Source organism: Solanum lycopersicum, chromosome 6 (assembly GCF_036512215.1).
Source record: "Solanum lycopersicum chromosome 6, SLM_r2.1".
NCBI lineage: Eukaryota > Viridiplantae > Streptophyta > Magnoliopsida > Solanales > Solanaceae > Solanum > Solanum lycopersicum.
Genome location: NC_090805.1, coordinates 2,518,507 through 2,590,595, shown reverse-complemented (window position 1 = coordinate 2,590,595; position 72,089 = coordinate 2,518,507). Strand labels below are relative to the sequence as shown.

Sequence of the window (72,089 nt, the reverse complement as noted above, 5' to 3'; positions counted from 1 at the left end):
TTCAGAATCAGGACTTAAAAATGGCTTCTTTGTAAGTAGACGGCTCAGATGTATCTACTTCTTCAGCAACCTGCAGTGCATAACCCACCATGTCCTCAAAACCATACCTCGTAGGTGGCCGAACTCCAACCCTCCTTGGCCGATCTTGAGCTATACTCTGATGGATATCTGATGACATAGATTCTGGAATATCAGTTTCTGTCTGTGGCTCTTGATCCTCCTTTTCAGGTTCTTTCAAATCGCTCTCGTTCTGAATGACTTGAAACTCCACCTGTTTATTAAGACTCCCAGTTTCCGACGTAGTTGTAGGCTTCACAATGGTTCTAAGCAGAGAACTTTCATCAAAGACAACGTTCCTGCTCATAATAACCCTCTTTTCTGCTGGAGACCAGATTCTGAAACCTTTCACTCCATCTCCGTAGCCCACAAATACTCCCTTTTTAGCTCTTGGTTCTAACTTACCTTCACTGACATGATAGTAAGCCGTACAACCAAAAGCTTTCAGATTTGAATAATCAGCAGCTTTTCCTGACCACATCTCCATAGGTGCCTTGCACTGTATGCCTGTGTGTGGTCCGCGGTTAATCAAGTCGCAAATTGTACTAACCGCTTCTGCCCAGAATCTTCTATCTAGCCCAGCATTAGAGAGCATGCACCTTGCTCTCTACAGAAGTGTTTGATTCATCTGCTCAGCTACACCGTTCTGCTGTGGTGTATTTCTGACTGTACGATGTCGAGCAATACCTTCATCCTTACAGAATTGATCAAATTCAGACCAGCAGAATTATCAGTTCGCAACCTCTTGATCTTCTTCCCTATTTGATTTTCCATCAAAATTTTCCACTCCTTGAACTTCTGGAAAGCTTCACTTTTATGCTTCATCGTGTACACCCAAGTCATCCTTGAGTAGTCATCAATAATGGACACAAAGAATAGCAGCCTCCCAAAGACTCAACACGGCATGGACCCCATCAATCAGAATGGATATAATCAAGTGTGCCTTTTGTTCTGTGAATGGCCTTTGGAAACTTATTGCGATGTAGTTTTCCAAAGACACAATGTTCACAAAACTCTAGGCTCTTAACCTTATGACCAGCAAGAAGATCCTCCTTTGATAGAATTTGCATCCCTTTTTCACCCATATGACCAAGTCTCATGTGCCATAACTTAGTCATATCCTTCTGGTGAACTTCTGACGATGCAACATGGGCTGAACCTGTAATCGTGGAACCTTGTAGAAAATACTAAGTACCACGCATGACACCTTTCAGAATCAAATTTGAACCCTTCCAGACCTGCAAGACTCCATCTTTTCCCGACCAGGTAAATCCCTTACTATCCAAAAGACTGAGAGATATCAGATTTTTCATCATCAATGGAACGTGCCTGACCTCGTTCAATGTGCAGAAGCTACCATCATGTGTCCTTATCTTGATCGAGCCTGTCCCAACCACCTTGCAGACAAAGCTGTTGGCCATCGAGATGCTGCCTCCATCTACCTGCGTATAAGTCGTGAACCACTCTCTCCTAGGACAAATGTGATAGGATGCCCCAGAATCGAGAATCCACACATCTGAATGATGAGTGTGCTCATCCGCGACTAGGGCAATGTCTTCTTCAGAATTGGTGTCTTCTTCCGCAACAGCAGTAGAAACTGATTGTTTTTTCAATTGCTTCTTCTTCTTTGGACAATCAAATTTCCAGTGTCCCTTCTCCTTGCAGTAATTACAAACATCATCTGGCTTTGCACCCTTCGACATCGGCTTCTTTTTCTTTCTGCCATTTTTCCTTCCCTTTTCGCTGCTGGTGAACAGACCGGAAGGTTGTATGTCTGTACTTGTGTCGTTAGCCTTATGCCGTAATTCCCTGCTATGAAGGGCCGATCTGACTTCTTCCAGTGACACAGTATCTTTCCCAACAATGAACGATTGAACAAAATTCTCAAACGACATTGGGAGAGATACTAACAGAATCAGGCAGCATCTTCATCCTCGATCTTCACATCGATATTACGCAATTCTAGTAACAAAGTATTCAATTGCTCTAAATGTTCCCTGAGTTGTGTACCTTCAGCCATTCGTAAATCGAATAGACGCTGTTTTAGAAGCAGCTTGTTGGTTAGAGATTTTTTCATGTACAAACTCTCCAGCTTCAACCACAGACCAGCAGCAGTCTTCATCCGAGACCTCCGTGATGACGTCATCTGCGAGACACAACATGATCGTCGAGTGCGCCTTTTCCTCCAGAATCGCCATCTCAGGAGTAACGACAGCGTTCTTGTCTTTCGACAACGGTGCCCAGAAGCCTTGCTGTTTAAACAAAGCCCGCATCTTGATCTGCCATAAACTGAAACTGTTCCTCCCTGTGAATTTGTCAATTTTCATGTTCAAAGCAGACATCTCGAATTATCCAAAAGAAACACCGATTAACCAAGAGGCTCTGATACCAATTTGTTATGCGGAATTTGAGATAATACGAGAAAATATAAACGCGAAAAACAGGACAACAGATTTACGTGGTTCACCAATAAATTGGCTACGTCCACGGGGAAGAGAGGGAGCAGTTTTATTATGGAGAGGCAAAAACAGAATACAAAATAGGGTTTGCCATAGCGTCTATAGATAGTGCTAAGCTACGCCCTAACAGGCTTGGGCCAAACAGACAGAATTGATTCAAGGCATTCAACACTTAATAATACCTTAGCCAAAATGGCAACTCAAGTCTTAAACGAATACAACTGAGATGAATAACACTAAAGAACCATAAGTATTTGTCTATGAAGCCTCGAAAATAAAGAGGGATGTCGGGACAGGACCCTAGTTCATCCTAACAACTGAAAACTAAAAAGCAATGATAAGAAGGGTCCTCCGCAATGCAAGGAGACACACCAACTTACTCTAAGTGTTGAACCTGATCAACGTGGCGCTGGATGCTGATCCTGGTTATCTGTATCTACATCATAAGATGATGCAGACCACTGGCATCAGTATTGAATGTACAAGTATGTAGTTGAAATTCTAACAATACATAGGCTTGAAAAGAATATGGAAGAAACACTTACCTTGGATCTTCTCAACTCATTATTAACAAACTCAATATAAGGCGATAAAACACATGCAATATATGTAAACTGGTAAAAAACAGTGGAAAATATCTTAGTTCATTAAAGGAAGTGCGATAACAAACTCATACTTATATAACAAAGTAATATAGTTTCTTTGGGAGATCAATCTCTAACCGAAACTCACCACTATGAGTTTAAGTGATGGTACAATGTTTTACCTTACGCTGCCAAGGGCCTTCATATACCTTGCCGAGGGTATAAAACCTAACTCACTAAGTGGATTCACTAGTCTGTGCTAAAATTATCTTAAGAAGTTATCTAAAAAGAATGATCCTTTAATACCCATGATGATTACATTGTTTTTGGAGCCTTGAGTTAATATGAACTTGCATCCCCATATTGGTGTTCTAATATACTTAGCTCATATGTTTTAAAAAACGAAACTTCTTTCTTTGGATTGAGATAATTACTCAAAACTTAGCTTAAAAGATCTAGGGATCGATGTTTCGTTTTCTTACTAAAACATGAAAATATTTATAAACTCTTTGGGAATACTTAGTTCCCTTATAAATTTTTGAGAAATGAACTCAACTCCTTACTCTTTGCTTAACTTGAAACTTAAGTTTGAAAACAAAGTTAAAGCGTTTATAAAGACTTTTGAAAAAAAAAAACTTTAAGAACTTATCTTAAATTGACTCTTGACTTCTCTTGAATTTGACTCTTAACAAATCTTTGAGTTGAATTACGGATTCATGAATGGTGATTTGTCATTGGAAAAATCTCATGATGTTTAGGAATGATTTTAGATAGCTAAACATGAGGGAAAAAATAGAATTATCAAGATTTAAGGGTGGATCCGCGATGCGGAGAGTTGGTATTTAGATTTTGGTTTCGAAAACATATTTTGAGGCAGACCACCTCGTGCCAGCTCAGCGTCATGAATAAGAAATTCCCAAGTCTAGAGAGTTGTTGCGCGACGCGCCACCATGTTAAAATTTCGTTCGATGAAGTTTCTTCTTCGTTTTTCAGCCCCAGTTCACCCAAACTCGATCCTTTTTCTCAAATCCTTTTTAGATACAAATACCCAACAATGCACCTAAGAACCTAACTCGAAACGACTCTATAATATGACGTAACAATTGCAGAAACTTCTTAAATCAAACAAATTCCAGAACAACATCAAAATCAAGAATAGGTACCAAGATCATAAACTATCAATTTCTTTTAGGGCGAATCCATACTGTGATAAATATTTTGACGCATGGGAGAACGATCCTAACGTTATGAAAACCTCAAATACCTTATAGAAATAAATCCATGGCGAAAACACAACTCGATTGATCGATCTTTATGAATCTTGCCCTTTCTTCTTGTTTCTCCCTTTTCTCCTTTCTCCAAGCCCGCGTAAATTTCAAATTACTAAAAAACCTGAATAACTTCTGATTTGACCCATCTTAAACTCCTAAAAATGGATTATAATAATAGGACAATGAAAAGATTAAAATACCCCTTAAAAATTTGGATTTGACATTTCTTTTTTCCAACTTCCCAACTTTCAAATGACATATCTCACTTATACGAACTTAGAAATGCGCAAACTCGGCGGCATTGGAAAGATCGTTCAAAGATCTTTGAAACCATATCTCGAAATACACCTAACTAATTTTGAGCTAGGAGTTATCACCATTTGAAGCTGACCAAAAACTCATTTTTCTTAATTTAACAAATTTCCAGATTTGTCATTATTTTCAAAATGATTATTTCAAGTTCTTAGCTTCTTTCTAACTATTTCAAATTGCGAGATGTTACAGTTTTACAATTCACAGTACTCAAGCATTATCAATCATAGCTAACATTCATTGTTCGTCAACCAACAAGTATAAAGTATGTCAATAACAAATATTAAGCAGATCAATTACAAGTATCAAGTACATCAATTAAATACAAGTATTAGGTTCATCGAATCATAATAATCAAACACTTCCCATAGTCATTTTCCATCGATACAATATAATTGGCCGGAACTATTTTCTTTTGGTTTTATATAGAACCACTTACAGAAACTATTTCCCTTCACAATATCACTAGTCGAAATCATTTTCCTTTTATTTTATATCATGTTACTTGTCGGGACCATATTCCTTCGACACAATATCACTAGCCGAAATAATTCTCATTCGGCTTTCTATCATGCATATCACTAGCCGGAACTATTTTCCTTCGGCTTTATATCATTTTACTTTCCTGAACATTTTCCCTTCCGCGTAATCATCAATGTCTCTCATCACGGTAAACATAATACAATGTAAATAATCAACTCCACACCATAAGAAAGAAACAATAACTCAAGCAATTCAAGTCCATGATAATGCCATCAATTAAATCACCTCAAAACCGTTACTCCCCAATAGACATAATTAAAATACAAGATTCCATAAGTTCTATGATCAAGTTTAGAAGTTTACTTGCCTCAATTAAACCAACAGTCAATTCAAGACTTGAACCTTCTCTTATCGAACAATATTCAAAGCCACACAGTCTAATTCAATCAAGTAGTCACAGTAATATTAAAAAAAAGTAACAACTTTCATAGCATATATTAAGGCTGGGCAACGGCACGGGATTTACCGATCCCGGTACGACGCCTACGAAAAGGAACGAGACATCCTGCACCGGTACAGAGAACAAAATGGACCCGAAGTTTTCATACCGATGTATCAGTACCGATTTATCCCGGTATATTCAGGTTTCGATTAATTAATATTTATTAATTCATTTATATTATATATTTATAAATTAGTTTGTGTAATTGTTTTATCCTTATTTTTATTTAGTTTTCTAAAATTACAATATATATATATATATATATATATATATATATATAGAGAGAGAGAGAGAGAGAGAGATTATAAGTTATGACATATTAATAAATAATAAGTAATTACTTATAAACTGCAAAATATTTAAATCTTGAAAACTTAATTAGACTTAACTTGCAAACTTAGTAAATAATTTTTTTAAAATATCTTTAAAATAAACTTAAATAAAAAATTACATTATAAATAAAACTATTAAACTTAGAAAAATAAAAAAAATATTCATAATTTCGTAATTCAAAAAAAATATTTTTTGAAATAACTAGATGTGTCGTCCCGTTCCGATTTCATCCCGGTGTATAGTGGGACGCGATGGAACCAGTATCCGTCCTGGTAATTCCAATCCGATTCATTCCAATACCGATCAACGAACCGATTAACTCATCTCGTTCGGTTCCAGTGGTCCCGTTTTGGTCCGTTCCCCAGTCTTAGCATACATTTTGAAAAATTGGTCAAATCATTTCAAAATCTCAATTCTGAAAATGAGATTTTGAATTTAGGGCGAATCCATATTGTGGTAAATATTTTGACACGTGGGAGAACGATCCTAACGTTATGAAAACCTCACATACCTCATAAAAATAAATCCTTGGCGAAAATACAACTCGATTGATCGATATTGATGAATCTTGCCCTTTCTTTTTGTTTCTCCCTTTTTCTCCTTTCTCAAAGCCTGCGTAAATTTCAAATTGCTAAAAAACTAAATAACTTCTTATTTGACATCTTAAACTCCTAAAAATGGATTAAAATAATAGGACAATGAAAAGACTAAAATACCCCTTAAAACTTCGGATTTGACATTTCTTTATTCCAACCCCTAACTTTCAAATGACATATCTCACTTATACGAACTCAGAATTGCACAAACTCGACGGCATTGGAAAAATCATTCCAAGATCTTTGTAACCATATCTAGAAATACACCTAACTCATTCTGAGCTAGGAGTTATCACCATTTGAAGCTGACCAAAAACTCATTTTTCCTAATTTAACAAATTTCCAGATTTGTCATTATTTTCAAAATGATTATTTCAAGTTCTTAGCTTCTTTCTAACTATTTCAAATTGCGAGATGTTACAGTTTTACAATTCACAGTACTCAAGCATTATCAATCATAGCTAACAGTCATTGTTCGTCAACCAACAAGTATAAAGTATGTCAATAACAAACATTAAGTAGATCAATTACAAGTATCAAGTAGATCAATTAAATACAAGTATTAGGTTCATCGAATCATAATAATCAAACACTTCCCATAGTCATTTTCCATCGATACAATATAATTGGCCGGAACCATTTTCTTTTGGTTTTATATAGAACCACTTACCGAAACTATTTCCCTTCACAATATCACTAGTCGAAATCATTTTCGTTTTATTTTATATCATGTTACTTGTCGAGACCATTTTCCTTCGACACAATATCACTAGCCGAAATAATTCTCATTCGGCTTTCTATCATGCATATCACTAGCCGGAACTATTTTTCTTCGGCTTTATATCATTTTACTTTCCTGAACATTTTCCCTTCCGCATAATTATCAATGTCTCTCATCACGGTAAACATAATACAATGTAAATAATCAATTATAAAAACTTAATTAGACTTAACTTGCAAACTTAGTAAATAATTTTTTTTAAAAATTATCTTTAAAATAAACTTAAATAAAAAATTACATTATAAAAAAACTATTAAACTTATAAAATAATTTTTTTTTTATAATTTTGTAATTCAAAAAAATTATTTTTTGAAATAACTAGATGTGTCGTCCCTTTTCGTTCCGGTTTGATCCCCGTATATAGTGGGACGGGATGGAACCAGTATCCGTCCCGATAATTCCGATCCGGTTCATTCCAATAACGATCAACAAACCGATTAACTCATCCCGTTCCGTTTCGGTGGTCCCTTTTTGGTCCGTTCCCCAGACTTATCATACATTCTGAAAAAATGGGTCAAATCTTTTCAAAATCTCAATTCTGAAAATGAGATTTTGAATTCAAAAATCTTTACTCAAAATGTTACCCAGACATCTAGAAGTAATTAGTGAAGATTGTTTAAAAAGGAAGAGCTAAAATTAGCTCACAATCACCGTTTTTCATTAGAACTCAAATTCTTGAGGAACCTTGTCATTTGCCGATTGGTGTCCCATGTTTTGATTTTAAAATTTGAACATGATAAAAGAAAGACTTAAGCCATTGACGACTCCTTAAATTTGTTTGTGTAATTCACTTAGGCATCTCAACTAAGACTTGTATCTATTTAACGCCTCTACCCCTACAAATTTGAACCAGTTGAACAATTTTTTACAATAAACTAAAATTTCAAAGTGTGTGAAAATATGACAATTTAACGAATTAAATACTGACATCTGGTATTTTGAGTCCAAATTTTTTTAAAAAAATATATTATAAAAGAAAAAGAAAATTATTTTAAAAAATAAATCTTGTAAATACCCTGTCATTTCATGGGAGTCCAAAACTCCTCTCCTTCTTCTGTTTTACAGTGCCCCACCCCAACACAACAACCCATCTTTGTAATTATGATATTTTTGAACCTTCTTGGTTCATCAGCAACAACAGAGAACTTAAGAAAAGGGATGAAATTTATTGTTATTTTTTACGAGTTGTGGTAGAATTGGCCATAGGTAATAAAAATTAATATTTTAATTGTTTTCTTCATTCCATTTTGATGAGAAGAGACAAATCTACATCAATTTAACCTCAAAACACAACATTAAGAAATAATATGCTATGTAGGCAAAAAATGTTGTGATGGTTCAAATTCGAGAAAGTATATGTGTGCAGTAGGTACAACTCTCGGTTGAGGTGTCTAGATAAATTATGCGGACAACTTTAACGGGCTAGCGATGACTTGAGCCTAAAAAGAAAATTTGTTATGAAACTATATAAAACAATGAGAAGAATAAAGTAGGGAGAAGAAAGAAGATTTCATATTCTCTTGATTGATATTTAGATATTCATAGATCTAATTTACAACGAAGTAAAATCTCTTTATTTATAGGGGAAATATAACTTGATCCCCAAATAGGACTCCTAACCATACCCAAAAAGGACTTCACTAATAAATCGATCGAAAATCATATCACCAATATCTTCATGTGCAACATATGGAAGACTAAAAAACTCACCAGATTCATTTTAAATGACTTCTTAATGCCAAAAAAATATTGTAGATCATGGTGAGCCTATAGTAGTGCTTGTTGGATATGTAGCAAGAATTGATGGGAAATAGAGGAAAGGAGAGGAATTTGAAAAGTTTAGAGGGATAATGCCCAAGTACCCCCTTAACCTATGCCTGAAATCTCAAAGACACACTTATACTATACTAAGGTCCTATTACCCCCCTAAACATATTTTATTAATAATTTTTTACCCCTTTTTAGCTTACATGGCACTATCTTGTGGGCCCAACGATGGTTGACTATTTTTTTTCGAACTAGTGCCACGTAGGCTAAAAAGGGGTAGAAAATTACATATAAAATAAGTTCAGAGGGGTAATAGGACCTTAGTATAGTATAAGTGTGTCTCTGGGATTTCGGGCATAGGTTGAGGGGGTACTTGGGTATTTTCCCAAGTTTAGAACTTGAAAGGTTGGGAACTTGAAAAGTCCTCTAATGCTTTATTGAAAAAGGCAATAGTCCCTTATCGTTAATGGAAATGAAAATAGGAGAGTTTAAATAAATAAACACTCTTATTAATTGTTAAAAGGGTTGGAAAGAGGGACCCTCTCGCGTCGTCGCTTCGGCTTCGGCTTCGGCTTTGGCTTTGGCTTTGGCTTTGGCAAATGATCGAGAGATAATTTTTTGAAAAAAATTTATTTTAATTATTTATTAATTAATTTAAATGGCCAAAAATTATTTTCAATAAATTAGTTGATAACAGAATTTAACCCGACCCGACTCGGATCCGCGCGAGTGACCTGTTTTAAATTCTGTTATATTCAAAATTTCCCGCCATGACTGTTCTGAAAGGTTGCAACTTTCAGGAACAGTCAATACCATTTGAAAGTTTGCAACCTTTCATTAATGGTCGTGTCAATTCTGAAAGGGTAGCAACCTTTCAGAATATATTATTCTTGCCTATAAATGCCATTCAGTCTTCAGAATATTTCTAACATTTTTTCTGATCTTTCTCTTCTTAAAAACACATATATTTCTTCGTGTACTTTCCTGATGTGGATTGATTCGCAGACAGTAGAGTTTTTTGGTATCTATACTCTACTGATTAAGATCATTTTACCCTGGGAGGTTATATTCCAAATCAAACCTCGGATACTAGAGGGGAATAATTTCCTTAAGGGGACACTGTGAATTCAGTGGACTTGATTTTCTTCCTGAATTTTTTCAAAAGAGTATTCCAGATTCTGATAAGTTTTACAGATTAAATTATTTTTTACAAATAAATTTCTGTTCATCTTATTTACTGGTTCTAAAAATCTCAGTTACTTCGTGTTTCTGAATGATTTATTACAACCAGTAATTTCTGTTTTTCTTAACACAGATTGGCAACAATCTCAAGGAAATTAGATATAAATCTGTGTTTCTGGTGGAGACAAAAATCTTTGTGATTTTATAATCCTTTAAGTCTGCAATTATAATTTATTTCTTACTTATATTGTATCAATTTTGTTTATCAGAAATGGAAAACACTGGTGTTACAGTGGTTGTTGCTGCACCAACCCGAACTCTTGTATCACAAGCAGAGAAACCGGGTAAATTCACAGGTGTGAATTTCAAAGGATGGCGGCAATGAGTATTTTTCTGGCTTACCACTCTTGGTCTGCAGAAATTTACAAGTGAAGATACTCCAGTACCTGCTGATGATATGCCAGACAGGGAAAAATTTATGATTGTTGAAGCATGGAAACAATCAGACTTCCTATGTAAAGGTTACATTTTGAGTGCTTTAGAGGATGACTTATATAATGTCTATAGTGCAATAACAACTTCAAAAGAGTTGTGGAATGCACTTGAGAAGAAATATAAGACAGAAGATGCATGCTTGAAAAAATTTGTGGTCGCAAAGTTTTTAGACTATAAAATGGTAGATAGTAAAACTGTTGGATCACAAGTGCAGGAACTCCAACTTATTCTCCACGATCTGATTGTTGAAGATATAGTAGTAAATGAAGTTTTTCAAGTGGCTGCAATGATCGAGAAGTTGCCTCCTTCGTGGAATGATTTCAAGAATTATCTAAAGCACAAGTGTAAAGAAATGAAGCTTGAAGATCTTGTGATTCGTCTCAACATTGAGGAAGATAACAGAAATGCCGAAAAGAAGTCGCGTAAGAGTTCAACAATCATTAGAGTTAATATTGTTGAAGAAGATCCTACCAAAGACAAAAAGAGAAAGAAGTCCAACGGGCAGAAGTCAGAACAGGCCAAGAAGAAATTCAAAGGCAACTGTTATAATTGTGGCAAGGCTGGTCATAGATCTTCTGATTGTCATGCTCCAAGAAAGGACAAAAACAAAGGCAAAGGCAAAAGTCAAGCAAAAATAGTGGAAAAGATGGAAGATGCAGATGACTTGTGTGCAATGATATCAGAGTGTAACTTAGTTGGAAATCCCAAGGAGTGGTTTCTCGACTCAGGTGCTACTAGACATATTTGCTCTGCAAAAGAAGCCTTTGCAACGTACACTCCTGCTGAGTACGATGAAGATTTATTCATGGGAAACACAGCAACAGCAAGGATTGCAGGAACTGGGAAAGTAATGTTGAAAATGACATCCGGCAAAGTGTTGACTTTAAACAATGTTCTGCATGTCCCTACTATTAGGAAGAATTTAGTTTCTACTACACTACTCGTTAAGAACGGGTTTAAGTGTGTCCTAGTTAGTGATAAAGCTGTAATAAGTAAGAACGAAATGTTCATAGGAAAGGGCTACCTCAATGAGGGTCTTTTCAAACTAAATGTAATGGTTATTGACAGTATTAATAAAAATTCTGCTTCTGTTTACTTATTGGAGTTAAGTGATTTATGGCATGCCCGTTTGGGACATGTAAATTACAAAGCCTTGCGAAAATTGGTTAATCTAGAAGTATTGCCTGATTTTAAATGCGATAAGTCGAAATGTGAAATTTCTGTGAAAAGTAAGTTTGTTAAACATCCTTACAAGTCTGTTGAAAGAAATTCTAAAACTTTAGACTTAATTCACACAGATATATGCGATATGAAGTCAACACCATCTCGTGGTGGGAAAAAGTACTTTATAACTTTTATTGATGACTGTACTCGATTTTGTTATGTATATTTGCTTAATAGTAAAGATGAAGCAATTGATGCATTTAAGCAATGCAAAAATGAAGTGGAAAACCAATTGAATCTAAAGATAAAAATGATTCGGAGTGATAGGGGTGGAGAATATGAATCTCCTTTTGCAGAGATATGTTTGGAATATGGTATTATTCGTCAAACTACTGCACCTTATACACCACAGTCAAATGGTTTGGCAGAACGGAAGAATAGAACATTAAAGGAAATGATGAATGCCTTAATGATCAATTCTGGTTCACCGCGAAATCTTTGGGGGGAAGCCATCCTTACAACTAATAAAATACTCAATAGAGTACCCCATCAAAAAACACAATCAATTCCATATGAGTTGTGGAAAGGAAGAAAACCCAACTTGAAATATTTCAAAGTGTGGGGGTGTTTAGCCAAGGTAGAGGTTCCTTTACCTAAGAGGGTTAAAATTGGACCCAAAATAATAGATTGTGCCTTTATTGGGTACGCTGTGAATAGTAAAACCTGTCAATTTTTGGTTCACAAATCTGATAATCCTGAGATTCATGTTAATACGATAATTGAATCAGATAATGCAGAGTTTTTTGAAAACATTTATCCGTATATAACTGAAAGTGAGTCAACAAGTGAAAGACCTAAACGACCACGAGAAGAATCAATGGAAAATATTCTAACTAGTGAGGAACCTAGGCGAAGTACTCGACAACGAAAATTTGTTTCTTTTGGACCAGATTTTGTAGCACTATTGCTTGAAAATGAGCCTTAAACATTTAAAGCAGCTATGTCTTCTTCAGAGTCAACTTATTGGAAAGAAGCAGTCAATAGTGAGATTGAATCAATTTTAAGCAATCACACTTGGGAATTGACTGATCTTCCTCCAGGAAATAAACCTTTAGGATCAAAATGGATCTTTAAAAGGAAAATGAGACCTGATGGGACTATTGACAAATATAAGGCTAGACTGATAGTCAAAGGGTATAGACAAAAGGAAGGTCTGGACTACTTTGACACATACTCTCCAGTATCAAGGATAACATCAATTAGGATGTTAATAGCACTAGCAGCAGTGCATGATCTTAAAATCCACCAAATGGATGTAAAGACAGTCTTCTTAAATGGAGAGTTAGAGGAAGAAATTTACATGGAACAGCCTGAAGGGTTTATAGTTCCTGGTAAAGAAAAGAAAGCGTGCAGACTTGTGAAGTTACTTTATGGACTCAAACAAGCACCCAAACAATGGCATGCTAAATTTGATCAAATAATGTTGGCAAATGGATTCAAGATTAACGAATGTGATAAATGTGTTTACATTAAAAACGTTATGAATCATGAAGTCATTGTTTGTTTGTATGTTGATGACATGTTAATAATGAGTAAAGAAATTGACGATATAAATGCTACTAAGCACATGTTGTCCAGCAAGTTCGATATGAAAGACTTAGGAGTTGCTGATTTGATCTTAGGGGTCAGGATTATCAAAACTCCCCAGAGACTAGCATTATCTGAATCTCATTATATTGAAAAAGTATTGGATAAGTTCAATTACTTGAATTTCAATGTAGTCAAAACTCCAATTGATTTAAGTTGTACATTTAAAAAGAATGAAGGTCAAAGTGACTCTCAATTGGAATATGCCAGAGTGTTGGGAAGTTTGATGTATATTATGAATTGCACGCGACCAGATATAGCATGTGCTATTAGTAAACTGAGTCGGTACACTAGTAATCCGAATCAAACTCACTGGATGGCTATGAAACGTCTGTTGGGTTATTTAAAATGGACACAACATTGTGCTTTGCATTATAATAAATATCCTGCTGTGATTGAAGGATATAGTGATGCAAATTGGATCACCAGGTCAAATGATGTAAAATCCACGAGTGGTTATGTATTCATACTTGGTGGAGGAGCTGTCTCTTGGAAATCTTCCAAATCCTTTTGTCAAAATTATAGACCAGGTATTTATTCCTCTCCTTCAAGTTCTACTGCACCCTTCGGTCAAGTAAACCAAGCTCACAGAAAAAAGGAAATCTTTTACACCGATGTATCGTACTCTCTCGACCAGCTCCACAATGGAATCTGAATTTATTGCTTTGGATAAGGCTGGTGAAGAAGCGGAATGGCTCCGGAAGAGGATATTCCATTCTGGCCCAAACCTGTTGGACCAATTTACATACACTGCGATAGTCAAGCAGCAATAGGTAGGGCAGGGAGCGTTATGTACAACGGGAAGTCTCGTCATATACGACGTAGACATAACACCATAAGACAACTGCTCTCTAGTGGAATTATCACAATTGACTATGTAAAGTCAAACGATAATGTGTCAGATTCACTAAAGAAAGGCCTAGTGAGAGAGGCAGTTGAAAGATCATCTAAGGGAATGGGTTTACGGCTTAGGACAAGTCAGCATGACGGTAACTCTATGTAGCAGACTGGAGATCCCAAGAGCTAGATTCAAGGAGAAAAACAAAGTTGTGGCTGACGGTTCGACATTGTCAATTAACTCAATCTATTCTCATGATGAAGACAATGTTCAGGAAAAGGTTAAGACTTTAAGGCTTGTTAATGAGGTAATAAAGCTTAAAGTTTTTAATGATTTGCTAAGTTTGGTAGATTTGACAAAATAGTGTATCTACGAGATGACACGGTTAGAAATCACCTATGTGAGTGTGAAGTGAAAGTCGCTTAGAGAATTTTATGTCAAAAGCCTATTCTTTATACACTCATGAAACCAGGAGGTGTTCATGGCTGAAACGAACACAACCGTAAGAATCATAAACAGTAAAGGGTTAATTGTGTGACATATGGTTGTCTAGGTATACACCAAAGTTCAACGGTTCAAAGATATCACATCTACCGATTGACCGAGTATATCTAACATATGTTCACTACGGAAAGTCCAAGGGGAAACCTACTTATCCAGATGCAATTAATCCTTGCTAGTAAAGTAAACAATTGTCCGTGCATTCCTATGTTATAACTATTCCCCATCAATGTGGGGGATTGTTGGGTATGTAGCAAGAATTGATGGGAAATAGAGGGAAGGAGAGGAATTTGAAAAGTTTAGAACTTGAAAGGTTGGAAACTTGAAAAGTCCTCTAATGCTTTATTGAAAAAGGCAATAGTCCCTCTTCGGTAATGGAAATGAAAATAGGAGAGTTTAAATAAATAAACACTCCTATTAATTATTAAAAGGGTTGGAAAGAGGGACCCCCCTCGCGCCGTCGTCGTCGTCGCTCGCTCGCTTCGGCTTTGGCTTTGGCTTTTGCAAATGATCGATCGAGAGATAATTTTTTGGACAAAATTTATTTTAATTATTTATTAATTAATTTGCCAAAAATTATTTTCAATAAATTAGTTGATAACAGAATTTAACCGAAATGTTTTCAACTCTTTAATTAACCCGACCCGACTCGGATCCGCGCGAGTAACCCGTTTTAAATTCCGTTATATTCAAAATTTCCCGCCATGACTGTTCTGAAAGGTTGCAACTTTCAGGAACAGTCAATACCATTTGAAAGTTTGCAACCTTCCATTAATGGCCGTGTCAATTCTGAAAGGGTAGCAACCTTTCAGAATATATTATTCTTGCCTATAAATACCATTCAGTCTTCAGAATATTTCTAACATTTTTTCTGATCTTCCTTCTTCTTAAAAACACATATATTTCTTCGTGTACTTTCCTACTGTGGATTGATTCGCAGACAGTAGAGTTTTTGGTATCTATACTCTACTTATTAAGATCATTTTACCCTGGGAGGTTATATTCCAAATCAAACCTCGGATACTAGAGGGGAATAATCTCCTTAAGGGGACACTGTGAATTCAGTGGACTTGATTTTCTTCCTAAATTTTTTCAAAAGAGTATTCCAGATTCTGGTAAGTTTTACAAATTAAATTATTTTTTACAAATAAATTTCTGTTCATCTTATTTACTGGTTCTAAAAATCTCAATTACTTCGTGTTTCTGAATGATTTATTACAACCAATAATTTCTGTTTTTCTTAACACAGATTGGCAACACTGCTCCCCAACACATTACAAAGGGTACCGTAAAGATTTTTCAAAAGAATCAAGTGAAGCAATAATATCAACAAAAAATTAAAAAAATCGCTTAATTTGGGTTAAATGCCTAATTTTTGTTAAATGACTACTAAATATCAAAATAAAATCGTGGATCATGGTGTTTTCAAAAATATTTTCATATTTTTAAAGTAATTCCAAGAAGAGCATTTTATTGGGGCGTAATACATATATCCGCCTTTTAACTTGACCTCATTTTACAATTGTGCCCTTTAACTTTGTGTATGCACAAGTAGTCACTTAAACTTGTATAAGCTTGAAAAAGTAGGCATATGAGTCCTACATGACAAAATACACGTAGGAAAAAAAATTTCATGTAGGATGTCGTTATAACGTAAATCCCTCGCCAAGCCCGAGCCATTTGAAACATCAAACTAAGAGTCTAAAACCAGGGGTGCACCCACACTATATGAGAGGGTGCACGTGCACCCGCTAACTTCCGAAAAAATTATATGTATATAGGTATATCTATTTTGAAAAATCGATAGAAATTAGGATATATTTAACAGTGTACCCATAAAAAACATAGAAGTGTCCTTGTGCAATTGGTTGAAGCTAGAGATACCACCCTCTTAATTAGGGTTCAAATCCTACTCAAGCTTGTTTTTTTATTGTTTTTATTTTAAGTTTATCTTAGACCTCATATTTGAGCTATGTTTATATTAGTGCACACAAGTACTTCAAATTATGGGTTCACCATTGTCTAAAACTAAACCATTTTAGAACCATTAAAATATGAACTTATTAGTTATTGATTGTTGTCGATTCTGTTGTCGGTTTAGCCGTTAAAATTTCACACAAAAAATCACATTGAAAATCACATAAAAAGAAGGTGACAAACCAAAATGAACCACGCACATGAGTTGGCAGATTGCATCTTGCTCAAAAACAAATACTGACACATTATAGAATAACCAAGAGTTTGAGACAACAAAAACTAAAAAGTATGAAACTAAACCTTAAGTCAAGAACTTTATATGCCAAATGGTATAAATATAATTTATTGATTTACTTTCAGGTTATCTATTAAGGATAAAAAAAATCCCCATAATGAAATTAAAAAAAATCATTACCGAAATCGCTTAATCAATAAACCAATATTTTTTTAATTCAGGTTATCAATTTCGATTTATCGAAATTCTTTTCTTATTGAGATATCATGTTATAATTCCTAATATTTAGTAAACTAAGTCTCTAAATACCAACTAAAAAGAAATCACACACAACCACAACCAATAATTCCCTACAAAAATTGGTTATCAACCACTTTAATTTGAGGCATTTGATGTCCCAAAACACCTATAAATTGGATATTCAATAACATTAATCAAATCGTTTAAAAACCAAAAAAAAAAACATATTTAAAAAACAAAAAAAAATAAAAATGGAGGCATCAAAGAAGCTTTTTTCATTGTTTCTCATTTGCATTTTTGTGGTTTCTTCATGTGTGGACATCTCCATGGCTACCAAAGAAGTAAATGATGAAAGATTCAGAAAGACATATGAAAATATGGCTGATGATTATGGAAAATGTTGCACTAAATGTGTAGCTTTATGTACTTCTAGTGGCAAGGAAAAATCTGCTTGTGAAACTCGTTGTGGAGGTGAATGTGTCGCTAAGATTTTTCGAGGTAAATCTTTTTTGTATTATCAAAATATATATGTATAATTTAACATGTGATATATATTGCGCGTTAACTTAAAAAAATTAAATTATATACACTAAGAATGTAACAAATCTTTGTTACACTAAGTTATTCTTTTCATTTTCTAATAATATAAATATATGTTTTTATTTGTAGTTTTTGCAGAAGATATTGAAAAAATGAAAAGTTTAAGTTGAAGCCCTCAAGATGGACCAAAGGATGCAAAATATTTCTTAAGAGAGAGAAGAATAAAGCAATGTTTTTTCATCCGTGACATTGTACTTTGTAATTGTTCAGATTCAATAATAAATTCTTTTAACTTCTAGTTTTTAGATTCAGTAAAATAATGATATGTATGTGTATATATTAATCCGAAGTCAAAATGCAATAAAATTGATTAAAAATAAATAAAAGGCAAATAACTTAAGGATGAAACCAAAAGGGTAACCATGTTGTTAAGGCCATACTCAACAAGTAACCACCTAAACAAAACAAAATTATCTAGAATATGATGAGTACTCCTTTCATCCCAAGTAAGCTGCCTCAACTGCAACCTGCATAGAAATCAGACAAATCTAGCAGTTTTCTCCCTGCTTACACCATGAGTGGTACAGATAGTCGAAGACCATTGCTGGCCTCTAACAAACCCTTGGTCTAACTTACTTACACAGCGGAAGAATTAAACACAAGAGATATAACTCATGAAATAACTTAATAATACCTTAGCCAAAAATGACAACTCGAGTCTTAGACGAATACAACTGAGATGAATAAACTAAAGAACCATAAGTATTTGTGTATGAAGCCTCGAAAACAAAGAGGAATGTCGGGACAGAACCCTCGATCATCCTAACAACTGAAAACAATGTTGTGTCATCTATGACATTGCACTTTGTAATTTTTCAGAGTCAATATGAATTCGTTTAATTTTCTAGTTTTTAGATTCAATAAAACAATGATATATGTAGGGGAGCACAAAATCGAATAAAAAATCAAACCAAATCGTAAATCGAAAGAAAAATCCGACTAGTGATTTGGTTTGATATTGGACAAAAAAACCTGACTATATTTGGGTTGGGTTGGGTTGGTTTTAACTAAAAAATACCAACCCGAGACCAAACCAACCCGACATTATATATGTAATTTAAAATTCTATTTTATACATAAAAATATTTACTTTGATATGATTTTAAAATATTTCTTATATATTTCATAGTTTTTATCTATTAATATATTATTTGAAGTTTAAAACAGAATTCAGAATGATCCAATAGAGATTATAGTTCATAGATGTTGATATTTATAGAAAAACTTAAATGAAAAATTAAATTAATACTAATACAAAAAGAAATTTAATTCAACTCTAAGATAATTAAAATATATAATCTAATTTTCCTTAAATATTTACTAATTTACCTAATATTTATTAAACTTATTTTAGCATGATTTAGTACTTTTAAGTTATGATTATTTTTGTTATGACTTTACAATATTTATTTTATATGATGATCTCATTATTATTTTCATTAAATATTTTTTTATCATCAGTACTCATCTCATAGTTTATGTTATTCTTTTAAGAAACGCCTTATATAATCGTATATTGATTGGACAAAGGAAATATTTAGAGCATAAGTTAATTGTATGTTTGTATGCAAACTTTACTGGAAAAATCCAAAAATCTGAAGAAGAAAAGCCAAGGTTTATTAGTTTGGTTTGATTTATAAATTTAAAAATTAGACACAATAATTTGGTTTGGTATTTGAAAAATCCGAACCAACTCGAGGTTGAAAAACCCAAAAAAAATTAGTTTGGTTTGGTTTATAAAAAAATTAAAAATCACAAATAATTTGGTTTGATATTTGAAAAATTCGAATCAACCCGATCATGTACATCCCTATATCTTATTCCGGAGTCAAAAGGCAATAAAATTGATTAAAAAAATAAATTAAATTAAAAGGCTAACAATTTAAGGATGAAAGCGATGAAAGCAAAAGGGTAACTATGTTGTTAAGGACGTACTCAATTAAACTGTTTTATCTATAACCTGCATAGAAATCAAATCAACCTAACAATTTTACATTCAATTCTCAAAGGTTATTAATCATAGTCCAATAGTCACAGTTCGTCAACCAACAAATATTGAGTATGTCAATCACAAATATAGAGTAGATCAATTCCAAGTGTCATGTAAATCAATTAGAAAATCAGGTTAATCGAATCGCGATAATCAAACACTTGCCATAGTCATTTTTCATTGGCACAATATAACTAGCCGGAACCATTTTCTTTTGGCTTTATATGAAATCACTTGCCGAACTATTTCCCTTCGGCACAATATCACTAGCTGAAATTATTTTCCTTTGGCTTTATATCATGTCACTTGTAGGGACCATTTTCCTTCGACACAATATCACTAGGCGAAATCATTTTAATTTCATTCGGCTTTATATCATGCATATCACTAGCCGGAATCATTTTTCTTTGGTTTTATATCGTTCTACTTGCCATAACCATTTCCTTTCCGCATAATCATCACATGTCTCATCACAGTAAAGAGAAATCAATGCAAATAAGCATTTTCACACCATAAGAAAGAGATAATAACTCAAGCAATTCAAGTCCATGAAATGTCATCAAAGCAATTCATTAATGAATCAATTGGGGTCCACAACAAAGCTGTCACGACCCGAAAGCACCCCTAGATGTTAGGGAGAACCCTCGTTTCTTGACCGGGCGTACTTGACCCTTTTGGGTGTTGTACAAGCCCTTTAACTAGCATTCATCACATAAGACATGAAAAGTAGTGCGGAAATTTAAAACTTTTCACGAATAATTAATTAAAAGACAATCTCTCATAAATACTTAAAGAATCTCGTCGTCACAACCAACATAAAGACACGACATAATAGACATAATATCTTAGGAATATGACCCTCTACAATAAAGTAAAATACATAACAAGTCTTTAAATAAAAACTAAGAAAAGGACTATGCCCTCAAATATATGAGAACATATTTTTCCTTGAGAGAAACCTTCCCAAGCTCTTCCTTTTAGCCTTCAAGCCTTCAAAAACTTCCGACCCATACTTATAAAGTATAGAAAAGTATGGGGTTTGTACAAAACAATGTACAAAGTATGGCATATGCAAAAACATGTAAAAAGGGACATTTTAGTAAACATAGTTTTTCATACAATTTAAGTAAAACATTCATGAATACAAAGGCAAAACATCATACTAACCATCCTTTACAACTTAGATAAGGATTCCCATAATTTTAAGCCAACAAGAACATTACAGTAAACCAACTTGACCTTCAAAGTGAATTCCTTGAACATTTACAGTAAATACATTGAACATTGACAATGAATCATTTAAAGCATTCACAATAAATTCAACTTGAGCAATTACAATGAACTATCCTACACTAAATGAGTAAACTTCCAAGGCCTAGCGAAAAAGAAAGTGAACTCATTTTCCTTAAGACTTTCCCTACCTCGGAATCATCATAAGACTCACTAAGGTAAGATATGGAGGAAGTATGCATATGCCTCCTCCAATACACACCAAAGCAACCCTCAAGACCACCCCTTTCAGCTTACTAAATTTGGGAGAAATAAGCCCCTCAATCAATGGCAATACATTAAAAGACACCCAACAAACCACCAAAGTCTTCCCTTTCGGAATGCCTACTTAGAGAAATGAGTAGATATCGTCCCATACCACCACCTACCCTAAGTAGTACGTTATTTTAGAAAAATTAGTTCAATCAATTCTTTGTGGTGGATTTTCTTAACCGACATAGACTATGAGAGCTAGACATGGAATCCCGATATTAACCTCTATCGGATGAGAGATCCTCACTTGCCTAGAGTAAGGTCATGCTTCTTAGCTTTTACATTGCTTTTCCAATAGCTACACATATATGGACACATAGTTAAGGGATAAGAAGATTTTTACTAAGTAACTCATTCTCTACTAACAAAGAGTACTCATCTTAAGAGGTACTTTGGAAATACAACATCTCAACTCACAAAATGTAACCCACCTCTCCTTCATATCCTCTCGGTGCTGTGCATAACTCCCCATAGATTTCTTAACATAGAAGTATATCATAGAAAGCTCACTAGGAATGGAGAGGTTGCTACTAGACACCACATCTCAACTCATGAGGTGTGTCCGCCTCAAGATTCCCCTATTTACTCAACTTGGTATAATACATTCTTTAAAGTGTGTGTGTGTGTGTACATGTGCACACCTTGCATATAAGAGTCATTTCATTTTCATCAAGTTCTACGCATACTTTAACCTTGGTTCATCAAGTTACACACCCTACATGCTTCTCATATTCATATACTTTATTTAGACTTAAACTAGGTCAAGCATGCAATTCAAACTACACCAAAACACAATACAAGACCCATTTACAATATCTCTTCATTTCACAAGTTAAACCTTCAAGATTACATATTCAAACATACTAACTAACATCAAGTTCCTCAATTAGCACCGCCATCCATAAAATGGACTATGCCACTCAATATCAATTCATAATACGAACTATATAATGAAAACAACTCAACGTCAATTCAAACCATCATCCCTCATAAGCAATTTATAAATATTTCACCATATTAAGGCCTTTTTGGCAGTAGCTACACCAACATGACAAATACAAGAAGATCCAAGTTCATACTCTACTAAAATCACGCTCACATAACCCAATTTCAAGCCAAAGGTTGAAGTATACATAAACAAGAGTTCCATTAGAGTTTTAACATAAAAATCATCAATTCAACCCAAACTAAATACATTTAAATCATTAAAACTTAAATATAGGATAAAACCTCTTCTTAGGCCTTTGATGACTAGAATCATCCGACCTAGGCCTTTTACCCTCTTTCCTTATCTCCCTAATTTTGGACTATACAATTTGTTGCACATAAACCATGAGCCTAGAGATATCCATGTCATTAAGAAGCACTTCTGTACGACATTCGTTTTCCACCAAACTAGACACTCCCATTTCAAACTTGTTCATCCTAGACCTAGGGTCGGCTACCATGGTTGGGGCATACTTGGAGAGTTGGGTGAATTTGAGAAAGTACTCTTGCACACTCATTCCACCTTGACGAAGGCTCATGAATTCAACCATCTTATTCTCCCTCCACTCTAGGAGAAAGAACCTATCTAGAAAAGACTATTTGATAGCTTCCCAATAAACCGACCCTCTTTCTAGGGGTCTCTCACTCCTCCATTGCTCAAACCACACTTCAGCCACCTCCTTAAGTTGGTAAGCGGCTAACTCTGCTTTCTCCGTACCATTTTGAAAACCTCATCTACGAAACCTTGTGGATATTTATCCACCTTAGTGCCATGAAAAGTATGAGGGTTCATCCTCATTAAATCCTGAATCCTAGAGGTGGGAGTACTAGCATTTGGTTGGGGCCTATCTCCTTGGTCAGCTTCACCCATAAGGTGATTGTTGACAACATGAGCTTGAGAGGTCATGAGTTGAGTCAAGTTCATTAGGGCAGCCCGCAACTCTGCATTAGTCATATCACCCTCAACAAAAGGAGCTTGAGGCATAGGAGGCACTTGAGGTCCTTGGGGTTCAGGAGTCACTTGAGGTTCTTGAAGGGGAACATCCACATTCTCTTTCTCCTCTAGGATAACAATAGGAACTTTGTCACGAAGAGGGATCCTATCATTAGCTACACCACCCTCCTCTCTTCTAGTGGTCGATCTTCTCGTATTTATGTCCTATAAACATAAAGAGATGAGATTAAGAGAAAACATCTTATATGACTCAACTCTAAGGCACGACACTAGATTAAGATGGACCATACCACTCAATATCAATTCATAATAAGAACTATATAATGAAAACAATTCAACATCAATTCAAACCATCATCCCTCATAAGCAATTTATCAATATTTCACCATATTAAGGCCCTTTTGGCAGTAGTTACACAAACATGACAAATACAAGAAGATCCAAGTTCATACTCTACTCATATCATGCTCACATAACCCAATTTCAAGCCAAAGGTTGAAGTATACATAAACAAGAGTTCCATTAGAGTTTTAACATCAAAATAATCAATTCAACCCAAACTAAATACATTTAAACCATTATAACTTAAATACAAGAAGACCCCTACTAGAATTCAAAGTTAGAAGGAGTTTGAGTTTAGAAATCTTTTTTTGGAAGTTGGCTTCTTGAATGAAAAGATATTCAAGAGTGGATACCATAATTCACTTAAGGAAGCAAAATCCAAGAGTTTTTGATGAAAATACACGTCCAACCAGTGGAGTCTTGAGAGAGTTTGTCTTTAGAGAGAGAGAGTTTGAATATTTTGAAGAGAGGAGTCTTGTCTAGGTCTAGGGTTTAAAACTATTTTAATATAACCTAAACACACTAAAATTATCCACCTAGGATCTTAAAAGACTTGGGGTGTACGTACATAAAACACCCTAAGTTGGCAGCAACTTCACAGATTTGCAGGCCTCACAGACAGACCTTCACCAACGGATCGTCGTTGAGGCAACGGACCCTTGGTAGGGTCTCGTTGGTGGATACTTAGCTCCAAATGGATCATGGACAATTTGAACTCACTGGTCCAATTGACGCCCTAGGTCGATGGACCGTTGAGGGACCAACAGACCGTCGTTGAGGTCGTCGATGGCCACTGCTTTTGGCAGCTTTCCCCAAGTCTTGGGCCCTTCATCTAGGGCCCCTTGTGGATTTAGGTGGGGTCGTACCCGAACTTTAAACCCCTAAACTAAGTCTTCTATATCCTAGGAACATCCAATGCAAATTTCAAGTAAAAAGAACACGTAAAACTCGTCTAAACACAACAAGACACACTAGTACATTCTAAGACATACTTTCTGAACGTTATGGACGTTCTTGGTCGATTGAACTCCAAACTTAACCAAACTTTACACACTGTCTAAGGATACTAAACTAACTTATTTTAACTTAAAATCAACTCAATAAACAACCACGAGGCTCTAGTTCACCTTAGTTTGTTTTGGGGTGTTACAAAAGCAATTCCAAAGCACAAATATCAACACCTAGCCTTTTTTGTTAATTCCCTTTTTATTCATTAAGATAAATTGAGTGGAATAATTGAACACATCACCTCATTCCTGTTACTCTACAACACACATAATGAAGGAAAATATAAGATTCTACAAGTTTTATGAGGTTTAGAAGTTTACTTGCCTCAATTAAATCAGCAGTCAATTCAAGACTTGAATTTTCCCTTTCTGAACAACGTCCAAAGTCACACAATCTAATTCAATCCAGTAGTCACAATAATATTTTAAATATAACAACTTTCATACCATACATTTTGAAAAATGGGTCAAATCAACTCAAAAATCCAATTCTGGAAATGAGGAATTTAGAAATGTTACCTAAGCATTTGGAAATGTTACCCAAGGCATTTATAAACAATGTCCAAAGCCACACAATCTAATTCAATCAAGTAGTCACAATAATACATTTTCAATCAAGTAGTCACAATAACATCTACTTGAAATGTTACCCAAGGCATTTAGAAATAATTAGTGAAGAGCATCTTGAAAACGAGGTAAAATTAGCTCACAATCACTGTTTTACTTTAGAACTTTGAGAAACCTTGTAATTTGCCAATCAAAATTTCATGTTTTGATGTTAAATTCAAACATGATTAAAAAAATGAAGTTTTATGATTCAAATGAGAAAATCTCTTCAAAATCGCCTCTAATGATTTTTGAAATCTCAAAATGGGCAAAAATAGGGTAAAACCCCAAAATTTCTATCAAAAACCCTCTTTGATCTCGCTTTTGAAAACTCAGGGTCACAATCACGACCATCGTGAAAGCGACCACTGGTTCACAAAAGTAAACCTCTCAAAATTCTGGACTTCTCTGTAGCGATCACGCCTTCGCAAACGGGAAGGTTGCTAAAACGGAAGGCCTATGGCAAATGCGGAGAGCATAAAACTCAGGCATCATTAGAAAATCAGTCAACTTCAAATCATCAAAAGGACCCTCGGATTCATTGGGAACCCCGTACACACAAAACATATATATATGCAAATTTACTACACTCGACGTTTCAAACACAATGTAACCATCAAAACACGAATTTGATGTCTCTTTGATTCGAGTCTCGTGTAAGTCACAAGAAACTAATCATAACACCTCAAAAGGCTAAATCAAGCTCGGGACCTCAAGAAAATCAACAAAGACCTCCTCTCGGCCTAACGTTATCCTCCGAATCCAATAAAACTATCCGAAATTCAATTCGAGCATTCGAACCCCAAATGTGGACCAAACCAAATCTGAGCATCCGAACCTTGAATGTTGACCAAAGTCAATCAAAGGCTAAAATCTCAATAATTTCCAACATAGGACCTTTCATCCTAAAAAGACTCCAAATAAAAAACCGACAACTTTTTAAGACCAAAAATTTCCATATTCTGAAACTGATGGAGTAGACAGAATTTCATTCTGACACTGGAAACTCTAAAAGACACCGAAAATCACTCTTTAGTAAATTTAGTCTTTCCAATTACCAAAATCACCATAATTCACAACTTTAACCCAAAACTCGAAACTAATTTCACAACTCGTTCAAAATATATTGGGGGTGATGTCAAGAGGGGTAAAATGGCAATTTTATGGAATTTTCTAAAAATGACCTTCCGGGTCATTATATCCAAGTTCAAGATTCTCTTCAAGATATATCTATCTAAGATTTTCAATCCACGATATTTCTTCACACTTCATCTTCCAAGATATTTCTTCGAGATTCATCACTAAAGTATGTAAGGTTATTCATAAAAATGAACTAAGCTCGTCCTCACGACTTACATTTAAATTCAACCAATATAAGAGTTAAATCTAAGATTTTACCCCAACTTTTTTGAATACTTAATAACTTGTCTGAATCCATACTAATAAATAAATTCAAAATTAAAATTCAATTTGATTTTTCAATTTATTTCAAATAATACATACCCTATGAAGAGGTTTTTATGACATTTTATTCCAAAGACTAATTATTTTCTTTTAATGGTTGGATTCATGGGATTAGTACTTTAGAATTTATATTATTAGTAATATTTTCAGCACTTCACTTAACTTCTAAATTTTATATTTTGATTTTCTCGTAAAACTTAAAAGATTCATAAGATTTGTCATCTATACTTTGAGTCATGCTTCCGCCTTTTAAAAACACCCTTATATTAACATATTTTACGTCCCAATTATAAGTTTTTTAAAGTATTGGGATAAGGCATAAGTACCCCTAGACTCTTAACAAAATCTTAGAGACACACCTTAACTAACTAAGGTCTTATTATCCCCCTAAACTTATTTTTACTGTAAATTTTTACACCTTTTGTCTTACGTGGCACACTCCGTGACTCCACACAATTAAAGCGCGTGGGAGATATTTGAATGTCACGTAAGCCAAAAAGGTGCACAAAAGGAAAAATGAACAAATACCCCCTAGACTATGACCAAAATCTCAGGGACGCACCTTAAGTATTCTAAAGTCCTATTAACCCCTTGAACTTTTTTTTAATTATTATTATTTGTACCTTTTTGGATTATGTGGCATCTAAACATCTCTCACGCGTCTCAATTGCGTGGAGTCACGAAGCATGCCACGTAAGACAAAAGGTGTGTAAAATTACTAAAAAAAATTAGTTCATGGGGTTAATAGGACCTTAGTTTAATTAAATTGTCTCTGGGATTCTGGTCATAGTTTAGGAGGTACTTGTGCATTTTTCCATTAAAAAAAAGGTTAAGAAGGGTAATAGGACCTTAGTTCAGTTAAGATGTGTATGTGGGATTTCGGTCATACTCTGAGAGAGTACTTGTACATATTCCTTAAAGTATTTAGAAATATATTGAACGTCTATTCTCACAACTCCAATTTCATTAATTAAAATTGGGAAAATGGTCTGTTATACCCCTCAACTTTGTCATTTGGAGCTGATATACCCCTCGTTATAAAAGTGGCTCATATATGCCCTTACCGTCATACAAACGGCTCACATATACCCCTGCTGTTACAAAATGGCTCACATATACCCTTCATTTAACAGAAGTTAAAAAATTAGTTTTAAATTTATATTTATTACTTCTAATTTATTTAAAAAGAATTATTTAGGGGTATATATGATTCTTCTATCAAAGTTCAAGGTATATTTTAATTTTTTTCATACACAAATTATTTTTTGACTTCTTTTATTATAATTATTTGAATTTCTTATTCTTATTTTGTTTTTTTTTTTCTTTCATTCCTTAGTTTAAAGAATACAATATTAAACTATTTTTTGTGTGTATTGTTGTAATTTAATTTCGTATTCAAAGAAAAAATTTGGTCATGTACAATAAGTTTTACAAGAATATTAGTAAAACATAAATAAATATAATTATCAAAATAATAATTATAAATTAGTCATTGAAACAAAAAAAAGTCAAAAAATATGTTTGACGAGGATTAAATTTACTCATATGAGATTATATTTTTTGAAAAAAAATAATAAAAAATTAGATTAAAATTATTATTTTTTTCATTTCCGTTAGAAAGAAAGGGTATATGTGAGTCATTTGTTTACAAGTAGGGGTATATATGAGTCACTTTCATAACAAGGGGTATATCAGACCTTTTTTCCATTAAAATTTATTGAACGGTTCTCACACAACTCCAACGTGAAAACCACAAATATCCTACAAAATTGGATATTCACTCATTAATTTGAAGTGTATTCTCAAAACTAAAATGTTATAAGTAGTAGAATTAAAAACATAATCAAATCGTCCAAAACCGAAACACAAGCAACAAGCACTAATTTTATAAAGGACATTAGAAAAATGGAGGCATCAAAGAAGCTTGTTGCAATGTTTCTACTATGCATTGTTATGATTTCTTCATCGGTTCACGTCTCCATGGCTGACGGAGAAAGTACCACAGAAAAATTCAAAAAAGCATTTACCGTTGTTGCAACTGAATACGCAGTTTGTTACAATACTTGTCAGAAAGTATGCGCCGATGCAGGATTCGGATACACTCATTGTGAAATGAAGTGTGACGAAGATTGTACAGCTACATTGCTTAAAGGTATTATAATACAAAACCTATCTTTATTCTAATCAAGTTTTGTTTAACGGATTTGTTAGTTATGATTTTATAACACGTTATTTACGTCCGATTCTTTTTTTCTTTTGGCAGAGAAACTCCAAAACATGAAGAATTAAAGACGTGGAATTTATGGACCAAATGATGCAAATGTAGTGGGAAAAAGAGAATAAAAAACAATGAGTTTTTTATTTTTTTAAAACAAAGATATTTCTACTAATTCATTAATTAATTACCACTGTATTTGTATAATTTATATGATTCAACAAAAAAAAATCTTTTTCTAATTACTGTTGTTTCTCTTGAGTCAATTGCAATTTAGTTTGTTTTTTTATGTCTTCTTAATCTCTCTATATATATATTGGCAATATTATATTCCTTTGATAATTGTTTAAGCGACTATTAATTTGATATGAAGGAATTATTGTGCATATGAAAAAAGGTTATAAATGTCCTTAAGTAAAATAGAACAAAAATATCCTTTGTTTATAATTTGATTCAAATATGTTTTTATTTTCTATACTTTGATCTAAAAATGCTCTTTGCAGCTTCTTAATTTCATTTTTATCCATTAAAATATAATAAATTCATATACCTTTCAACAAATAATACATACAAGTCATATATATATATATATATATATATATATATATATATATATATATATATATATAAAGATAATACTGTTATAAATCCATTGAATTATGTGGATTGTCCTTTAGATATACTCAAGACTTAATTGTATTCATGTATACATGTTTCCAAGGTGATAAGAACCATTTGGATAACTATGTACCTACTAATTGGGCATTTATCATGGAGGCCTTAGAGATGATATCTCAACTCTATAAATAGAAATATCATTCATCTTTTGTAGAACACACTTGAATAAGAAGAAAGTCTTATCTTCCATCTTACTTCTCTTGTCTTCATCTCTTTATATTTATATTGCCATGAGCTTGATTTTATAACACATTATCAGCACGAGTCTCTAGCCAATTAAGATTGAGTTTTAATTTTTCTTTAACTCATGTTTTGGCTGATCTCGTTATGAGAGTCAAGGTATTATATGCATAAAATCAGGTATGTATTTTCTAGAATATTTAATGATTAAGAATAAAAATAATATTCATTCACTAACAATTATCAAGAACCGAAGACATATACTACTATTGGTTGAATATAACATGCTATACAAAACTTCTTAAATAGAAGAAGGTATAAAATTTTAATAGCATGAGTTTGAATGTTATTTTGATTGTTTTGAAAGACTCAAAGGGTGAGTCGTGTTGTACTTCGGTCTATTATACCGTTGGTTAAGGGTAATACGATGGATTCAAGTTTCATCGCACCAAAAGAGTAAGACATCTGATTAAAGTTCGGATGCACCATAATGAAAATATTCGAGGATAAGACGATAGATTCAAGTTCTATTGCACCAAAATGGTAAGATATCAATTTGAGTTTTGATGCACCGTGATTGGGTTCAAGTCCCATAGAATTATGGCGTAAAACGCCTTATATGGATAAGACATTGAGTTTGAGTCAATGCACCATAGTGATGATATAATGATGACTAAGGCTTTGATGAAAAGTCTTGAAATTCGTCCTATTGAATTTGCTTCATTCCTTGAAAAGAATGTGGTAGCAACATATGATAATTTTGGAATCGCATGTTCACTTGCTCTATTCTATTGTATGAATGTGGTAGCAGTAAATAGTTAGTCTGAAAGATGACAAATATTTAACAATATTAAAAGGGGCATGAAATGACGGAATTATAATAGTCGTCATTGTAATAATTATAAAAGGAAGAACACTACGGGGTCTCCAAATAGTCCTTCAAAATGTGAAGGCAATTTTTATTATAAAATGGTGTGAAAGGTCATTGGACTTGTGAATGTTGTCGACCCAATTTGACAACTTTATAAATCCTCCATCAAAAGACAAGAAGATAAAGTGATGATACACTTGATCTTTCAAAGTGATGTTGAGGTGTTTCATGGAAATATTATGAATTCTAAAAACCATGACAATGTACTTATAATGCAAATTTATAAAGTACATATAAATGATTAGTCCATTCCTTGAAGAGAATGTGACTTGTAATGAGTAATGTGAATGCTCGACCATTCTAGAAGAGAATGAGTCAAAATGTGAAAAAATCATCATGAGTTGAATATATGCCATAACTCACCTCTATGGGAGGTTTGAGAAAAAATGATATATACACCAAAATTCACCTCTACGGGAGGTTTGAGAGGAAATAAATTTTATTTGTTAGAAATAGTTAATGGTATTGTATGTTTATACGTCACTATGGTATGTTTATTGTGAACTACCGAAAGGGAAAAAGAAAGAAATAGTTCTTGTCTATAAGGGCTGTAGTCATTATTGTGTGGCAATACAAATTTGTCATTGGTTGTGTACCTATGGTACAACAAAAGTAAAGCAAGAAACATGTCTTGCTCGTAATGATTTTGACCATGGCAATGATAATATAAATTGCAAGCTCTAACGAGTTGTGCTATTATCAATGGAATAATATTGGGTTGTAGTAAGTCTCAAAAGAAACTTTTTAAGTTTCGGATGAATTGAAAAGAGATAGTGAGACTATAAATTATGAAAAGATTTAATATCTTTAAATTACTACAATTGAAGAGGGTTATAAATATTACCCATTTTTTCCTCGTGTTTGTTGCACACAAACATGTGCATACTGATGGAATCACATGCAAAAGTAAACTATAAGTGTACTCAAAATAAAAATCAGTTGGCATGATCATTTGACCATTCTGATTTAAATGTGATGCAAACGTAATTGAGAATTTATGTGGCTTATATGATGAAGAAATAAAAGATTCTTCAAGAATTCTTTTGTATTGCTTGTTTTCATTGTACCAGCTAAGGTTGAGATTGTAATCCCCTGAAGTTTTTGGAACATATAAAAAGGTGAATATGAGCTCATTCACCTTTCATGTGGATCATCTACAACTATATGATAGATGCATCTATGCGATGATCACATGTGTTTTATTGTCAACTTACAAATGGTGTATGTAAGGTTGTTTGCTCGAATTGTTAAATTAAGAGCACAGTTCCAAATTTTGAAATTATATTGATAATGCTGGTTGATTTAGCTAAAGTTGTATGCCTCTAACTATAGCTAAATCATGGTTATGAGAACAGAACTCCCAAAACAAATTTGGTATGAGATAAATTTATTTAACATGTAGCAACACATGTATGCATCAAGCCAACAAAGTCTCCCCATTAAAATTGGTTCAGGGTCAGGAACCATATAATTTTCATCTAAAATGTAAAAATGTGCGGTTATAATTTTAATTGCTCCACCACGCACAAAGATGAATTCCCAAATAAGGTTGGGATGAATGTTAGATTTTCTAACATTAGTGGGAGAGATGATTTTGACAGCTGAAAATTATGTGTGAGCTTAATTATGAATTATCTAGATCCTCGTTAAATATATATGTGAACTTAAAGTTCAAGGAATAATTCAATTGCATAATGTTGCAAATCAGTTGTCAGATGAATGCACTGACCCTATGATATAATTCAGCTGCAAATGCTCCAATGTGAAGTCCTTGAAGAACAGAGTCTATGATACGCCGGAAGCGTAATAGACCAATCGATTCCAAATATAAAATTCCTTCAAGAAGGAAGGAGCAAATGATCAATATGGTCATGATAATGAGGCAAGTGCTATAAAAGAGCACATTGACATAACACTTCATAAAATCTTGAAAAAGGTTCAGGTACCTGAAATAATGAAAAATGAAGAGATCTCGATAAGTTATGTCTTGTTGGAATCGATATCAAATAACCGTCGACGATATCTTTGATATGAGGTAGCGCTCAATGATATAAATTGTGAGGAGGATCTTGAATTTAAATCTGTCATATAGTGTGGACAGATAAATGGTTGGCCAAATAAAATGCACAATTCAAGTATATTTTGTTTCACTTAGAAAAGTGACATTTTGGAGTGGTAGTCCATAAATCAAGGTATAATGTCAGTGGGGTACAAATAAATTATTATGCGATACTATAACCGTAAGATATCAAATACGATTTGTGCCTTGGGGCATAAAGGTTTATCGCAAAAATCCTGGCATTATTGGAGATGTTCTTTTTTTGTGTGGATGCAATGAGGTTTGTTTTGATCTAGCAACATATGAAAAACTTGAATGCATGTAATGAATAATTGTAATGTCTAGCTAGACAATGAAGGTTATTTGAAAATCCTTATATGGATTGAAATGGTCAAGGAAGAAAAAGGGTACAAAAGAATGACCCTAATTGTCCTTGTATTTTTATGAAAAGGTTTTGGTAAGACAAAATTTTGTCTTGAATTGATAATTTGACAAATGAAATATTTGTCTAACAGTACACATACACTGAAAAGTTTTGATGCAATTTTATATCGATAAATCACATTCATTGAGTATCCCAATGATTATGAGATCATTTGACATAAATGATGATTCGGTTTGATCTCAAAAGAAGGATGAAGAGTTTCTTGGTGATGAAACTCTATCTTGGTGCAATCATGGCACTAGTGCATCTTACTAGCAATATTTGACTAGATATTTGTTTTGCAGTAAATTTACTGGCAAGATTCAGTTTCTCCCCGATAAAAGGACATTGAAATGGTGTTGAGCACATGATTGAATATCCTCGAAGGACCATAGTTATGGGTTAATTCTATTCCGAGGAATCCAAGACAAAATTGATTGGTTACGCAAATGCAGAATATTTATCTGATCCGCATAAAGCTCTATCAAGCACGCTATGTGTTTGCATGTGGAGGCACAATAATATCCTGGCGATCAATGAAGCAAACAAATGTTGCTTATGCAGAAATAAAAGTCCTCCATGAAGCAAGTCGAAAGTGCGTTTGGTTGAGATAAATGACACACCATATGCAAGAAATGTGTGGTTTTTCTTTAAAAAAGAATATACCAACCACAATGTACGAAGATTGGAGACATCATCACAAGAAATTAAGTGATGTTTTAATCAGGGGAATATAAAACGCGTTGCACTCTTTTTCCCTTGACCGAGGTTTTTTTCCCACTGGGTTTTCCTGGCAAGGTTTTTAATGAGGCAACAAATAGTGTGTATCAAAAGATATGTGTACTCTTTTTCCTTCACTAGAATTTTTTCCCACAGGGTTTTTCCTAGTAAGGTTTTAACGAGGCACATTATCTATGGACATCCAAGGGGGAGTGTTATAAATCCATTGAATTATGTGGATTGTCCTTTAGATATACTCAAGACTTAATTGTATTCATGTATACATGTTTCCAAGGTGATAAGAACCATTTGGATAACTATGTACCTACTAATTGGGCATTTATCATGGAGGCCTTTGGGATGATATCTCAACTCTATAAATAGAGATATCATTCACCTTTTGTAGAACACACTTGAATAAGAAGAAAGTCTTATCTTCCATCTTACTTCTCTTGTCTTCATCTCTTTATATTTATATTGCCATGAGCTTGATTTTATAACAAATACTAAACTCATCATCAATTTTTATTCAAATAATGATCAAAAAATTATAATAAAATGAATATTTTTAATAAAATAAAATTATTAGGAAAAGAATATGTTCGAAAAGAATATAAATAATATATTTATTTGAAAAAGGACATTTTTGACCCAGAAGACGTACCAATTGAAATGGAGGATCCATTTGAGAGTACTTTATGTCGTCTCGATAGAGACTAGTCCAATCTCTTTTAGCACTACCATAATAATTTTATAATGAATGTAGAGAATAATAGAAGAAAAGTATATTTAGAAAACTTTATGCTATTCGAAGATCGTTAACTAAGATCGAGAGATTCAACTAATTAAGGAAGAGGAAGTCAAGAAGGTGAACTTGTTTATGAAAGAAAACTTTTGAATTATCTTTGTTTGGGTTATTCTTGGTTAAATACAAATGTACACGATCATCCCCTATTTATACTTGTTCATGGATGGTTCTAGAAATTCTTCAAGACTATTACATGATTTACGATAAATATCTAATTCTCTAGTATAATTACGAGAAAAATTCTAATTACATTATCTTCTATTATTGAATATTGGGAGAAGAGTCTGATATACCCCTTAACTTTCTCATTTAGAGCTGATATACCCCTTGTTATGAAAGTGGTTCATATATACCCCTATTTGTAAACAAATGGCTCACATATACTCTTTTCCTCTAACGGAAATGAAAAAAAAAATAATTTTAATTTAAATTTTTATTATTTTTTCTAAAAAATATAATCCCATATGAGTAAATTTAATCATCGTCAAACATATTTTTTTGACTTTTTTTTGTTTCAATGACTAATTTATAATTATTATTTTGATAATCAAATTTATTTATGTTTTACTAATATTCTTGTAAAACTTATTGTAGATGACAAAATTTTTTCTTTGAATACGAAATTAAATTACAATACACAGTAAAAAAAATAGTTTAATTTTTTTTCTTTAAACTAAGGAATGAAAGAAAAAAACAAAAGAAGAATAAGAAACTCAAATAATTATAATAAAAGAAGTCAAAAAATAAATTATGTATGAAAAAAATTAAAATATACCTTGAACTTTGATAGAAGAATCATATATATCACTAAATAATTTTCTTAAAAAAATTAGAAGTAATAAATATAAATTTAAAACTAATTTTTTAACTTCCATTAAATGAAGGATATATGTGAGCCATTTTATAACGGCAGGGGTATATGTGAGCCGTTTGTATAACGGTAAGGGCATACATGAGGCACTTTTATAACGAGAGGTATATCAGCTCCAAATTACAAAGTTGAGGGGTATATCAGACCCTTTTCCCTTGAATATTTAGCTAAAATATCTAAATATTGTTGCCTCTAATTCAACCTACCCATTCCCTTGCTTGGAAACAATTGGTCAATATTAAAGATCATGTGGAAGGTCTTTTGATTTGGAAAATTAATAATGGTAATAGTAATTTTTGGTGGATAATTGGTGTGAAATGGGTGTTGTTGCTCATATTATTCATAGAAATGATTTTAATTATGCTGAAATTAAAATGGGTTCTAAAATAGGAATAGCAATGTAATCTTAGAATGTGATTCAAAGATTGTTGTAGAGATGATCAAAGATAATCACAATATCCCTTGGCAAATGAAAAAATGTCATTACTCGTATTCAAAATATTTTAAAATATTTCAAGGTACTTAATCTGTATACTAAGCTTTTCTTGCCCTATATATAATCGTTGTCATTAAAGGTAAATGTATATTTACACATATCTTAAACAGAATGACAAGCGACCTTAATTAGCTTTTTATTTAATTTGAAAATTAAGTAGTAGTCTTCATATTTTTGAAAGTAATGTAGTTCTTTAGAAATCATAATTTAATTATTAATTATAATAATTCCTACTTTTTAGTGAACTAACTCTTCATTACCAACCAAAACAAGAAGGAAAAAAAAACACAAGCATAATTACCAGAAATTTCCTACAAAATTGGTTATCAACCACATAACTATTTGAGTACATATATAACAACAAAGGGAAAAATCAAAAAACTAAAAGTGAAACACATATTTATATTTTTTTTTAAAAAAATGGAGGCATCAAAGAAGCTTATTGCAATGTTTTTTGTTTTCATTATTGTGATTTCTTCATCCATGGCTGATGATGAAGAAAATAAAGCAGAAGAATTTAAAAAATCATTTGAAACTGTGGCAAATGAATATAAAGTTTGCTACAATGATTGTCAAAAGGAATGTATTAATGAAGGATTGGGATACACTCGTTGTGAGATGAAATGTGACACTGAATGCAGTGCTAAGATGCTCAAAGGTAAAAATTTATGGAAAAAATATATCCGAAACTATCGTAAATGATTTTCAGATATCATCCGTCATATTTTTGAGACATTGGTACTTTTGTCGTACAAAAAGTAGAGCATATATATATTTTTTTATACTAACAGACGTACACATGTCATAGACTTACTTATCTACCTACCCGACATTTTGTTAAATATTTGATCAATGGATAAAATCGTGTCACATGTCCTTGTTTAGTTTTCTATTAGAGTGAAGTACAGGAGCAACAATGTCCCAAAAGTATAACGATAGAGAGTATCTGCATATCATTTACGATAGTTTAGGAGATATATGTGTCATTTTTCCCATAAAATTAATTTAACACGTTATATAAAGTACGTTAATATTTTTTAAATTTAGAATTCATATATATGACCATACAAATTAAAGGATTTTTTACACAATATTTTATTATAGTTTTAACATGTGATTTTTCTAAATTTAATTAGTAATATACATCGAGAACTTAGAGAATATTTACATTAACTATGTAGTTTAGTTTATTGAGACATAGTACATGTTATAATTGTGCAATCACGAGCTACTTCACCCATCATTTATTGTTGTTATTATTATTATAAAAGTATTGATTAATGTTTTCATAGAAATTAACATATTGTATAGTTAGTTATCGTATAATTGACCTGATTATAAAAAATTATTTTTGTTTTTATTTTCTAATATGTCATTATCTTCTATTTTTGCAGAAAGAATCGAGAAAATGAAAAATTAATTTGAAGCCTTGAAGATGGACCAAAGCATCCAAAAACACTTCTTTTAGTATAGCAAAAATAGGGAAAGAAGAATAAAAAAGTAGTAGTATACATGATGTATGTATGTATACATTACGTTATTTTAATTTTTTTGTTATCATTCTTAGCAGTATTTGAACTTTATATGAAATTTTCGGTACTTTATTTAACTTCGAAACTAGTAGTGTTATAATTTGTTGCCACGAATGAATTTTTCACTTTGGCATTTCAATTTGTCATAATTTGGTAATTTTTAATTTTCAATAAAATAGTTTGTTTATTTAATTATTGTTGTTTATCTCGAGTCAATTGTAAATATTAATAACTAAGTTAGGAATATATAAAAATTGATCGCATTTTACGTTCATCGTCTCAAAACTTTTATCTTGTGCCCAAAATGATGCCTTTGCTTTTTAAAACATTGCTATTGACATGTTTTGAGTCAAAGATAGTAAGTGATTATTGGAGAGAAATATTAAAAATATCTATAAATTTGTTGTAAATTTTTAGTTACTCAATAAAAAATTAAAAGTATTGAAAACACCCCTAAAGTTGACGAATATTTAAAGGTGTATTTGAGTTCAGTTAGTAAAATAAATGATTGGATGTATTTGAGTTCACTTAATAAAATAAAAGAATATTTTTAAGACCGTCAATAATTCGAGAGTAAAATTAATAATTCGCATCAGATTTATAAAAAAAAAAATTATTACTTTCTCTCTTATTTCTGCTTTTCTAAAAGATTTGCAATATATAAGATTTGGTTTATAAATGTATTATAGATGTAAGTCTAGCTCGAACAAAGGCAATAGTTTTTTAGTTTATGAAATAAAGTCAAATTAAAAAGGTTGGGAGGATTTTAATTACATTAGTTTATTTGGATCATAATTACATTTTCTTATGACAAACAAATTTTCTGTTTATATCTTATATATACATAGAGAGAGAGACAAGGTTAGTCAATATAATATTGGGAGAAAGAGTTTCAAGACATTTTAATTTTTCAAAAAATAATTCTTTCATTTGTATATTTAATTTTGATATATTATGGAGTGTTATAAATTGAGAGAAGTGTTAAAAATATTCTTAAATTAAGCATGAATTATTCATTTTATCTCTAAATTATTGACAATCTTAAATATATATATATATATATATATATATATACTAACTGATTTAAATATACACTTGATCTTACAATATGAGTGAAATACACCTTTAATTTTTGGCCACGTTGAATGGTTTCTTAAAACATTTTCATGATTTTTTATTAAAAATCTCATGCTCCTACAAGAGTTTGAGACTACTTACTATGTCATGTGGCAGATCAAAGATGAATCTAAATTTAGTTTATAAAGTAAAAAAAATTAAGGCTATTAATAATTTGTAGATAAAATTAATATTTTGTGTCAGATGCAAGGATTATTAATTTTAAGTCAAAATAAGTTAAACTAATAAACGATCGGGTGTTCTAACGTATCGTAAAGCAAATAAGATAAGTCATATTTTCAACTTTAAAATGGGCAAAGAAAAAAAAAAGTGTTGCGAACAACCTTACTTAATTTGAAAACAGTCTCGATGTTTTTGAAAGTCTTTCAATCTTCACAAAAGAGAGATAAAATTACGCGCACATCATCTTTTTCATATTCACTATATATTATTCTTAAAAGCCTAATGCTTATAATTTATCTTCCTCTTTTGAAAATACATACCCTAATCAATAATAATTTTTTAAGTAATCCATAAATCTTATTACCAACCACTCAAAAATAAATAATTGTACAACCAAATTTTTCCTACAAAAGTGTATATCCATCACTTATATGTCCCAAAGCACCTATAAATAGGCGATTGAATAACATAATAACCAAAAATAAACAAACACGTAAAAGAAAAAAAAACATAAACCAAAAACAAAACACAAATAACAAAAGAAGTAAAATAAAATAGAAATGGTGACATCAAAGAATCTTGTTACATTATTTTTCGTTTGTATCGTTATGATTTCTTCATGTGTTTACGTCTCCATGGCTGACGGAGAAAGTAGTAACGCAGAAAAAGTGGAAAAAGCATATAAATCTGCTTCAACGGACTACATAACTTGTTATAATGATTGTCAAAAGGATTGCTCAGGTGGATACACTCATTGTGAGATGAAGTGTGATGAAGATTGCACAGCTAAATTGTTCAAAGGTAACGCTATTTTATATCATATCATATATTTTTTTTAAAATACTATATATGTTTTACACTTTTAACGTATAATATGTTTGGTTATGATTTTCTAACACGTTATTATGTTTGTGTTTTTTTTTTTTTCAGAAAGAATTGAGAAATTGAAAATATAGTGTGGCAGTGTGGGGACAGAACAAAACGATGGCTTTTTTTTTTTTTTAATTTTTAATTTCTACTAATTAATTAAGTGATTTCTGAGAATATTGTATTTGTAATTTTTAAGATCCAATAAAATCGTTAATCTTCTTAAAATAGGTATGTATTATAGATCGAGGAAAGAAGGGGCTTTTGATCGAGATGGGTAGAAGAAGCACTGCAAAAACTGTGGGAATTAGGAACTAACTTCGTAGGGTGGTTAAAGAGGAGGTTGCGGATTTCTGACCTCCGAGCCAGAACTATCTGGGGGGGAAACCCATCCCCCACCAATGCGGCCTACATGACCTGATCAATTCGATCAGGCACTCGCCATCTATTTTCATTGTTCAAATCTTTGACAACACGAAAAAACCATTATTCAACTCTTTGACAACATGAAAAAACCAAAAGCTCTGCCCTCCCTCTCTATCTATCCAAGGGATGGATCTTCTATATGTTTATATTTCTTTCGTTTTAATTTATATAATATAATATAACGATGTTTTGAGTTAAATAATTTTCTTTTATGTTAATTTTTTTAATTATAATTTGAGTTGGTAACCATATTGTTGGTTTACAGTATCTTTTTTTCCATATATATTTCAACCCAATTTTTAATTAAATTAAAGTGTTTATACACATATATATTGTGATAAATTAGTAAGTATTTCTTCATTTATAATTAAAGGTGTTGAGTACTAGTCGAGGAGATAGAATTGTCTTTGATATTAAACGATTTATCTTTTAAAGTAAAACTTTTCCACAAAAATTAAAATTAATTAATTAGATTCCCACACGAATACTCATATTGAGTTTAAAAAAACACACACTATATATTATAAATATGTGTAGCACAATCTGAGTCATTTTTTATATATGAAATTACTTTTAACCAAGAAAAAAACTAAAAAGACAAATTTATTTAGATAAAAGTAAAAAAGACATTTTAAAAATTAATATATTAAACAACATTATAAAACATTTTTAGAATTTTAAATATGAGAATATTGAGTAGTCCATTTAGACCATTTGAATGTTCTAAAGTTGTCTCACCAACTTATTCCATTCACACTCAATGTTTATCGTATCAAGTTAATTGAAGTACGTGCTAAAACTAAAGGAGTAGATAGATATAGGCTTGAATTAATATAAAAATAAAAATAAATCAGAGTTAAATATTATCCAAACATATTGTTTGGCATATATTTCGATTCAGTACTAGACAACTAACTTTACTAAACATTGGGTTGCCATTGTGGACTTTTAAGTAGTTTGGGATAAGGAATCTTTTTCCTTTCCCATGGGAGTCAAACTCAATGTTTAAAAAAAACGTTTTTGGAGCAAGTTTCGGGGTGAAATATAGATAAAAATTAGGGACGAAGCTATAGTGTGAGGTTAGGTAAATAGAGAATTATATTATTTAGATATGATAAAAAAAAAAATTTTGCTTAGTTCGTGTATTTACTTCGTATGTTAATTTCTTTATGAAACTATGCATATTAAAATATTGTCACGACTCAAACTGGGCCGCGGCTGGCACCTACACTTACCCTCCTATGTGAGTGAACCAGCCAATCTAACCTTAACATTTCAATATAATATCAACAGAAAGTAATGCGGAAGACTTAAATTCATTAAATAAAGACCAATTCATTAACTTCTAAAATTCAACATCTATTATTCCCCAAAATCTGGAAGTCATCATCACAAGAACATCTACGATCAAATGACTAAACTAAGAGTATTCTAAAAGCTAAAAATACATAAGAAGCTAGTCCATGCCGGAAGTTCAAGGCATCAAGACTTGAAGAAGAAGATCCAGTCCAAGCTAGAAGCATTAGCTCACCCTGAATTTCCGATGTAGTAAGACTGGCTTGAATTACTGTTGAGTTGAAGACGATGGCACGTTTGCTGCACTCCACAAATAAACAAGAAGAAAACATAAAAGTAGGGGTCAGTACAAAACACGGGTACTGAGTAGATATCATCGGCCAACTCAAAATAGAAAGCAATATATACCAAGTAATATCATAAAATCAACTATGATACTCAACATGTAGCAACAACAAGCACTATATCATTAACAATTACCATCAAGTTCACACATGAGGACTCAAACCTCAATACCATACTCATTTGGGAATCATGTTCATTAGATTGAGTATATTAACATCTTTCAAGATTCATTATCTTTATTTCTCTTGTGTCGGCACGTGACACTCCGCTCCCTCATATTCATTAATCCTCTTGTGTCGGTACGTGACACTCCGATCCTCTAAATCTACGTGTCGGTTCGTGACACCCGATCCCCTAAATCTACGTGTCGGTTCGTGACACCCGATCCCCTAATTCTACGTGTCGGTTCGTGACACCCGATCCCCTAATTCTACGGGTCGGTTCGTGACACCCGATCCCCTAATTCTACGTGTCGGTTCGTGACACCCGATCCCCTAATTCTACGTGTCGGTTCGTGACACCCGATCCCCTAATCTCATTCTATCAACTCATCAAGCCTTCTCCCTTACCAAGGCATCATCAATCTCATCAAAAGGTTCATCAAGCCTTCTCCCTTACCAAGGCATCATCATTAAAAAGAGATTAGGTTTTTATCAAGATTTGGGATTCAATAACTTCATCATGCTTAATATAATCACAATTATATAATCACGTTCATGCATGCATACAATTAAGCACATAGCAGGGTTTACAATACTACCAATACATATCATTCTCTATTAAGAGTTTACTATGAAAGCATGAAAACCATAACCTACCTCCACCGAAGAATTGAAATCAAGCAAGTTAATCCTCAAAGCTTGGTGCTTTCCTCTTCTCTCGATCGGTTCTCCCTCTCCCTTCTTGTTATTTCTGTTTTCTTATTCAAACCCTCTTTCTTTTACCCTAATTAGTATATAATTAAGAATAAAAGATGGCAATAATACCCCACGAATTAACTTAAGGTTACCTCTTTTAACCCCCAAGAATTTGAGTTATTAATATAAACCCACGAAATATATAATTATAGCAGGAATAGTCCAAAACGCCCCTTTAAAACTTAACCAGAAATCCGACTCCAACTGGGATTATGCAAACTGTGACGGGCCGTCGCGCCTGCGACGGTCCGTCCTGCTGTCCGTCACATAGTTCAGAAACTTGATTTTGGGTGAATGGCCTGTGACGGTCCGTCCTGCCACTCCGTTACGAAGTTCAGAGAGTCGATTTTCAGTACCCAATTTCAAATTTTCTAAGTGTTTTGAAACGAGACCCTGCGACGGTCCGTCGTGCCCATGACGGTCCGTCGTTGGGTCCGTCGCCTCAGCCTGTTTTTCCAGAATAAAATCTGCTGCTCAAAACGACTAAACAGGTCGTTACAAATATATTAGGGTAATTTGATTAAAAACTTATTAATTAAAATTAAATTGCTAATCAAATTAATACCAAAGTAACACAAAATCCAACTTGTTATAAATGTTAAGAAGTTGGAAAAAAAATTAAAAGTCAAAATATATTTTATTTCTTAGTCCTATTTTTTTATTTTCTCATTCTTTCACCAGTTAAAAAGGAAACAAAAAATGATCAATATGCGAAGTGTGATTAGTATTGATTATATATTACAATTATATATCATGGTTGATCTTTTTTCTTTTTTCTTTTTTCTTTTTACCTAGCAATAGAATCCTAATTAAATTTAAACATGTTTCTAAAATTTCGATCATATTCTAAAAGTACGTGTGCTTCATCCCAAATTATAATGTAGAAACTCCATCATTCTTCTTCACTAATTTTGGTTTGATGTTTCTAATTGTAAGTCCCTTCTTATATCTTTTTAAGGCATGATATATAGTTATGTCCTTCAATTTGATTTCAGTTGATATATATGTCCTTCAATTTGGGTTTTGCGTGTGCCTTAACTTAGCTTCAGCGGATAACTATGACCTTTAACTTTGGGTGTGCACAAACAGAAACTTAAACTTGTATAAAATTGAATAAAATAAACACATTTCGTCCTATATGATAATTTTGTGTCTTAACATAACGTCTTATGTGTATTATATCAGGTAAAACATGTGTGTCTACTTGTTCCATTATACGAATATATACACAAGTTTGGTTTATGCTTTGCCCCCACAATGTGATAAAACAAAGGTCAAAACAAAAGACCAAACGTCATGGCTAACGTGAACATTTCCCCACTTATCTTAGATCCGATGTCACATTCACTAAAGATTTACGTGCATAGGATATCCAAAATTTCTCTATAAATTATCAATTTCCTATTTCTGCATAATCACATCAACAAAATTATTAACTATTATTATGGATTCACAATCACCAAATGGTTCAATTATCTTCTCTACTGTTGGTAGAACCAACTACGGTTTCGATATCTTCTCTCTCAAATCCCCATTGTCTTTCCTCAATTCCCCAATCACGGAGCACTGTCTCACAGACGGTGCATCCGTCAATTTCAATGGTCAATTCATTGACGAAGACCAGACACTAGTCTTCGTCTCTGAAAGATCAGGTGCTCCTCGCATTCACTTGAGTCGTCGTCATTCAGGAATTGAACTAATTCCTATTTCAATCAATACCTTATTTCTCGATCGTCCAATTCTTCGTAATAATCGCCTCTATTACATCTCAGCTCATCAACATTCTGAAAAGATTTTCACAAGCTCCTCTGCTCTTTACTGCACTAGTACGGTCGAGGGCGATAATGAGGTAAAAAGATTGACTCCACAAGGATACGTTGATTATAGTCCTTCGATTTCAAAATCCGGACACATGATTGCTGTTGCTTCCTATGGAAATCGTGGTTGGCCTACCGAGGAATTTCATGATCTAAGTACTGATATTGTTGTTTTCCCTGTATCTAAACCTGATTCGAGAACAATTGTGTGTAGACACGGTGGCTGGCCAACTTGGTCTGGTGATTCAACGATTTATTTTCATCGAAAAGCTGATGATGGATGGTGGAGCATTTTCAAACTCGATTTACCAGACGATTTATCGAATTTGGTTGATGAGGGTAATGCTTCGATTCGAGTTACTCCGCCTGGTTTGCATTGCTTTACTCCTGCAGCAGCAGCAGTATCAGGAGACCACTCTAAAACATCAATTATTGCTATTGCAACTCGAAGACCCGGAAAGAGCTATCGCCACATCGAAATTTTCGATGTGGAGACTCAGAAGTTCTTTCCGGTGACGGAATTGATTAATCCTACAATTCATCATTACAATCCCTTCTTCTCTCCTGAATCGACTTACCTCGGTTATCACAGATACCGAGGCGAATCGTGTTCAGGGGAAACAACGATTCCTTACTTGGACTCTGTAATTTCTCCGGTTAACGGACTGAAAATGCTGAGGCTTAACGGATTCTTCCCTGCATCCTCTCCGTCTGGTGAATTCATTGCATTCAATCCAGGATTCAAAGGACTAGAAATCGTCAAATCGGATGGATCGAAAAAATGGACATTGATTAAAGATCGTACATCTTTCTGCAATTCATGGTCTCCAGCTGAACCTCATGTGATATATACATCAATCGGACCTATATTCGAATCAGTTAAAACAACTGTACAAATAGCACGCGTTTCGTTCAGCTCATTGAACGTTAACAGCGATGAAATTCCGGTAGAGATAAAAGTTTTGACAGGGGAAGAGACTGGTAACAATGCATTTCCTTCTTGCTCCCCTGATGGAAAGCATCTAGTGTTTCGTTCAGGTCGTTCGGGGTATAAAAATCTGTATATTATCGATGGAGTCAATGGAGAAATGGAAGGGGGAGAAGTTCGTCAGTTAACGAATGGGGCATGGATTGATACGATGCCAAATTGGTCACCTGATGGAAAACTAATTGCATTTTCTTCGAATAGGCATAATCCGAATGACATTAATCGTTTTAGCATCTACGTTGTTCATCCAGATGGATCAGGGCTTCGGAGGATATATGTGGCAGGGCCGGAGGGATCAGAGGAAGTGGATAAAGAGAGATTGAATCATGTATGTTTCAGTAAGGACAGTGAATGGCTCTTGTTTACGGGCAATTTGAGCGGAGTGACAGCAGAACCAGTGTCGTTGCCAAATCAGTTTCAGCCGTATGGTGATTTATATGTGGTGAAACTGGATGGGAGTGGATTGAGACGATTGACGTGTAATGGATATGAGAATGGAACTCCAGCTTGGCACCCCTCGACTATGCCTATGGAGACTACTGCAGGGGAAACAGAACGAAGCGTACTAGTAGGAGAGAAGTTAAAGGGTGAATTTGACGATTTGCTATGGATGAAGTGTTGAAGACAATCATAACATAGTCAGTATAAATTTCACACGTGGAGTGTGAAAAGAATTTGTTGTATTAGTAGTCTTACCCCTATCTTTATGTCTTTTTGTTGCTCGCTCGTGAGTTCAAATATCATGTTGTACTTGTTTGTAGTATGGAATAAACATTATCAATAAAGTCAAGTTACCTTAAATGAGTAGTTAAATAAAACAAACAATAAAAAGAATATTGAACATTATTAATAAATAACAAATCATACAAACCAAAAAGTGGGGTCAAATAATTGTTTTTTAACATTAGAAACAACTAAAATGCCTTTAAATATGCACGGTTTGATACTTTTCGAATCTGCCATAAGGGAAAACGCGGATGAAAGAACACTTTAAGATTTATCTACGCTCAGCCAATCTTCTTTATGCTTTGTAACTTAAAAGTCTCATGAAAATTTCAAAAGGTAGACCAACAAGCTTGATATTTAAGCTTGGCATCAAAGTTGCTATATATATACTCGACAATTAAACACTCTAACTTTAAGGATTCATATTTAGACATTTGTATTCATTATTACTAAGTCAATTAAATACTCTAACTTACAAAATGATTATTTATACAACTTTAAGATCTATGTGTCACATCAATGTCAGATGTACACGAAACACAAAGAAATTTTCATTTACACAATATTGGGACAAATTGAAATGTCTAAATGTGTATATTTTCAGAATTAAAATGTTTAATTATCAGTTGAAGTCAAGCTAAGATGCGTATATATAATGTGCCATCCATCCTTTTCCTAAGTGGGAAGCAAAAGACATCCTTTGCTTGGGAATAAACTCCATTATCATTTACTTTTGAGCATGTCAACCGTTAAAGTGGAATTATCTCATGAGCTAAATATAGAGATTCTCTAAGCAAAGATGTGCGAAATAATAACCATTTCATCAGAAAGTTTAAGCCGTACGTACACACCCTTTTGCGGGTGGACTTGATTATTTTATATAAGAATCTGTCTTCATTTCCATGGAATATAAGTACTAAAGAACCCTAAGAAGAGTAATATATTTGAACATACTCTCTATCTTTTTCTCTTCTCTAAATTAACAACATGGAAAGAGAGAGACATGTAATATTGTTGAGGAGAATGTCGTCTGGTTCGAGATCTTTCATAAGAAAGGTAAATGAATGACAAGTTTTCATATATGTATCGTGAATGATTTCGGACCAGGCTTCATTCCCCTCAACTCTGATCCAACAAGTATGTGTTCTTAAGTTTTTTTTTCTTTTTATAATTTCTTTTAGGGTGTGTTTAATCACAAAGGAAATTATATTTTCCACAAAAATATGTTTCTTGGAAAAAGTTTGTTTGTTTCATCGACTAGACCAAAAACGTGATTCAGTTGATAAAGAGGTGCACTTGACTTTAGGTTAAAATGAATTAAGTCAATAAACATATATGTTGAATCACAATCCTATGTTTGTTTGTGATTAGATGAGCTATATAGTTTATTTGAACTAAAATATGAGTCATAAATCTTTTTACTTTTCCTTAAATTTCTTTTTATTCTAATAACAGATTTTTTAAAAATTTAATCCCATCTAGCAAAAGGGCTTAAAAGGTATAATAACAAGGTAAATATCAAAGTCTAGAAATCCAACTAATACAAAGATCGTTCTATTCTATCTTTACTTCAAACAAGTAAAAGTTGTTGGCACCTACTAAAACTTGTTTCGAGCCAATCTCATATATCAAAGCAAACAACTTCAATAATAGAAACGCCACATTGCATGGAGTTCCTTGATCTCGATTCAAGCTCGAATCTTCTCTTTTTAACTTTGGCCTCACAAGCTAACCTAGCCTGTCCATGAATGGGCTTGGGCTTTAAGGCCTTGTCCCTTTGAGTTAATAGTAACATTTTTTATAGTTGGAGTTTAAGGTTGGCAACCTTCCAAAAAATGAATATATATGACACTCTTAAGAAAAATGAAGGAATATTATATAAGACAGACAAAAGTTCACATGAATGTCTTTCATAGGTATTTTGAAGATTGAATTAGGTAATAATCTGAAGTTGCTTTCATAGGTATTCCAATAGAAAACCAACCAATGATTCCACAACACAATATAATGAATGTCTTAGTCATATAGATTGTGTGGCTTTCATAGTAGTTCTTTTATTCCCAAAAACAAGTGACAAAAAGTGAACACAGAGAAGCAAATTCTTTGGGTCACTAAATTAATATATTCTTTTGTTTTCTAGATGCTATGCTTAACCGTATTCCACTAGAAGATGCTCTACCTTACTATCAACTATTAGCAAGAATAAAATCAAATGTTATCGAGTACACTCTTTTATTCCTTTCAACTACTTTTCTAAGTACATTCGATGCAGCAAGAGGAAGAACTCCTTACGCAAACATAAAGGATTAGTATCGTAGTTCATTTTCACTACACTTCTAGTAAGATTAAACATTTTGTAGATTTATTCATATATACAACGATTGAAAAAAGTTATCAAATTCAGGTGAAACTTGTAATTTAAGTATCTAAATGATTGTCATCAGCTCGTGTAGTAAGGTGTTGGGTTAAGTCTCAATCCGCCTCGTAAGAGGGGTGAGGGACACAGATAAATAAAAGGAATATAAATTTACTTTGCATTGTAACAAATCAAAATCTACTACCTGAAAAAGCATGCATATCACAAAACTAAGTTACCACAATGGCTAAATTACAAAAAAAGGATTCGTACTTGATAAGGAAATATTCTTACAAGAAGGAAAATCTCGAATCCTATCGCATAGTTCTTCAACCCGGAATTGATGTTTTCTCCATCAAAATACCATATGTACAGAAACAACGGAAGCCAATCGATAAGAGAGTACACAAAAAGCTGTCTGAGGACTGTGATCTGCTTTGTTAAAGTTTCCGATAGTTTAGGTATTAGCCAATTGTGATGGCAACCTGGGATGATTATGTTCGCCTTCATATGTCACGATAAGCATTGAAGCGTCTTCCAAGCATCTTTCAACATGTTTCCGGGCAGGGCAACCTCTCATGCTGCTACATTTATAGTATCCCCTGTATATATCAAGGAAGGCGTTAAGTCTACGCATAAATGCATTAAACTTGTACAGAATCAAAGCAAGGATTGGCTGTTGTGATCAATAAACGCAACTTGATAGAGCAACTATCAAACCACAGATCCCGGTAGTAAAAGCAACTATTGAGTATCAGTTGATTGAATGAAAGAACCAACAAGTCAAGCATAACAATTGTTCTTTTTCGATTGACAAAAATAAAAAAACGAAGAACGTTAAGTCAATCACTATAATAATCAAGCTCCTCACTTCACCACTCAAATATATGTGTAAATGCCAAACGAGAAGGACGGGAGTCATGCGAAAGTGATAAGCTTTCATGTTAGACTGGAGCTGGAGCTCCTTATAACGTATCTTCAGGATTGAGGTAGCTTTTGCAAACACCAGCAATACAGATGGATGCGGAACAAGGTTCTAGACAAAAGTTAATTGGTTCAAAAGAACATGAACTCATACTCAGCATCCGCCACCAACCACATACATTAAACATGACAATTAATCCAGGGAATATACTTTTTCACTCTCCAACTCTATGATCAAGATGCACATGGAAAGAATGTGATTATAATTGATAATCATAAAGTTCCGATTTACAAAACGTGGTAATTGAGATGCAGCTTAAGGAAGAAGGTGAGAATATTACCTAGGGTGCGGAGAACCTTTGATCGGCTTTTGTCCATACTTTCTCCAAGAATACTCATCGGAAGGAATATCAGCTAGCTTGTTACTTACCGCAGGTATTTTGATTGATCTCTTTACTCTGTGTTTCCTATATGAAGACAATTCCAAAGTTCTTAATCACCTACAAGACATTATATGATTAAAAAGGAAACAAATCTAAAAGCAAGATAAAATACAAACCTCTTCTTTGAACAGTGACATCTTCCACTGCTTCCACATTTTCCGCTTCCCTCGTCTCCCCTTCCTGAGCACTTCCTCTTGTGTTGGAATGAGCTCTGATCCGCTGAGTGTGAAGCCCCAATTAAATGAAAGCTATTACCATTAGCAACGCTACCGTCCACACTCAATGAGGATATAAATGACCTAGTCGAAGACATCGTCGGAGTACATGTCGAGCTATCAAAATTTAGACTAACACCACTATTGCTTCGCCTGTACATCATCTCCGCGGGCTGTTTCAATTGCTGCTGCTGCTGAAGTAGAAACCTCCGTTGTTGTTGTTGCTGTTGTTGCTGTTGAAGATAGTTATAGCTCGGGAAAGGCGTTTGTTGGCCAAAATTAAGGGGGTTTCTACTATTTGAACTTAATTCCAGAGAAGGGCTACCTAAAGTTAGATTACATTTCACATTAGCACCCATCTCTAGGACTCGGTTTTCAGGAGTGTCGATAGGAAGTAACCTAAGAGCTTTCGCCTGATCATCGATTTTGCAATTCGGATTTTCAACAAGGATGTTATGAGGTAAAGGGGTCATGAATTTGTTGGATTTCCTCACTCTTGCATGACCTAAAGTTGAATTCAAAAGAGTGACAACTTTCTTGAACTTGTGTACAGCTTCTCCAGTTTCTCTAACTAAATTTGTGTACGAATTCTGATCATGTGTCCTAGATGATAAAAGACTAATCACTCTATGACAATTTTCAACTGCAGCCTTGTTAACTTCTTCTATTTCCTCCATTTCACCTCTCTCAACCCCTAAAAAACGCAAAAAATCCGCAAACTCAAACAAGTACTACTATTGCTAAACCTCAGGCTCAAACAAGTTAGGATCAGCTATACGAACACTCATTACTTCATTTAAGCTCAACCCAAACCACACAAAAGGAACAAAGACAAAACACTATCCCCCCTCAAAAAACCGCCAATAAGAATTTGGTTCTTTTGCGAATCTATAAATTCATTTCAGCCAATTGAACATTCTTGAACTGTTTCTTTTCAAGGACCAAAAAGATTCTTACATAGATAGAGATAACCAAAAAAAGGGCAGAAAGAGTTGCCCCCAAAACACAAGAACAACTACACATCCCCTCAAAAACAAAAATAAAACTCAAGATACACAACTTAAATCAACCTGAAAATTATGGAAAAGGGAAAAAAGAAGAAAAACAGAAGCAATATACACCCATTTATAGTTTTAAAAAAATAACACAAAAAAAGGGGGTTCTTGTAATGAAATTTCAAGAAACCAAACTCAACAAAGAAACCATACTCAAACAACAAGCTTTTACATCAAGAATGAAAATTAACAGAAAATAAAACACACCCAAATGGAAAAATCAACATAAAAACAGCAGCAAATGCATTGAACAGAACAAAAAAGCAATAAAGATTGGATCTTTACACTTCTAAGAATGAAACTAACAGAAAATAAAACATACCCAAGATGGGAAAATCAGCTGTAATAACACCAGCAAGATAAAAAAAAAAAAAGCAATAAAGGTTGGATCTTTACACTTATATGATGTGTTGTCAAACCCTAGATTCTTTCAATCTTCATAAGGGGTTGGGGGTTGAGGTGAGGGTGGGTAGTTGATGAGGGAAAAAAAAGGTTTTGGGGTGTGTGAAAGAGAAGACTTTTTAGCTCAGCTAATGAAAAATAAAAAATTTACAAAGTCCAAAAGTATACAAAGCTACAATCTTTAATATTTATTCCAGTATTATGATTGTTTATTTTTAGAAAACAAATGGAATTAGATTAGAGAGAGAGAATCACACAACAGTAGACTCGTTAGTCAAGTATAGTACTAGCAATTGAGTGCTTCAAGATTGAGGGAGAGGGAATCTCTCATTATTTTTTTTCTTTTTTTTACCATTTTAATAACGGATTCACAATTTTCATTCACTAATTTAAAAAATATAAACATAAATAAGACAATATAATACAATTTGAAAGAAATAATAATACATAATTTATCGATACAAAAAGTTAGTTGAATGCGAGGGATAATTTAAAAGGTGATCTATCACGATACTATAACTTGTTTCTTGTTTTCGTGAGGGGATTTACAATTAATATATTTATATATATACATAAATTTATATATATATACCATGTATTTTTTTATCGATGAAGTTAAACCTCTGTAATCAATATGGGTCCGTCACTGACTGAGAAAATGACCAAAAAATAATTATTTATATTTGTGAATAAGTTCAAAATAGATTATGTTAAATATTTTTTCGATTTTAATTTATTTGTTTTACTTTAATTTGATATAAAGTGTAAAAGAACATTAAAAAAAATAAATTTTATAATTTTAAATATATTAAAATATAATTGTTATCTTCTTGATGTTTTAATTAATATATTTAAAAAGATTCCATTATTTTTGTCTAATATAAACTGTCAAATATTTGATGAACACTAAAAGTATCAAATATTTTATATACTTAAAAGGATTAAAATGCATTTAGTACATATTTGATTGATTAGTTTGAATATATTCTCAAATATATTTTTGTCATTTAGTGGTGTATTAATTGTCAATTATTGTAATAATAAGACCTGAGAAAAACAAAGGACCAAACTAAAACTGATGTCTCTGTCATAGACTCACAGATTTCAAAGTGGGTCCCAAAATAATTATTCCTTCTGTTTTCTTAATTATAGTAATTTCTTATTCCTTAGTTTCTTTGTTGGTCTTATTTTTTTATAACAATAATATATTCGTCGTAATCAATTAACGAGAACTAATGGAATAATAAGTATTTTTATTATTTTTAAAATTATGAATTTGAATTTTTTTAGATATAAAATCACTTTTGTTAGAGAGTATTTTATCACTAATACAAAATTTTTCAAAGCAACTCAAATTTAATTAAATTCTAATATAAATATAAATACGAATGAGTACCTATATTCTATATAATTTTCAAATAGATAATAGTAAATATTTTATCACGTTAGAGAAGTTATTGCTCGTAGACGGTTGATTCAAGAAAAAATATTTTGATTATATTTTAACGTCATTTTTTTTATTTATCTTGAAACTCGATTGAATTTAAATTTATAAAAAAATCTTTATTTCAAAGGTGTTATTTTTAAATCTCTATAGACGCTAAAATTTGAAACCTTAAAAGACGAGTATTCTTTTTAATTAAATAACTTAAACTAAAACACCAAATACTTAATATAATCTTATGAGTGATGTCTAATAAGGATAATATATATTTAGATCTTACTTTTGTGAAAATAAAGCGATTTCATCTTTCTTTCATATTCAGATTCGAGATCATAGTATTATCTAAGAAAGTTTTCATCTTTTTTTTTCTTGTAATTAAAATATGAAACTTTTCAATGTAAATATAATGTTAATTGCATAGCACTAATCTCGAATATTGTCTCCTTTTGATTCGATTTGAGAGAATAATAAGGCCAGAATTAATATTTAGTATAAGAATTGCTTTATTTCATCTCGTCATTATTGTTGGAATAATTGAGAGCAAAAAGAAAGGTCACGTAATAAAAAAGAACAAAAACTTTTTCTTTTTGTGGCTAAAGAGCATAGGGGGAAAAAAAAAAAGTACCTAGGGATCTGGCATATAAAGTTACAAACAATCATAACACAAATTTTGAATCAATCCGAGCATATGTATCTACTTATACAACTTTTGACAAGTTTAAGTCCACTTGTGTACGCCTAATTTAGAGGACTTCAATATCAGCAAAAATTAAAGAACACGTTTATGTATATGTAGTTTTATTGGACCAAGTCCACGAAGGACTAGCAATAGTTTGGGTGCAAACTAAATAAACGAAGGACACCACACATAGGACGAAATTGTCATGTAAGATGTCACATAGAATATATGTATCTATTTATTCAAAGTTAGAGGGCAAAAATGTGAAATGATGCATATTTATAAATCATGCCCAAACGGAGCCAAGTTCAAGGTGACAATTCACGTATCACTTCAGTAGTAGTAGTAGTACAAAACCTTAAGAAAAGACGATACACTAGCTGAAAAAAGAAGGCAACTGTTGAAGAGTTTATGAAGGGTGCAGTTGAACACACAAAAACTGCCCTAGAATTTGTGTTTGTTCACTAAACTATGCTGGTTGGAGACTAAAAACAGACATTAATATTAAAGCATAATCCTAATTCACCATCTAAAATAGTACAATGTAGTGTTTCAAACTTACAATAGATAGGAGAAACACCATTTCAACTTGAAAGCATTGTATCTCGCGAGTGCCATAAATGCTAAGCTCTTCTCCTGCTAAGCTCTTCTCCTTTACGGTCTCGTTGCTAATTTGCTTCTGATTTGTAACAGTTGCAGCGCCAGCTGCTGTAAAATAACCTGCACATCTAATAGCTCACCACATTTCCAAATACGAAACTTACTAGCTAACCAGGTTTGGGCTGCTACTTCAACTTATGCACGGGGTTGTACAGATTATCGAGTATGTGAAGGCAAAAAAAGAACAGTTCAAGAAGACATAAGGCTTGGAACCTTGCGAGCATAAGCCAACACCATCACGAAATCGTTAGCTGATGAACCAACTATTGCTGGAACTCTTTCAGATGAGGTAGTCTGAAGCCACATATCAACTAAACTATTCAGTTGTAGAGTGGGAACTATCAACTGTCCCATATATCTAATCTCAACCTACAAGAGAACAAAAACACTTAGCACAACATAAGTATCATCAAATTTAGTATGTTTTTGACAGTATTACGACAAGAGAGAACTCTTTCTTTTCTTATTGCTAGGTACAAGGACAATAGTTCCTTTATTTTTAAACAAGACAACAAGTAATATCAGCCACACTTATCAACCACAGGCTATGTTGTTCGGACTCTTCAAATCCTCCAAAAGTAGTGCCTTCTTGGATTTAGAGTCTAAGCAACATTGACTCTTCAACAATGTGAACAGGTGCATGCCGGATCTGCCAAAAGTAGTGCCTTTGTAAGGAAATGGATTTTGGGCCTAACTCAATCCCAATAACTATCATAGGGTGAGGTCGTACAAGACCATATAAGGTGACCAATTACCCATCCCATATCCGAAGTGGGTCTTAATAGCCTATTTGGATGATCTGACACGTGTGCGACAGTACTTTTGAAGAGTCCGAGCAACCTAGTCCGTAGGTACTTTCCAAACAAGTCTATTGATAGCATAGATATGAAAAGTTACAGAGCACAGGTAATGCATAAAAAGAGAGTAGTTCATGGAGATGCTAAAAATACAAAAAGCTGGAAGGTGCCTAGTTGCCTACTCATCTTGGCATTCACTTAAGTCAAAATGACAGTAACTTAGAGCCAAGCTCCTGTTTTATAACTTTGTCCTCATCAATTCCTAAAAAGAGAACACTTGAAAAGGAAAAGAAAAAAACAAAGATTACAGGAAAATTAAGTATTTAACTTCCAAAAACCCACTTCACAACAAGCAATACCTATAGGCCATTTCCCATATTATGTGAAGTTATAACTGTTCATTTAATTCAAAGATCTGTCACCAATGCACAAAAATGTTGCGCTAGTTCATTCTGAAGTTGGGGGGGGGGGGGGGGGAGCAATACTGATATACAGTTTCTGGCCCCCTTTGCTTACCCCTTAATTTTCATAATCGGCGAGTTCTCTTGAAAACCAAGTTCTAAAACTGACAGGACCAACATTACACCCAACAGAATAATGAATTACAGGAAATCATGCCCTTGCATAATATTTTTCAACCTTCAACAGAATAATGAATTACAGGAAATGTGAATAACATTTATTGATTTCAAAACTGCCAAAATATAAAAACATAGTTACCTCATCTTCGCTAGAAAGATTCAACTTCTTCATCAAGTACTTTTGAATGAACAAAACTGGAATATTGCCATCCCTGCAGTAGAATGTAAAATATATAAATACAATTATCCAATCATGAGCTATACCTTTCAGTGAAAAACAAAAAAAGGTGCATATATTCTTCTCAAATTCTCAAGCTAAAGGCCAACTTAAATCAAATGCTAAATTTGTCCTCACAGTACACTTTATGCAATCAGGTTGTTTTTTGTTTAGACTTAAAGCATAACCAACTATGAAGATCAGCTCAAGTGATCTTGAAAAGAAACAAAGTAGTCACCATAATCTATCACTTCTATTCTTCCCTTTTATTTGTATTCATAGACATCCTATACCCAAACACAAACTATCACACAATCGTGGAAATGGAGAGGAAGAAATCATAATTATCATATCTGTTAATTCTAGTTTTCCTTTTTACTTGTATTAGGAGAAATTGGATATGACATCCACATAGCTATGCAAACAGAAATTATCACCAAATTGTGAAATTGGAGAAGAAGAAATTCTGCATTCCTCTTCCAACTTCTCATTCGAAGAAAGGCATAAAATATTAATCCCTCTGTCAGACAATTTATGTGACCTTTCCTTTTTAATTGGTTCTAAAAAGAACGACAAATTTCTATATTAGTAACAATTGAATTTAAAACTTCCCATTTTATTAGATGATTTATTGCCACTGAAATGCCTATAGCTTAAGACCACAAATTTCAAAGGTTCTCATTCTTAAACACCATGCCTAGTCAAACACCATCACATAAATTGGGACGGAAGGAGTACCATGTTTCAAGTGTCAAACTTCATGAAGAAATAGACATTCTTTGTGCAAACTAAATGACTTATCAGAGCATAATACAGAACCTAGACAGAACAGCAGGAAAAATTAATTGTTTCACTACGAAATCAAATGATATCACAAAAAAAAAAACTTACTTTATTCTCAAGTAACCTGCAGAAATCTGGGGCAAAGGTGCACTTCCGTCCCTGAAACAGTTAATTGCAGAGTTAGTGATAAAAACGATTAATAGTTCAATCTTTACTATATACATAATAAACAGAAAAGTTCTGTAAAATAAAAGCAGATTCTTACTGGTCTTCAGAGGCCACTAATGAGAACCAAATTGGATTAGTCCTCCTTTCACATTTCACACTAATTGAATCCAGCACAGCTTGAGGTGATATACTAAATTCTCCAAAAGTTGATGCCCTTTTTCGGCGAATTCTTCGCAACTTTTTAGTTTTTTCTGATTCTGCAGGAACAGGAACACAGCTATATTTTTCAGCTTGGACCTTCAATTTCTGTCCATGTTCTTTGTCATGGCAATGCAAACTTTCTGTTTTATAAACAGAACCCTGTGAAGTAAACCTTGAACATTTGTTCTTGTTTGCTACTTCCACCAAACAATCCAAAGGTTTCCACAAATCAACTTTGCCTTCTTGTTGTTCAGTGCCATTGTCAGTTCCTTTGTCCGATGTGGGATGGCTAGAAGGCTCGGCATTGGAATAATTCTGGAAAAATCACATGAGTTCAACCGATATAGTAATATTCACAGTTAAATCGGGATACCATTGACCAAAGAAAAACTTATCAGGAAAAATGGATAGAAATTTCAGATGCTGAGAGTCGAGAGAACTTATATAGTTATATTTCAGTGTTCTAGATTCACTCTGTGTGAATACGTTAATAGTATGTACTTCCTAATTCTGAGATGGTTAGGAATATCAGTATTTAGATAGATTATCTTATCTAAAATAGCTTATTTTTAATTCATGTACTCTGAACTTTAACTTATTAAGTAGAGTAAACTCCTGTATAAGGTGCTCTCCTTCGAAAATTGAACTTTTTGGTGACGGTTCTAAATGGCCTTCTACTTTTCTCTTTTTTTCTATGCTATCAGAGTTTGATTATTAAATTTGTGGCAATCATTCTGGAAAAGCCTTCTTCCCTTCTCTTCTTGGAATTAGAGTTTGGGTAATAAGTCCCTCCTTCAAAACTTGAATTTCGGTTATTATTCCATCAACTTATTCCGTTACTTCTTAGCCATCAATTCAAGCTACACGGATGATGTCCTGGTGATTTCTAACACCATTCCTCAATCCGATGGTTGAGAACAGATTACCTTCGGTATGTGATGCGAGAAGCACTTCGTTTGCTGTTTCAGTTATCCTAGAGTTTTGAGGAAGAAAGGATTCTAGCACCACTTCTCTTTATGGTGACTGTGCACTATTTCAATGACAAAATTTGGACAACATTATACAGCTGGTTGTTCCTTCAACAATAACTTGTCTGTCACACACCAATTGACTTCACAGTTTCAGTTGAAAACTCAAGTTGCTCACTACCTTGAGTTTGAGGTGGGATTTTAAAATCCAACAGAACTAATACCGTTAGACATTAAAATATTCTCGATGCGATGCATTCTATGTATCTAAGTTAATAATATAGGATATTCTTGCCAATTCTGTCTTCGTTGAGTATTTAGGTCATTTTCCAAATTTCATATTCTTCAAAATTACATACATAAGGTCCAAAGGACATGACTTTACCTGCCTTTTACTCTGAGAAGACTTTGTCAAAGTGTCTGGTGAGCTAGAGCTATCTGACTCTTCCCCATAATCTTCCTCATTCTTGATAGCTTTCTCAGTGGAAAAGGTAGAGCCGCGTAATGCTTTTCTTGCCACTGATTTTGATCTTCTTCCTGTCATTCCAGTATGTGTAGATACTCTGGGTGTGCTGACACCCAATGATGAAAGTGATCTCTCTTTCCTTCTAACTGGCAATGTAACTGAAGGCATAATTTCAGGCTCCTTCACTTTTCGCCTCTTATAAGGGAATATCTTTGCTCTTACATCTTCTAGCTTATGATCAGGCCTGAAAAATCAAATCAAAAAAGGAACAGGAAACAACAAACATTGTCAGGAAATCTCCTCACATTTATGGAATGATAGAAGAAAAATAATAGGCATATTAATAGATACAGACAAAGTAGCAAAGTTAGTGCAAAAAATGAAGAATTATGTTGAACTTACTTAGTTAAATGGTGAAAACGATCCATTAATACTTGCTAAAGGCTAGATGTTTAAAGAACATTTTTGGTTGGTGTAAACTTGACCATGTAAATAGACTTGATAAATTAGGATTCTGTTAGCCCCTTGAATTATATCTACTAATCACAGGAACCACGCACAAGAGCTAATATTTGCACAGCTTTCCTAGTCATCAACAAACTTTGGATGCAAATTAACGAAATTATCACTTTACTTGATGGTGAAAAAAGAAAAAGAACGAAGTTACTAAACTTAGAAGAAATCTTTGGCTTGAAGTTCCAGGTGTCGGGACAAAAAGAAGAAGAAAATATGTAAAACTAGAATACGACCTCAACTTCTCTAATGGCACACAGCCTAAGTCAATATTGCATACTGGACAGCATTCCCAATCTTCATCCGAAAGCTTCTTATATATGCATTTCCTGCAAACTTGGTGGAGTTCCCAAAGAAAGTTGTCAAAACAATGCATTGATGTAAAAAAACAATTTTAACATAGCACAAACCAGAATGCAAATTTCTCCCTTTAAATATGAATTTAACAAACAATCAGACCATTCATCCAACAAGATGTCTCAAAACAATATATACTGGTTACGGAAATCACATGATGTTGCTTCTCAGGGGATGATAAAGAAATTAACCTTAGAAATTATCGCAAAATATAACAGAAGCACTTTTTTAAGGATCCCCAATTTGCTTATGTGCCTAAAATCAGAAATGGCTCTAGAAGCATATATTTGTTACTGAGATCACATTAGTGGACACAACGAATATAATAGGCATATAGGACACAAATAAATATTTCCATTTATGGAACTGTGTGCGAGCTTCAATTTCTACAATCAACATATTAATAATCAAAGGTTCTCAGTACAAAATATTAATCTCGCAGTGCACGTAGCATTACAAAGAGAATTTGACATACCTCAACGAACTGATTTAAGCTACATACACTGATGGTGCAAAGATTTCTTTTTTACACTATAAAAAACTTAGATGTATAAGGAAGCTATATATACACAGTTCTACAAGCAAATCCATGCAAATAGAGTAAACCCAAATCTAGAAATAACTCCAATAGTAACAAAAACAACTCCAAAGCATTGAAACAAAACGACCAACGAATCTAGGCATAGTCCTTAAACATGCCCTTTAACTTGACCTCAGCTAGCATCTTTTGTATAATTTAAACAAGTAAACACACTCGTTCTACGTGGCATAATATAAATCAGTTCAAGTGTATTTTACCCTAATTTCCCTCGTAACACGCATGTGTCTACCTGTTCAACTTTGTACAATTTTTGAAGACATAGTCAGCTGAAGCAATGACACGTTTATGTATTATCCAAGTATCTAACACATAGCTAATCGATGCAAATGGAGCAAACCCAAATCAAATAGCAGATTAATTAAACAACTAATATAATTAAAAGGAACAAAATTAGTCAACTTACATGTATGAAGACATTCAGAAATAGTAGTAGCATCTCTGAATAGTTTGTGACAAAGAGGGCAACTCATGCATGCCACAATCGACTCTCTCTTCACCAATTGATTCTTCATATTTTCTTCTCAATCAAAAACTGAATTCAACCTTAACGTTGCATGCTACCAAAGAAATTCAACACATTCGGGTCTCCCAAAATCACCTACATTTCTGAATTCGACCCGGAAACACAAGTAAACAACCCGGAATTATCCAAAATGGGTCTTATAAATTTGAAATTGAGCAAATGGGTCGGGTTGATTTGGGAAAAGGTAAAATGGGTCAGCGATGAATTTGGTAGGGTGGGTGTAGAAATGGAGGTGGGGGTGGGATGATCTCTTCTTCTTCTTCTCTGTGTGTATAAATCTGCAGTTTTGTGTATTGGGTTTGAGACTCAGATATACAGAGCCGCAGTCAAAGTAGTAGTTTTTGTTTTGGTTTTCCACGTGTTAAGTTATGGTATCAAAAATATCTCTACATTTAAGCTAGATTATTAGTTTTATCTCTAAATTATTTATCGCCTTAAAAATAATTTTTTATTTGATTAGTTAAAATTATATACATTCTCGATCTTGCAACATTGGTAAAATATACTCCTAAATTCTCGTCAAATTTAGGCGTGTATGCAGTACTTTTCTCAATTTCTATAAGAGTTTGAAATCACTTACTATGTCATATTGTATATCAAAAATATATCTAAATATAATTAATCAAATAGAGAAAAAATTTAAGATCGTCAATAATTTAAAAATAAAACTAATAATTTGTGTCAATCTTTAAAATGTTTTTTTTTTATAATTGTCTATATTCAAATGTTTGACTCCCTCTTTTTCTCTACCATGAAAACAATATAGCCATCAATGACTAATGGTTATGGGGGATAATTCTGCTAATATATAAATAAAATAAACCTCTAGATGAATCAAATAAAGCCACTAATTCTCGTGAACGTGGTGGCAAAACTACCTACCCTACAAAGGATAATATTTAGGTGAAACTATCAAATTACATAAAATAATTATAGTTTATCTCGCCATATAAGATTAATTCAAAATTAAATATATTTAGATTTATAATTTTTGTTATCAGATTCACTGAAATGGAGAAAGAGGTGGGCAAGAACATAAGGAAGGCGAGGAAGATTTATCTATATATTTCAGATACTTGCGAATCACACTAGATATATGTATTATGTTTGATTTCACATGTATCTGGTGTGATTTCACATGTATTTGAGATACCAAATACGCGAACGAAATAAGAGAATAGCGAACAATATTTGTCTATGTATCGCAGATACATATTAATCCACCTGCACATAATTAATTTTAACCTCATATATTTAGACGTATTTGAACACAACAAAAATTAATTAAATTTATAATATTATTAACTAATATATTTAATAAATACCTCATAAACTATTAAGATTTATTTAAGTTACCCTAATATTTAGAATATTAGGTTCCTCAATAGTGCAATGTGGTTCCCGAAAATATAATGGCAAAAATAATGAAAAAAAGCACATTGAATATTCAAATCATACAATTATTTTGTTCATATAATACATAAAATATATGGTAGGATTGGTAGACATTGCACATGAATATGTTCCCTATACGTTGGGGAATAAATGCCTACATTATTAACAAAAGAATATAATACAATAACACCAATGCATTAAGCAACTTAAACTAAATTATTATTAGACAAACGATTTATCGAGTTGTATTAAATAAGAAATATTATAGCACTAAATAAATTACATTTACAGAAATAAATATGCTACACTCATTATTAATACATACAAGCACTTTATAATAGCAGCATTAATACATAACACACTATTCAATTCGAATAAACATTTACTATAATCGATGAAATTTTGATTGATGAAATTCATTTAAAAAGGTTAACTTGATTTCATCCATTTCTGTTCTTGCACTTCTCCATAGCCCTTGGTGCTGAATATTAAATTCGGAAAATAATTCAATGTTATGATCAATATCAACAATACTCAAAGTAAGCTATTTGATTAATTAACTAGAACAGTTTTGAAACAAATTAATCCAAAGATAAAATAAATAACAATAAAATAGTAATTAATTAATGAGTAATATATATCATACATCATATATCATACCTAGTCCTATTGCTTCAGTTCCTTTCATGATGCGCAAGCGTTTGCAAGAATCAACAAACATCCTGTTTAATGAAAGTATAGTGTCATGCCCATGATGGAGGACGGGTCACAGATGAATCGAGATAGATTTTTAGGTTGATAAACTTTTGAAAAAGGGTGCAGATAACATGCCTCGGGAGAATTTCACATTGAAATGACAGAGAAAACTGAAAAATTTTATAAAGAATAATATAAATTTACATGATACATATACACATTTATAATTTCGATAATAGCATAAAACAAAGGATAAATATGTAAGCTCTATTAGGCCGAAGGAGACAATACATGTACTATGTTATAAGGTATAGTGACAAATAAATTTATATTAAAAAAAGCATGTTCACAATAAAAAAAACACTTTTATATACGCCATTAATATAATTTAACATGCGATAGTAAGTTAATTAAAATCTTTATCATATCATAATCAATTATTATCTACCTTATAAATAACTTAAACTATAACTATTTTTTATACCATTGAATACATATAAAACATTTTTTTAAATATATTATATAGTTGAGGTGTCAAAGTCTTACCCCCATGGGACATCTCCAACAAGCATCCAATCACCATCTTTGTCTTCATAGGTAGGAACATAATCAGAACTATTCAAAAGGTCCATCAGTTTCCCCTCATGCATGAAATCTTTCATTCCTTGGACTATTTCACAGTTCCATTTTAGTCAGTAATAAAACATATACATACAAGTTATAAGATATCAAAAAATAAAAATTTAATTTATATACGCTGACATATAAATTTATTTATCAATTTATATGCTTTGATTAGAACATTAAGTTTCAAAACAAGTGGTTTGGTATACCAGAATAGTTAAACTTCCTTTTATTTTTTGTTCAATTTGAATTTATGTTGGCTTCACTGGGAGACTCGCGTAGTTTGTTATGTTAGCTCCAAAAGAATATAAAAATTGTGTTGGAGTTGATGAAGTTCCATGTTTATGATTTATTAATATAATTTAGCACTTATTCTGTATAGGTTATCTTTAATATTTTCACGTGATTAGTTTAACCTCAATAAACAATTGTTTATGGTTATTTTTTAGGTGATCAAAGCGTTGGTAAAAAATAAAATTTTAATGGAAAAATTCAAAATATAAAAGAAAATATAAACATCGAAAAATCTAAGAAAATCAAAATAATATAGTATAACATATATTAAAATAAAAATAAATTGAGCTCTGAACTATTCGCATAACATAATTTTTCAATAAAAAAGTGTTAATTAACTTCTTTTGGACAAAGATGACTTCGTGCAACTACAAATAATATAATATAACTAAAATTCACTTTTTGTACTTATCTTAAAGTGTAATTATTTTTGTATTCTCGGGGTATATAAATTATATAAGTGAAACTAGTTAAAGTATCAGTTACGAATTTAGCAAATAATACGAGTAGTTTTGGCCTATACATATATGAAGAAATCAATTATTCATCTAAAACTTAATTGTTGGATCTATAAACTTAAAATGTTAAATTTGTTCATGATAAAGGGTTAAATTCATAGGAAATATAAAAAGTAAATATGTCATACCAATAGTGAAGGAATTGAACATCTTGGTTAAGGCATCAAATAATTCTTGATAACTCTTGTACATGTTTAAGTCCACTTTCCTAAGGTAAGGTGCACCATCCATGCTCACCTTCACCAAAATATTATCATTCTCTCGATCAAGCTTTTGAGAAGTCAAAATATTCTTTCGAAAGGACCTTACGGGCGGCCAACCCACAACTTGTGCCCTGATAATTTGAATTTATAAATTCAAAGGAATCATATACAATGATAATATAAGTTTATATGAACGAATTCTTAAGGAAACATTACTAATTATGTGTTCAGGGTATTTTTTGAAAAATTTAATATGAATATAACATTATTTTTAAAGAGTCTTAACTATATAGGAAATGAACACAATACATCGATAAAAAGTTTATTTGAAACTCTATCTATTCCATGATTACCTATCTACCTCTCATAAATCCAAGGACAGAATTACAGTTCTGCTTATAAATTCGAAAAGCTCATGAGTAAATTCAATATAAACTCTATATTTATACTCGAAACATTCACATAATGTTTATAGAAAATTTCTCCAAAACCTACTAAATAGTTATATTTTCTAAAATACTCTAAATTCATAAACTCAAAAATTCTGACTCTCTATTTTTTCACACCAACGTGAATACTTAATGTTTATGAAAATTCGAATAGATGGACAGAAATCACCTAACGTTTCTTTACTTATATACTTTTTTTTGTTTTTTGGAAAAGTAGAAAAAGATACAATTTAAAGACACATACTTGGCAGCTGGGGTTTTGTGTGTTGAATTCTTGATGTTGTTAATATCAGAAGAAAGATTAAGCTTCAAATCTACAAAGCCTCTTTTACCATTAACATTACAAGTATCATTATCACCATAAACATTTTTTCTTGCTCCACCAGGCAACCCTAGCCTTAATTCTGTCTCCTCAAAATCCAACTTATTACTACTCATTTTTTGTTATTTTTTTTAAGAGTACTTTTGGTTTGAGATAGAAAAGTGAGAGTTAAAAATATATAGGGTGGAGAGAAAGGAGATAAACTAGCAACTAGATTGGGTTTATTTAATTGTTACCCCACTCCTTTATTTTATATAACAATATTTGACTATACACAAAATAAAAAATCGAGGGAGCAAAGGATTCATCCAAACCTCATAAAATAATATTTATATAATGTAGCATTATTTTTAATGTATATCTTGCGTCTAGGAAGAAAGACTTTTAGTTTATATAAAATGTATTCTAGAAAACAAGATAAAATTATGCTATTTTGAATAATTTAAGAATAAAATTAATCAACCTTTTTTATTTTAAGGGAGGATAAATTAAGTTATTTTTAAATAGTTTAAAAATACTTTTAAGAAATAAATGAAAATTAAAAAAATTATATCATATAAAATAAAACGAAAAGAATACTAAATTACTAGCAAGCTAGTGGCTACCAAAAAAGAAACTATCTATTGTGAAAAATAAAAGGAGACAAAGAAATAACAATTGAATGAAATGTAGAAGGGTGTGTTTGTGCTAAAAAGAGTAATAATATATGGCATATTAAATTAGGTGGTGGGGAATGGGTTGCTTTTGTCTTCAATTACCTTGATAAATGATTTGTTGACACTTGCTAAAGTTTATGAGCTGGATTTTTATATCTTGTTGGGTTATAATTTGATCTTATCATATGCTTAATTTACGCTTTTTTTGTTTGTATCATTATTATTCATTATTTTATAATATATTGTACTATATTATACTGTATTGTATGGTAGATATAATATTTAGTTAAATTGTATTTTTGTTGTTATTTAATAAGATTTTAATTGTTTGGTTTGATTGTATCATACTGTATTGTAATTTATAAATTTATTAAATTATCTTTAATTATTCTAGGATAAGAGGTTTGGCTATGTTCAAATAATTAAGGTAACGAGTAAAATAATATTTTGAACTATTAGGTAAAGATATAATTGGAAAAAGAAATTAAATAACAATTAGAACACACCAAATTGGTTGTTTCATAAAATAGGGGTTACCATTGTTATGTCACAATGAATTCAACAATACAGTATAATACATTTGAAGTAACAATTAAAACAAACATTGTAGGTGTAATAACGATACAATATAATAAATAACAATGATCCAAACATAGTGTTATAGTCTCATGCATTAACTTGCCTTTCGTATTTACATCGTGGGTGTTTATACTTAATTAAAAATAAAAAGTTTTAATTTTTTTTCAATACTTTATTATTCTCAATTGTTTAATTATTCCCATCAACTTAATTATTGATGATTTCATGAAGTTGTGTGTGGAAACCAATAAATAAGAAATGATAAAAAAATATATTATTTATTTTTATATAATAATTAAATTTTGTTTATGAATATAAATTAAATGAGGAATCATTTCGAATTTTTTTTAAACATTTACTTTTTTATGTTATAGAACTCTTTAATAAAAATTTTGACTTGGTATAAAATAATGATGTAAAATTGTGATGTTGGATTCCTTCTAATTGCATCAACTGCTCACTCACTTTTTCTCTTAAAAGACAACATTGTCTCTTTCACACACCTCTATAATCTTAATATAACGTGATGCTTGAATCACCAAACTATTCATATTATTTTTTCAACTTGTAAAAAGTCAATACATTTAGAAAAATTTGAATAAAAACAATATCATCTAATTCACATTTATTTATTCTGTAAAACAAACCTTAGTGTGTGTGTGTGTTTGGGTTGGGGGGGGGGGGGAGGATAAAAGATGTAGAAGAACATACTAGGAATATATAGGCAAAGGACCCAACACAATGGGGATAAAAGCATGTGCACACACATATTCATTTCTTAGCTTGCATGTGAACTTGTTGGGTTTTTGTCACCTTGGAGTCAAACCCTATTTCATGTGTAGGGCATCCCACAATTAACCCCTCTCCTCAAACCCTAGTATACCTATTACGAGAGGATCGGGAAGGACACCTCTGATATATCAGTTATCGTATTCACGGTCGATTTTACTTTTTTTATCTTTCTGTGCTATCTTCAGGCGATTGAAGTCTTTATCTAAGAGGTGGATTTCCCTCGATAGTCGGGCATATTGAATACGAATGGGTCAAGTGAGTGAATAGGTATCAGGCCAGTTATATACATATATATATATATATATATATATATATATATATATATATATATATATATATATATTGTAAAAGATCATAAAAATTCATATGCATTATAATTTGAGCAATATATTCACCCCTATGATCAATCTACCTCATGAGATTGGAAGATAAATTCTTATTTTAGTTCGATCTTAACTATATTTGAATCATAGGAACAAAGTCTGAATTTGTTAGTAGTATATTATAATAAAATAAAATACTACTATTTGTGTGTCAAGAAATGATGATCATAAGTCAATCATCATTGCTGATGGAAATTATTTATATTTATTTATGTTTATATATTAAATTAGTTTATAAATGCGTGTGTTGTATGTGTTTTTTATGCAATATTTATAAATTTGCTAGGACAATTAAAATTCAATGAAAATAAGTGTGTAACTTGTAATAAGTATTAAAATGTAATAATCTCAAATAAATGTTATGAAAATATTATTATTTTTTAGAAAATTAAATTAAAAAGACTAATAGAGAAATATAAAAAAATAAACATAGAAGAAAAAAAATCATATATGCATCCTTCTTTAAGACTTTAATCATAAAGTTATATAATAGAAAAAGAAATACAAAATCGGTACATAATTTTCCAATTTTCTTTGTAGATACATCTCTTATCCAATTAAAATTCAAAAAGTCTTCTTCATCGAGTCGGACAAAAACATGAATCAAATACAAACACCAATTTATATTCGTAAAGTGATATATAATTAGACTAAGGATAATTTTGTTGGCTCTACTATTTTAACTATAAAATGAAAATGATAATTTTGAATGTGAGTTTCATATAACAAAAAAGATAAATTTATATAGAAAAAAATAGAAGAATATCAAAAAAACATGTTAAAGTTTTTCATTGAATTTTTGAAGGTTTCAAAGGACCAAAATAAATAAAAGAGAACAACTTTAAAAATATAAAATATATGCAAATGAGCCTCATTAAAATCTGGAAGAGTAAAAATTCTTCCTTCAAACACATGAAATCTCCATTTACTTAATGTAGTAATTAATTATCACTAATATTTTTTTAATAATGTAATTAACTAAATATTCATTATATTTAATTTAGTGTAGGGGTAAAATTGTATTTTAGCTTTCGACTTTTTAGATTCCCACTTTTAGTAGTATATGATGAGATATGATACTTGTACACATAACTGTTGGTCGATGGTTTAATTAGTTTGAATTTATATTAGTCGTGCCTATTTTGAGGAACAAAACACTCATTATGAATTTCTTTTCATTTTCATATTTTGAATTTGAGACGCTGATTAAGGATATGAATATCTTAATCATTTCACAATTAATATTCAAGCCGTATAAGGATCTCAGTATTTCATTGATTCAGTGATGTGAGACATTCCATTTATTACACACTCCTCACGCTCGTATACAAACGTTCTTTATTCGAGGTTTCACTATTTGGTCGGTGAGTCCATATCGGGTTTGTCTCTAATACCATATTAAATTAGATTTGATTCTAACTCACACTTTAAAAACCAGCGATCAAGAGGAGAGAAATTGTTCAATCCTTACAAAAGATAAGTATTTATTCATTCATTAGTGTGTGACATTCCATATATTCATCACTTCCTCCAACCATTTTTTCTCTGTTTAACCATTCACATCGAAAGTTTACTGATCCAACTAAGTCTAATTCATATAAATATAATTGGTCATCTATTATTATCGTGTTGATACGTTTGAATGTTTGTTTAACCAAACACCAGGTACAATCATCAGTCTTGTCACATGATATTCATACATAATAGATTAAAAAACCACTCCAAGGGCGAATAGTACGTGCCCTAGCTATAATCCATAAGTTTACTTAAATCAATATAAATTGAAAATTCTTAAACTCAAAATTCTTTTGTTCAAGTATTTGTCCTTAGTTAAATTGAAATTTTCATTATTCTTATTCTTTTACGATTTATTAAAAATGCTATTGAATTTGAGGTAATAATTCATAGGACGGACAAACTAACCTATATAATGGACCACAAGACGAAAAACTTTGTAACGAAACTTAAGTGTATGATAATAAACCTGAGGATTGACCAAATTATCATCCCCGAATTTATTTGGATCAACATAAATTGAAATTAAATCATAGTACAACCTAACTAAAACATTTTATCCATCGCTAATCTTTGAACTCAAATTTTTGAGATAGGATGATTTATGTACACTTAATTTTTTTAACCGATTAACGATAAGTCATTGAGTCCAAATTTGAATAGTTTGGGATGGGTGCACATTTACGGGTCAAAATCGACTTCCACGTGGAACTTCAATTATTATTATTTTTTTTTTTAAAAAAAATAAATAATTATTTACCCATGCATTTAATGGGCCCTAAGGGAAGAAGGGACATAAGCTCATGATAATGGGCCCATAGGTATTGGGCTGACCCAAATGAAACCCAAACCAACAGACAAGAAAATAAGTACTTAAAAAAAGGATCCAAAAATACTCAACTACACGTGTGGGAGGCCCACATCTCACCTATCAACATTTAATACGTCGCGCCACACGTGTGTATCTTTTTTAATTAAATAAATTGATCATTGATTTCATATGTGTGGTTATAAGAAATCTACGTATTATGGATGTTACCTGTTATATCAAATCGCATTGTTTTGATTAATACAATCCTTATATTGAGTGAATCATATTGTTAAATTTGTAGTTTTGAATCAAATTCGAACAAAACCTCTAGTCAATATTCATGTTTAAAGTGTCTAATCAATTGTTAAGATCTTAAAGTGTGTGTGTATATATATATAGAGAGAGAGAAAGAACTATTTTTGAAGCTAACGAAGTCCTATAATTTCCCTCTCTTTTACATACCGGTTTGCCTCTGAAATGTATAACAAAAATAAGATCGTGTTCATTATTAACTCACTAATTCAAGTAATTCTATTAATCCTTAATCTTTCCTCGGTTATATACGTAGTCGAAATGAAATTTGTATTTAAATATTAGATATTTCTAATTTTTTTTTAAATATTCATAAGCATATCAATTTAAGATCACTATAATAAATAATTATTTTGCCTCATATGAATAAAAACAGAAATAAAATCGACATATAATTTATTACTTTTGAACATCATCAATTATAAAATAAAATCAACTGCTAATAATTTTCCTCTCTTTTACATAGGTCCGCCTGTGAAATGCGAAACAAAAAAAAGATCATGTTCATTGTTAATTCATTAATTTAAGTAATTCTATTAATCCCTAAACTTTCCTCGGTTATATACGTTGTTGAAATGAAATTTATATCTAATTTTTTTTATATTTTTAGAAAATGTTAAATATTCATAAGCATATTAATTTAAAATCATTATAATAAATAATTCTTTTACCTCATAAAAATAGAAATAAGATGGACATATAAAATTAATTGCTTTTAAACACGATCGATTATAAAATTAAATCAAATGCTTATAAATTGGACATGTATATTTTCACACGTTCATGGCTGGTAAACTATGTCCCAAAAATATTTAATCAAAGAGTTTAGACATCTGGCCTAGAAAATCATGAAAAAATCAAAAAAATATTAATAATGGTAGGTCATATATATTAATCACAAATCCCATATGTCCATGCCCCTTTATCAACAGACATAGTTGGGACCTATGTCACATGAAGGTTGGCCCTCCTTTCCAACATTAATTTTTTTTTTTACAATAATAACAATAATAATATATTTTGAATAATTTGTCAATAAAATTTTAAAAAGAAAATCATGAAATTTTTTGTAGTTTTAAATTGAAGATATGTAATATGTATATCAATATTATTTTAATTCAGATATTAGCGAAACTTTCAATGTCATAGGGCTAGCTCTAACTTGAATCTAACCCAAAATAAGACTTCGAGTTTACCAAGATTATTTTGATTTAGGTGTTTTTGCTTTGACCTTATGAGTGCACGGTTAATTATATGCTAGAAACTATCGATTTTTTAAGATAGGTATACATATATACGCATGATTTTTCCGAAAGTTAGCGAATTCACGCGTACACTTACCTATACATGTGGATCCACCTCTGATTAGAATACCTTTTAATCTTATAATATTAAACACGTTACATGAAAAAAAAAATTTAGACAATTGTTAGAAAGAAAAGAAACATTTTATTTAAAATGAAATAAAAAGAAAAAACTTACAAACTAAAATAAAGAACGTAAAATAAATATTCTGGCTCCGCCACGATTAGTACTTTATGTTAATGGGGTTGTCCCTTCATTGTTCCCTTGTCTCACATCATATCAACGTAATTTTGCCTGTCATTTAGATATTGCCGTGCATCAGAGTTAGCGTGTAATGACACCTACCTGATCACTCCATACCAACTCGCAA

The 72,089-nt window shown here is 32.2% G+C and overlaps 5 protein-coding genes, 2 long non-coding RNA genes and 1 other non-coding gene across 13 annotated transcripts; 5 read left to right on the top strand and 3 right to left on the bottom strand.

Moving 5' to 3' along the window:
* The first annotated feature begins 28,777 nt into the window (after window positions 1-28,777).
* LOC138349094 (uncharacterized) lies at window positions 28,778-29,374 on the top strand. Its single transcript, XR_011221624.1, has 2 exons — window positions 28,778-29,069; window positions 29,181-29,374. It is a non-coding gene; the product is annotated as an uncharacterized lncRNA (long non-coding RNA).
* Window positions 29,375-36,755: 7,381 nt separating this feature from the next.
* Window positions 36,756-37,908, top strand: LOC109120509 (uncharacterized). Its single transcript, XR_011221623.1, has 2 exons — window positions 36,756-36,957; window positions 37,694-37,908. It is a non-coding gene; the product is annotated as an uncharacterized lncRNA (long non-coding RNA).
* Window positions 37,909-39,675: 1,767 nt separating this feature from the next.
* Window positions 39,676-40,225, top strand: JJH3 (anti-PCD protein-like). Its single transcript, NM_001247354.2, is given in 2 exon segments — window positions 39,676-39,931; window positions 40,061-40,225. Coding segments are annotated over 2 exon segments (267 nt in total). The 5' UTR covers window positions 39,676-39,690; the 3' UTR covers window positions 40,087-40,225.
* A 3,536-nt stretch (window positions 40,226-43,761) lies between these two features.
* On the top strand, window positions 43,762-46,587 carry LOC101247825 (uncharacterized). Its single transcript, XM_004240464.5, has one exon. It carries the CDS (start codon window positions 44,426-44,428, stop codon window positions 46,406-46,408), a length of 1,983 nt encoding a protein of 660 aa, XP_004240512.1. The 5' UTR covers window positions 43,762-44,425; the 3' UTR covers window positions 46,409-46,587.
* A 938-nt stretch (window positions 46,588-47,525) lies between these two features.
* On the top strand, window positions 47,526-47,636 carry MIR166a (microRNA MIR166a). Its single transcript, NR_107985.1, has one exon. It is a non-coding gene; the product is annotated as a microRNA MIR166a (primary transcript).
* A 1,387-nt stretch (window positions 47,637-49,023) lies between these two features.
* Window positions 49,024-52,239, bottom strand: WRKYIId (WRKY transcription factor 21). The gene is made up of 3 exons (NM_001328269.1): window positions 50,352-52,239; window positions 50,134-50,259; window positions 49,024-49,470 (listed from the first exon to the last, which is right to left on the bottom strand). Exons 1-3 carry the CDS (start codon window positions 51,125-51,127, stop codon window positions 49,326-49,328), a joined length of 1,047 nt encoding a protein of 348 aa, NP_001315198.1. The 5' UTR covers window positions 51,128-52,239; the 3' UTR covers window positions 49,024-49,325.
* Window positions 52,240-54,292: 2,053 nt separating this feature from the next.
* Window positions 54,293-61,228, bottom strand: LOC101247223 (E3 ubiquitin protein ligase DRIP2). Of its 6 annotated transcripts, none has more exons than XM_004240462.5 (7): window positions 60,746-61,228; window positions 59,621-59,720; window positions 58,791-59,115; window positions 57,334-57,752; window positions 57,177-57,227; window positions 56,208-56,280; window positions 54,293-55,059 (listed from the first exon to the last, which is right to left on the bottom strand). In XM_004240462.5, the coding sequence occupies exons 1-7, from the start codon at window positions 60,852-60,854 to the stop codon at window positions 54,880-54,882; spliced, it is 1,257 nt and encodes a 418-aa protein (XP_004240510.1). In that variant the 5' UTR covers window positions 60,855-61,228; the 3' UTR covers window positions 54,293-54,879. The 6 variants fall into 6 exon arrangements, with proteins under 6 accessions (XP_004240510.1, XP_010321833.1, XP_069155107.1 ...); XM_010323531.4 differs by having other exon boundaries at window positions 59,621-59,713; window positions 60,746-61,223; XM_069299006.1 differs by having other exon boundaries at window positions 54,293-55,339; window positions 60,746-61,198.
* A 1,472-nt stretch (window positions 61,229-62,700) lies between these two features.
* IAA17 (auxin-responsive protein IAA17) lies at window positions 62,701-65,482 on the bottom strand. The gene is made up of 5 exons (NM_001279126.1): window positions 65,289-65,482; window positions 64,521-64,726; window positions 63,503-63,626; window positions 62,921-62,982; window positions 62,701-62,741 (listed from the first exon to the last, which is right to left on the bottom strand). The coding sequence occupies exons 1-5, from the start codon at window positions 65,480-65,482 to the stop codon at window positions 62,701-62,703; spliced, it is 627 nt and encodes a 208-aa protein (NP_001266055.1).
* Between the last annotated feature and the right edge of the window lie 6,607 nt (window positions 65,483-72,089).

Coding starts and splice junctions, on each gene's coding strand:
- LOC101247223 (XM_004240462.5), bottom strand. CDS start 60,854: ATGAAGAATCAATTGGTGAAGAGAGAGTCGATTGTGGCATGCATGAGT. Junction 59,721..60,745: donor TTCTGAATGTCTTCATACAT/GTAAGTTGACTA, acceptor AACTCCACCAAG/TTTGCAGGAAATGCATATAT. Junction 57,228..57,333: donor TTAGTGGCCTCTGAAGACCA/GTAAGAATCTGC, acceptor TAACTGTTTCAG/GGACGGAAGTGCACCTTTGC.
- LOC101247825 (XM_004240464.5), top strand. CDS start 44,426: ATGGATTCACAATCACCAAATGGTTCAATTATCTTCTCTACTGTTGGT.
- IAA17 (NM_001279126.1), bottom strand. CDS start 65,482: ATGAGTAGTAATAAGTTGGATTTTGAGGAGACAGAATTAAGGCTAGGG. Junction 64,727..65,288: donor CACAAAACCCCAGCTGCCAA/GTATGTGTCTTT, acceptor TCAAATTATCAG/GGCACAAGTTGTGGGTTGGC. Junction 63,627..64,520: donor GTTCAATTCCTTCACTATTG/GTATGACATATT, acceptor ACTGTGAAATAG/TCCAAGGAATGAAAGATTTC.
- WRKYIId (NM_001328269.1), bottom strand. CDS start 51,127: ATGGAGGAAATAGAAGAAGTTAACAAGGCTGCAGTTGAAAATTGTCAT. Junction 50,260..50,351: donor TGTCACTGTTCAAAGAAGAG/GTTTGTATTTTA, acceptor GTCTTCATATAG/GAAACACAGAGTAAAGAGAT. Junction 49,471..50,133: donor AAAGGTTCTCCGCACCCTAG/GTAATATTCTCA, acceptor TGATATATACAG/GGGATACTATAAATGTAGCA.